The 72089-nt window shown below is 34.6% G+C and overlaps 3 protein-coding genes across 6 annotated transcripts; 2 read left to right on the top strand and 1 right to left on the bottom strand.

Moving 5' to 3' along the window:
- Positions 1 to 27286: 27286 nt before the first annotated feature.
- On the top strand, positions 27287 to 31002 carry LOC120087125 (V-type proton ATPase subunit e1-like). 4 transcript variants are annotated; one of them, XM_039044015.2, is made up of 4 exons: positions 27287 to 27430; positions 27549 to 27697; positions 28882 to 28929; positions 30594 to 31002. In XM_039044015.2, exons 2-4 carry the CDS (start codon positions 27600 to 27602, stop codon positions 30658 to 30660), a joined length of 213 nt encoding a protein of 70 aa, XP_038899943.1. In that variant the 5' UTR covers positions 27287 to 27430; positions 27549 to 27599; the 3' UTR covers positions 30661 to 31002. The 4 variants fall into 4 exon arrangements, with proteins under 4 accessions (XP_038899943.1, XP_090173713.1, XP_038899944.1 ...); XM_090317587.1 differs by having other exon boundaries at positions 27531 to 27697; XM_039044016.2 differs by having other exon boundaries at positions 27310 to 27454.
- A 692-nt stretch (positions 31003 to 31694) lies between these two features.
- LOC120085085 (syntaxin-51-like) lies at positions 31695 to 34335 on the bottom strand. The gene is made up of 6 exons (XM_039040938.2): positions 34038 to 34335; positions 33445 to 33666; positions 32977 to 33182; positions 32786 to 32886; positions 32615 to 32659; positions 31695 to 32021 (listed from the first exon to the last, which is right to left on the bottom strand). The coding sequence occupies exons 2-6, from the start codon at positions 33660 to 33662 to the stop codon at positions 31890 to 31892; spliced, it is 702 nt and encodes a 233-aa protein (XP_038896866.2). The 5' UTR covers positions 33663 to 33666; positions 34038 to 34335; the 3' UTR covers positions 31695 to 31889.
- Positions 34336 to 43725: 9390 nt separating this feature from the next.
- On the top strand, positions 43726 to 44121 carry LOC150033870 (uncharacterized). The gene has a single exon (XM_090317102.1). It carries the CDS (start codon positions 43726 to 43728, stop codon positions 44119 to 44121), a length of 396 nt encoding a protein of 131 aa, XP_090173228.1.
- The last annotated feature ends 27968 nt before the right edge of the window (positions 44122 to 72089 follow it).

The following is a 72089-nucleotide window of genomic DNA, read 5'->3' as shown; positions in this document are numbered from 1 at the left end:
AGGGATGTGAAGCTTATTTAGCCTATGTGGCAGTTTCACAGGATAGGAAGCTGAGACCGGAGGATGTACCTGTGGTACAAGAATTCTTAGATGTGTTCCCTGAAGAGTTACCAGGCTTACCACCTGATAGGGAAGTAGAGTTTACTATTGAGTTCGTTCCAGTTATAGCGCCTATATCCCAGGCACTAGGATGGCGCCAACAGAACTGAAGGAGTTAAAAGTTCAGTTACAGGAATTTGTGGATAAGGGATACATTAGACCCAGTGTATCGCCTTAGGGAGTGCCAGTCTTGTTTGTTAAGAAGAAAAACGGTACTCTCAGATTATGTATAGACTATAGACAGTTGAATAAGGTGACCATTAAGAATAAGTACTCGTTGCCTCGTATAGATGATCTATTCGATCAGTTAAAGGGAGCCACAATGTTCTCTAAGATAGATTTGAGATCAGGTTATCACCAATTGAAGGTGAAGGAAACAGATGTTCCAAAGACTGCTTTCAGAACTAGGTATGGACATTATAAGTTCCTAGTAATGCCATTTGGGTTGACGAATGCTCCTGCGGTATTTATGGACTTGATGAATAGGATATTTCATCCTTATCTGGATCAAGTTGTGATAGTTTTCATAGACGATATACTAGTATATTCTAGTAGTACAGATAAGCACAAGGAACATCTGAGGTTAGTGTTGCAAATGCTAAGAGAAAAGAAGTTATATGCGAAGTTTAGTAAGTGTGATTTTTGGTTAAACCAAGTCTTATTCCTTGGGCATATAGTTTCAGCTGACGGAGTCAGTGTAGATTCCCAAAAGATAGAAGCAATAGTTAAATGGGAACGATCCATGACTTTAACAAAAGTACGCAGTTTTATGGGTTTAACAGGTTACTACAGGAGATTCGTGGAGGGCTTTTCTAAGATAGCTCTACCATTGACAAACCTGACCAGAAAAGATGCGAAGTTTGAGTGGTCGCCAGAATGCGAGACAGTTTCCAAGAGTTGAAACAGAGGTTAGTGTCAGCACCAGTGTTAACTTTACTTACACCAGGTAAAGAGTTTGAGGCTTTTTGTGATGCATACCGACAAGGGTTAAGATGTGTGCTGATTCAGAAAGGAAAGGTAGTGGCCTATGCTTCTCGTCAGTTAAAGAAGCATGAATGTAACTATTCTACGCACGATTTAGAGTTAGCAGCAATTGTGTTGGCTCTAAAATTGTGGAGACATTACCTGTTTGGTGAATGTTGTCATATATTCACTGATTATAAGATTCTGAAGTATATCTTTGATCAGAAAGAGCTAAACTTGAGACAGAGAAGATGGTTCGAGTTGATAAAATATTATGACTGTACAATTGACTACCACCCAGGTAAAGTGAATGTGGTGGCTGATGCTCTAAGTAGAAAGACCAGATTAGCTAGAGTTGTTATCTATACAGTAAGAGGTGTACTGATACATGAGTTGTATAGTGCTAAAGCAACATTATCAATGGGTCAGACAAGAGGTTTGATAGCTTCATTTCAAGTACGTCCTACTCTCGTAGATGATATTCTACGTGAACAGTTAAAAGATTTTGATCTTCAGATGTTAGCTGAAGAAGTAGGTAAAGGTCTGAGGACGAACTACCAATTAAGAGCAAACAGAGTGCTATTAAAAGAAGGTAGGGTAAGTGTACCTAATACCTTAGCACTTAAACAGGCTATTCTAGAAGAGGCACATAGTTCGACTTATGCTATGCATCCAAGCAGTATGAAGATGTACAGAACATTAAATAAATCGTACTGGTGGCCTGGTATGAAAAGAGAAATAGCAGAGTATGTTGACAGATGTTTAGTATGTCAACAAGTTAAGCCTGAACGACAAAGGCCAGCAGGATTGCTTAATCCACTCCAAGTACTAGAGTGGAAATGGGAGCATGTTACGATTGATTTCCTATTTGGGTTACCTAGGATACCAGCAAGCTATGATGGTATATGGGTAATTGTTGATAGATTGACAAAGACAGCTACGTTTTTACCTGTTAAAGTTACTTTTACCCTAGACCAGTTAGCTAAGCTGTATGTTGATCAAATTGTGAGTCAGTTTAGGGCTCCAGTTTCGATTGTATCAGACCGAGATTCCAGGTTTACATCGAAGTTTCGACCTAGCTTACAGAAAGCTATAGGTACCAAGCTATATTTCAGTACAGCTTTTCATCCACAGACGGATGGTCAGTCTGAGCGGACAATTCAGACAATAGAGGACATGCTAAGGGATGTGTATTGCAGTTCAAGGGCAGTAGGGATACACATCTGTCGTTGATCGAATTTGCATATAACAACAGTTACCATTCAAATATCGGAATGGCACCATATGAGGCTCTATACGGAAGATCATGTAGAACTTCGATATGTTGGAATGAGGTCGGTGAAAGGAAATTACTAGGCCCAGAACTTGTTCAGCAGACATCAGACAGTGTTAAGATTATAAGGGAAAATCTTAAGACAGCTTGAGACAGGCAAAAAAGTTATGCCGACAAGTAGAGAAGAGAATTGGAATTTGAAGTTGGTGATAAAGTATTTCTTAAGTTGTTTCCGTGGAAAGGAATACTCAGGTTTGGTAGGAAAGGGAATTTAAGCCCGAGGTATATTGAACCTTACAAGATAATAGAAAGAGTTGGCCCAATGGCATATAGGTTGGAATTACCTCTAGAGTTATCTCGTATCCATGATGTGTTTCATGTGGCAATGCTAAGAAAGTATGTGTCAGATCCTACCCATGTGTTGCCTGAGCAATCAGTGCAGTTGAAAGAGAATTTGTCCTATGAAGAGGAACCAGTGGAGATTCTTGATAGAAAAAAACAAGTCTTAAGGAATAAGACAATACCATTGGTAAAGATACTATGGAGAAACCATAGCACTGAAGAAGCTACATGGGAAGCTAAAGAGAAAATAAGAAACAAGTATCCGCAGTTTTTTAATTGACGGACTTGTAGCAAAATTTCGAGGATGAAATTTTCATAAGGGGGAGGTAAATGTGAACCCTGAGCCCTAATTTCTCTACTTGAGTATGTTCACTACTAAGACCAGTGTGGTGAGTAGGTTGATGTGGAAATTAATGTGTAATTGTAGAGAAAAGGGTGAAAACTTAGAAGAAAAATTTGAATTTGAAAGCTTGACTCTTGGGTAAAACTTGAAAAAAGTTGGCTAACTATAACCCATGCATTGGAAGCTAGAAAATTGGCTAAGTGTTGTGTCATGTGTTAGCCATGCTCATTTTAGAGGTTATTTGGGCGTTGAAGGAAGCCAAAGTGTGACCAAGAGAAAAGCTATGTGTGGGAAAGCATGCGGAAGCCAATGTCTTGAGAGGTTAGCAAAGCATGCAACAGCCTCAAGTGTGCACGGTCATGGGCGTTGGTTGTTGGAGTTGTGCATGTTGGGCGATCATGTAGCAATGAGTGGCGCTACACGATGGGGTATGTGATCGTCTAGTAAGTGAGCGACACTACACGATGAGGTAGGCGATCGTTTAGGTGGGCGTTGAGCGATCGTATAGTAAATGTGCGGAGCTAAGCGATCGTGTAGTAATTGTGTGGAGCTCAGCGATGCAGTAGGCGATCATGCGGTAAAGTACGACGCTAGACGATGCGGAGGATCGCACTAAACGATAGCGCTATGCGTTAGACGATAGCGTAAAGCGATGGGGCATTGGAACTACACGATCGGCAACAGCGCTAGAAGATGACAATGGGCGATGGCGCTACGCGATAGGCGTGTGTGCTAAACGATAGTCGTGCTGTGTTAGACGATAGTCGTGCTGTGCTAGACGATGGGCGTCAGCGCTACATGATGGGCATCAGTGTACTATGCGTTGGACGAGATCGTTGATGCGTTATTTTATACGGTGGAAATATGGAATGAAATACGGTGATGAAAATGCATTGAGCAATCAAGCTTTCTCAGCAGAATCCAAGTATAAACTCCACTGAGTTTCTTGGTAAGTCCAAGGTCGAACTCAAGGACTTGGGAAAATGGTATGCGGTGATAATTTTTCAAAAGACTTTACGGTAACCGGTAACTCAAATGCGGTAATGAAATAAATAACTGTGGCGGATTTAAGAAAAGTTTAATTATGCGATAGACGCATTGAGTATGAGGATGAACAAGTTGAGAAGGTCTTCAAGTAGCGTTACCTAGGAATGCGTCAGACTATGTGTTCATGCTACACCCATGCACAGCAAGTCATTTTCCAATGCAAATGCAGCACTCCTAAGTCTAGAACGCATGTGTTGAATGCAAAAGTGTCCATAGAGCTTATTTTTAAGTCTCTACTCTTTTCCTATGCGATTATGCAAAACGCACACAAAGACAAAGTGACCGCACATAATCATATCCTATCTCTAAGATGCATGCGATGCGGTAATAGCAAACAATGCTTATTCCTAAGCTCCTATCTCTTGATTATGTGTTCTAATCTGACTCTCTCAAGCCTAGATTCTAACCTGACTTTCCCAAGCCTAGATCCTGTCCTTAGACTACCCGAGTATCTCTAATGGATGAATGAAGCATACATAATACAAGATAACCGCATAGAATGAAGATCCCCAGTTATACTAGCTAAGTGCTTCTCAACCCATTCAACAGATTTAGCTACTCAAGCATACTAAATAGAGAGTGAACAAATATAGAGAAGGAAATTCCATTTCCATAAATGAGTTTGAGTACACAACAACAATGGAAGATAAAGGTAGAGAGCCTGGTAGCATTCCCTTGCTGCCCAAGGCCTTTACACTGGCAACTCTATTCGTTTCAAAAGATATTCCTGCTTCCATAGGAGTTGGCCCTCTCTCTGATCTTGATGCTCCCGTCACTCTCCCGAGCTCACCAGGATGATCTACCGGCACAACCTCTTTCTCTCGCTTCCGCCTTAAAATAAAAGAAAACTATGAACAAAAACTTGTTGAACCAGCCGAACTTGTGAACCCCTTTTCTGAAGGATGCCCTTGGTATTTATAGAGCTTCAGGGTGAAGGGCGGCTTCTCTCTTATGATTGCACAGATGGGATGGCTTTAATTCTCTGATTGATGCATCGATTATTTGTCACCGAAAAGCTGTGTACTTGCTACAGTAGATCGTTAGCGGCTTGTCAACTTAATTCGGATTCGACCATCATTAGCTTTCTGTCCCATCGTGATTAATTATGCCTTTCACCTAGATGCGCCCACCAAGTTGCAGTGACTCTAGGCGGCAATCCTTCTTGAGAAGATGTTTGCGAGCACAAATCACCACAAATCCTTGCGATAATGCTGCACTCGACCGTTGATTTCTTGTGATCGCGTTTTTTTCCTTGCGTCAATGCATATTCTGCATAAAAATACAAAAATTAACTGTTTCTATGCGATGACTGCATGCGGCTGCAATGTTATGAATTTTATGCTTTTTGGACGCAATCTAACATATTTTATCAACGCAAGCCAACATTGTTTAAGAACTTAGCACTGTAATAACGTGCATTTCTGCCCGTTATCAATCGTCGAGTGACAAGCATCAGCATGAAGTCACTAAATGATGGGGGTGGTGAGCTAAACAATTGGATTAGTTTGATCGGCATTAATCATCGATTAAAATTACCAGATGTCCTTAGCACCGGATTTAACTCTATGAAAGTTGAAGGTGTCGGGCTAGAATTTCATGAGAGGCAATGGAAAGCAGTATAAAAAGGAGAGGTCAAACTTCAAACGATGAGTGTGATCAATTCCTCCATGCAAATTTAGAGTTCTTGGTGTCGTTGGAAAGCTCTGAAAGTCTACTTTCAGAGGCGATGCTGCTGAAAGAAGTTATCATCGGATTAAGGCCGGAGAAGGAGAAAAAGGACTAGAGGTTCTGTTCTTAGGTGAATCTGGGCCATCTTTAAAGAGTTGAGTCTCTAGGACAGACCACGAGTATGAAGCTGAAATTTTCAAGTAAGATTTCTAAGACGATTCTTAACAAGTTTTTAGAAGGAAATTTCTTGAGATGAGCTCCAGAATTCGAGTTATTAATTTCGTTAAATGAATCTAAAATTTTATGAACAAGCAGGCAGCTACTTAAGTTGAATAAGCTGACAGCTCGAAGGAAACGCTTGGACAGACCAAGAGCTGAGTTTTTCCATGCGTTGGGCCTGCTGTGTAGGCTGGGGAGAGCTTGTAGTGGAGTCTTGGATGCATAAGCAGCCTTAAGGATGACCATATGCAGCTGTAAGAACACTTAGAGAGAAAAGTGTTGGTTGCATAAGTGGTGTTGCGTTTGTGAAGAGCGGTTGGAAGCTTTGCATGAGCCAAATCTCAAAGAAATTCCTAAGTATCTAAACCTACATCAACGTGCGTTGTTGTAAAATTCTTCAAGAGGAAGGCTAAATACAAAGTTTACTTAAGGGTTCGTCTCAAAAGGGAGACTTATGGTAGTAGCTAATATATACTTTTGCGTCCACAGGATTGACACCAGTAATAGAAGCATATCAACCCTTGAGGAATAGTTCTAAAAGTTGTGAGTGACTAAATATTTACAATGTTTTAAAGAAACCATGTTTTAAAGAAGGATTATTCTCATGCTAGCTAGTTTTACAAAGTAATTTCCAAACAAACCATGAGTTATATTTTAAATGCATGCCATTTATGAAAGTTTATTGAAAAACTATTTTTGTGTGTTTAAATACACCAAGCATGCATTAGTATCTTTAAAGACATGTTTTCTATGCGTTATGCTTTACATGCTTTAAAGAGAAAGTCATTTTATAACTAGTTTTACTTGAAACTCGATAACGAAGGACATTTGAGAAGGTATCCGACCAGCTCGATACTGAAGGACAAGTTTTGAGAAGGTATCTGAGTAAAAGTACCTAAGGTATGACGGTACTTAGTATGGCCACGTTCATGTAGGTAGTCAAAGTCAGAGATTGAACAAAAGGGTTCTCTCTTGACTAGCAGTTGACGTTGGGATTTAACCACAGTAGGGTTATTCTCAACTAAGGAACAGTTTTAATGTTTTCTGATAAAAACAGCTTTATATGATTTATGCTTGGAAAATGTTTATACTACAGTACAAGGTTACTGTAGAAATTTATATTTCAGTTTAATCTCTTTGTTGAGACTTTTGCATGAGAATCAATTTTCTTTCTTGAGTCACTCACTAGGCTAGCAAGCTCACCCAGTTTTCAAATGTTTTCCTTTCCCTCAGGTAGCGGTCAAAACCTCAGGAGGTAGTTCTGCATCTGCTCTACCACTAAAGGACAAAGATATTGTAACCCATCTGTTATGTGGTTATTGTAAATATTGTACACATGTTACAGTTGTTCATATAGGGACTAAGGTTTTTGGCATCGAGATTTGTGAAACTAGTAATGTAATCTCTCTAAATATGTTGTATATTTAAACTTAATGTATTTGGCCTAAGAGGCATCCGCTGTGTATGATTTGCATGTTGGTATCAGAGTTATTTCCACTAGAGTTATTAGGCAATAAGTGTCAGTAAAAAGGATTAATAACTACTGCAGTCATATCCTCTCCTAGGCTCAGAGAGTAGTCTGGGACGGGGTGTGACAGTCCACTGTATAAAATCGACTGCAAAGATTCTGGATGGGTATATTTCGTTCCTTGGCAACAACAATTGCATGCGAACACGAGATACCAAGTGAGTCGAATTCCTTACACATGCATTCCTTCGTGTGAAGATTGACAATACCGTCCAATCGATTATCTCGCACGTGGACCCAATAACAATCAATAGGCTCAACCCATTATCGTCTGTCCTTATCGACCTCACTTGCCAATCGGGTTTCAAAGTAGTCAGAGTGCAATGTCATTCGAGATGCCTAGTAATTCCTCCATTCGTAGAACCACGATTGGAGCATTCCTCTAACATGTTCAATTAAGCATACTATAGACAATAGTCAATACTCTTTAGTTAATGAATTGAAACACTCTACACTGTTGGATGTCATGTTATCATATCTTCGTTCTATTTGGTAAACTCGTGCCCACCTTTGAAGACCGATGTCTTCCAGATATTTCGTGACAGCACCATCTTGAAAACTGCGGAGTTCGTCCCAATTTGTCTAGAACTCTATCATGCGAAATGCCCTTACTGCATCTCTAAATATCCCAACAACCATGCTATCCTTAAAGTTTGTAACAAGATTTTGTTCTATGTGCCATGTGCACAATCCATGAAATATCATGGGAAAAAATGCATGAATAGCATTGCTGATAGATACCATCCGATCAGACACAAACACCAGATTATCGGGTTCTCCAATATTGCATTTCAAGTTTGACATAAACCATTTCCATGATCGATCAGTTTCATTGTCCACTATTGCATATGCTAGTGGGTATAATTGATTGTTCTCGTGTTGGGATTGATGTCCTAATTCTCCCGGAGTCTCGTTGTTTTATAAAGATACACATTGTTCAATGAATAAAATAACTGTTATTTAATTCTAGCATTTACTCATATCCAAAAAACAAAGCTCCTTGGTTATCTTATGTGAACTTAAACATGTATATGTGACCTACAAGTGAATCATGCCTTAAGTGATAACCTAAATAGGTCTGTAGTATAAGGATTAAGGTGGGATACCTGATCCTGGTGGCACTACGGATACGGCCCACTTTGTAGAGGTTTGCAAGTGTTGTAAACTACTACAGATGGTTGATCCTGACCATTCATGTGGAGACGTGGAGTGGGGGTGTCCTATAAAAAGAGTTTGTATAAGACCTGGACCACAAGATGACTAGACTCTGTATATAACGCCATTGATACTAGAGACTTACATCTCACCTAAACGATCATAGGTGACACGACCTCAATCCTGCGTGTTTTGGGAACTCCTGCCTTTGAGGGCGGTCCTTTGATTCGTATAGGAGAGAGTGGTCAGATTGCCAACTCAATATGCCTACCTTTTCAGGGACTTGTCTGATTTGGGAGCTGGGAACTCAATCCACAAGATAGAATTCACTCCTTTCCCAAAGTAGGGATAAGTAGAGAGATTACTCCCTTAAAGGTTGATTCCGGAGCTTGAATATATAGTGGCCACAACTTCTCTTTGGAAGAGAAGACTCAGTCATAGTAGGACTATGACTTATGTTCATTAGAGGGATCAGTGGTACTTAAGGAGACAGATGTATCTACAAGGGCATAACGGTTATTGGCTCAGCTGTACTTACGAGCGATCTGTGAAGGGTTGTCGCACTGCTCATTGGTTAAGATGGACACATAATATATCTTTAGTAAGGAGAGTTCAGCTGTTGGTCTTTAGTGGAGTGCCTGGCAGTTAACAGATGGTGGATCCCGTGACTAAAGAGTTTATTCAGTTATTCACGTACCGTTGGAGCTTCGAGCTATAGGTCCATGAGGTCCCCTTGGTAGCTCAATGGATTTGGTTGAGGATAAGTTCTTGGTGTTGATTTAAAATGTTCAAATTGACAAGAGGTATTTTGATTATATATGATATAATCGGTATGATGTATGAGATACATCTAGTGAAGGATTGATGTAAATGAGATTTGTATTAAGTACCATAGAATAGAAAAAGAACTATGGTTTATATGTTTCATGAGATGAAATATTAAAACTATAGGTTATAAACATAGTATGATAAGTTGGTTATCATTTATGTTTATAATAATATTAATTATTGGATAATTAATTCTTTTTCTTTTAAATAACCAAAGTAGTGGATGGTTATTGAATCATGGTAACCGTGAGTTTAAAAGAAAATTGGTTTTTCTATTTAAAAAAAAAGGAAGTTTTTACAAAAGATTGAAAAAAAAAGTTTTGAGTTTTCTCTCCACGCAAAAGAAAGTCACGAAGTCATCAAGTAAATTCGGATTTACTAAACGACGGCTGGGCGAGCTAAACGATCATGCAGAGTAGAGTTAAACAATCATGCAGTATTTACTAAAAGATCGCATAGTTTTGCTAGACGATCCCTGGCCCAAGGTAAACGATCGTGTAGTGTCTATAGGCGACAGACCGAGCTGAATGATGAGCTAAACGATCGCATAGCTTTTGCTAGACGATCGCTTAGTTTTATCTAAACGATTGGGCATCGACCTATGCTATAGGTCTCCGCCATCTCCCACTTGCCCAGTCATGTACGCGATCGGTGTTTCCTCCTTCTTCTGCCTCATACCAAGTTCAAACAGAGCTCACCCACTCAACTCGACACCGTCGAGGTTTTCTGGAGGCCGTTCATGGTGCTGTGGAGGCCATTCGTGTTGCGGAAGAGTTCGTGGTCGAGGAGATCATTGAGAACGAGCGTGAAGTGTTTGTGTTGTGTTCGTGCGGTGTTGCGGTCGTGTAGATCGGGCGTTCGAGATTGCTATTGTTCGAGCGTTCGTTCGCAACGGAGTATGGAGACACTTCTACCATTGTGTGTAGAGTTTGATCTCTTTATGCATTTGTAGTTGTTCATGCTGTAATATCTGCATTTGAATTGTATAACCGCTTGTTTGAAGTCAACTGTAAATATATGTTCATTCATGATTGTAATTTGGAATAGTCTTGTTCCGTTGCTCATGGAAATCTCGCTTCCGACTTCCTACATCCCATCCATAGAAACCACAACCAACATGATGCCTTTGTATTTTTCTTTCTAGTGCGACCCATCAACAATTATCACAGGCTGACAGCTTGTGAAACCTCTAATACAAGGCCCTAATGCCATAAACATATACTTGAAATGTACCTCATCTTCAAGTTCGATCTCAAAGACTGTACTCGGATTCTCTATTTTTAACGCTTCTCCATAAGCATGTAGTATGGAGTATGAGTATTCTGGAGTACCTCTAGTGAGATTAGACGCGGCTTCCCTTGCACACCACGCTTTATCATAACTTATGTTCATGCCATAATCTCTCCTCATATCCTCAATGATATGACAAGGTTTATAAATACGTCATATTCCCTAAACTTATCTTTAATCAACTGACCAACAATTGTAGTAGTTCCTTGTCTATGGTCATGATTCAGAATTCCAATGGAACATGTGTGCGAACTGCAGTACTTTATGATCTTGAATATATCAGACCCTTTCATTTTCACTGCACGAAGGCTCCACTTACAAGTCTCCCCAATACATTTGACAGTGAACATAGATTTGGTTGACTTCCTGACCCTAAATTCAAAATTTTTGTTGATGGACAAAATAGATAATCTCATTTTCAAGTCCTTTTTGCTCAAAAATAGTTGACCAACTTCAACATCCTCTGTCCCAGATGAAGAAGTACCAGGCATAATCAACTCTGCCCTATGCTTGAAGACACGGATGGTGGAACCACTGAAGCTGCTGTAGAACGACGTCACAATCCATTTCATTCAATCATGTTGGTTGCTCATTAACATCCACTGAAAGACCATAACTTTGCTCTGGATGACCATAATCCATATAATCGAATCTAAATGGTCTCTCATTACCAACAACTGAAGTACCACCCAATTCTAAATTCAATCTTGCTGGATTAGTGCAATCATTGTCTAGTGATAATGTTGATGGTACAGTGTTGTAGACAATGGAATATCATCCTCTTCCTGACGAAACTGATATGATTCCTCGTATTGTCTGTTCACAGTCATATCATTATAACTCACATTTCCAAACCCCATTCTAATATTTTCGTCCTCATTCGATTTCAGCGTTACAGATAACTGAAGTCTACTAAGGTCTTCTCAGAAAAGAAGGAAGCAAACATCATTATCATTCCTTTTTTATTGTGGAAGGGCTTCATATTCAAGCTTATATTTAACTCTCAGTATAAGATCAAACTCTGAAGTGACATTTGTAACCCTGTAAATGTAAGATTTAAGTTCTTCATACTTCAATGAAACAGGCACAATGATTCCTGTCAACTGTCCCCCAATATACGAACTTTCATTCTCATCTCAATCACCTCCATATCAAATAAGTAGACACTTTTCTGTCATCCTACAAAGCAAGAGAACATTTGTCATTAAGTTGTACAAGCAATTGAAGTGTACTCTCGCTCTCTCTTAATCTCGCTCTCTCTCTCTTAATCTCGCTCTCTCTTAGTCTCGCTCTCTCTCATAATCTCACTCTCTCTCTTAATCTCGCTCTCTCTCATAATCTCGTTGTCTCTCTTAATCTCGCTCTCTCTCTTACTCTTGCTCTTTCTTACTCTCGTTCTATCTCTCACTCTCTCTCTCCCAAAATAATTAAACAGACTCAAAATAATGAAACACCTTTCTGAAAAACCTATTCCGTTATAAAAAAGTCTCGTCTTGGAAATCCCCGTTCGAAAAATCACCGTTCAATAAAACAACGTCGAAAACCAGAGAAGTAATCACCGTTGAAATGGAGTTTAGAGTTTAAAGAAATCACCATTGTATTATGTTTAGGTATTATTGATTTGAGGCTTCCGTCGTGAAATTGTCAAATCATTCATACACTGACGAGCAATCACATCAAACCAGGGAATCTCAAGCGTGAGCGAGAGTGTTTAATCAGACGAGAGCGAGACTTACCTCGTGAGACTGGTGTAAGGACAATTTACGTAATTTGGTATGGTGACGAAAAAAATGGGTCATCCATGAAAATTTCCCAGCCTTCAACCGCAAACCGCCCTTCACATTAAACCCGCACTTACACCTTTTCTCACAGTTCTCTTTCTTTCTCTCTCTTTCTCTAATCAGTCTTTGTCAAGCAGGCCACAACGCTGGCGTCGCGGCTTCCTTCTCTGACCAGCAGCGGCACCATCGTACTTTGTCGCTAATAGCCACTGCTTAGGATGGGGAGTCCATTCCTCGCTCTCTCGTTTTGTTTCTCTCTCTACCCAATCTCCCTCACAGTTCCCTCTCATTGCAAACAGCAATTGTTGCCACCCTTAGCCACCGTGCCACCGCCATCCATAGCCATCACTGTCGCCGGTTTGTGATTTTATTCTTGGCAGCTTAGTTAGCTTAGTTAGTTAATGTTTAAATTGAACTTTCAATTTTGTTGAATTAAATGCTGAAATGGAGCCGGGGATGGAAAAATATTTCTGAGAGTTTTAGTTTCTTAGGTCGTGTTAGATTATTTGTTGCTGACATTAGTGGTGGTGTTGTTTACCTTGAGCAATTTTTTCACATGGCTTGATGTTGTTGTTAAGTTCGAGAATCTTTATAATTGATTAAAGTATGTTTTTCACCTGATTTTGAGTGGTTGATTTTTATATAATTTTTTTCATATAGGTATTTGGTGTTGTCCACCTATTTAAATTCATAGGTTTGTGGTATGGAATGAAATTTAAAGTTGCAATGTTATCAAACTTTCATAAATGTCGTTTCAAAAGTACTCATAAAATAGAAATCTTTAAAAAGTTGTACAGAAAATTTACTTGTAATGATGAAGTGATGAATAGTGCAATTATGTAAATTGACTTCTAATGATTATTCTACACCAAGAAAAATTTTGGAACCTTTATAGAAGTTCAAAGGTAGTGTTGCAAGTCAACATTTAAAAGAATGGGTATTTTTTTTTTTTAATAAAGGACATAATTCGGGAGTATTTTTTTTAAAAAAAAAAAAAAATTGAGCCTATATTTTGGTACACTTGGAAACCACATACAAGTTGAGGCTTTGTAGCTTTCAAGAGGCGACCCTTATGTTAAAGGTTTGAGTTTTGGGTGAAATTTTAACCTTTGCTCCTCGTCTTACCATAAAAAGTGGTGTCAAACTCAATTCTGACACCACAAATTATATATATAATTTGAGAATAATCTTGTAGTCCACCTTATGTAATAGGCTAATCATTATAGCTATTGTCTAATTTTTCAATTAAGAGTGTAAATTAATGAAAGAAGTTGTTGTACATTGAGTAAATAATGATAAAAAAAGAATCATATTTGTATGTGGTTGTCAATGTACACCTTAAATTTGGCACATTTTGCAACTTGTTCCAAATCATAGTTGACTCATGTGGGGTTCAATTTTGTTGCTGATTTTCTATTGTATGATCCTGATTTTCCTATTATTTTATTGTTTGAGCATGAATTTTGCTTTCTATTTTCTAATTCTTCATACCAGTTCCAACCATGGCGAACACACTTGTCACTAAGGCTATGAGTTCTTAAGGTAAGGCTTCTAAACTTTCTAACTCTATTGATGAATCTTATGAAATCAAAATTCCACTATGAAAGGAAACTTTTTAGAGCTCTCAAATCATTACTTAACTCGAGAGACCTATTCATATAAGATATAGTCATCGCCTCTTTGGTAATATATCTTGCTTGAACGTTGTTAATCTTTAGTTTCATCTTTAAATCTATTTTCCCTTCTTTGACTATACAGATCTTTCCCTTAGTCTTAATTTTTGTTTTGGTTTTTTTGTAATAGATGGGATAATAGTGCTTCATCTTTGACTTGTTTGTTTTGATTTTGGCTGCTTAGAGCAATTGTTGTTGGCAATTTGCCTCCTTTTTTGTTGTTTGGTTCTGGCAAGGGAGGGCAATTGAATTAATCTTTATGTTTAGTGGCATTTCAATGAAATGAACTTTTGCTCTGAACTACATGAATTAGTGGCCTTTTAATGTTCTTAATGTTTATGCAAATTTTTACTTCACATATGTTCTTTGCTATCTAAATAATTTGTGGTTAGGATTTAGGCATTCAATATATTATTGAGAAGTGTAGTAAGAAAATACGGTGTGCTTAAATGCTAATGGTTCTAATGTGGAGATAAAATTTAGGTTTTAAAGAATCAACCAGAGTTGGGGATCGTAGTCCTAAAAACACGTGGACTATTCATTGATCCAAGTTGGTAGTGAGTTTGTCTTTCTCAATGGAAATTATTTACTAGTTCTATCATTTCTTAATGGCTAATCTTTTCAATCATGCAAACAATTTTCATTCTATATAAAGTATTATAGTTCAATTAATTTAGGGCTAAAATGTTTCTATTTGATCTTTTCATAATATGGAAAATTGTAAACAATTTTCTCCTACCAAAAGATTGAGAAGAAGAAACACCTTAACGTGGTTAGAGAGGAAAATGGTCACGTATCAGATAACACTAAACCAAATTTAACTCATCTAAAAGTAAGTCACATTTTGTTACTAAGTTTCTCTTGGCTAAAATTTTATTTTACACATATCTTCTTGCAGTAAGACCTCTCCGAACTTTTTGTTTCTACTTCTACTGTTACTTATACCTTCTTTATTTGATTTTTTTCATGGAAATTAACACATTGTTTCTACTTTCTTAGGGCCCATTTGTATTGACTTTCTAAATGTTTATAAATAATTTTTTTTTGCACTTATAAACACTTATTTAAACACTTGGAAAGTCAATCCAAACACACCCTTAGTCTTTTCAGAAAGAAATGAGATGTGCAACTTATTTAATTTGTATTTTTCTTTTAATCTATGTTATTTTTCATTCATGAATTGTAATACTTTGATGTTTAATTTCTAAATTTGAACTTTGAGATTAAAGTGTGGGAGGGGAGTATCTAAAGTATAGTTTCTAAATTTAAGGTTGAGTTTGAAATTGGTTCGAGTTGAATTTTAAAGTTTGATGTTGAGTTTTGACATATTTATGACTCATAATTTCTAAATTTAAGTTTAAATATAAATTGTGTCTTGAAAAGGGGGAGGCGGTGAGTAAAAGTGAGTGTTTAGGCTTTATTTGAAGTTATTGAATATTACTATGTTTAAGTTTTATATTGAGTTTAAGATTGATATATATAGATAGATGCATAGTTATCTTTAAGTTTTGTTTTAATTATTTAGTAGCACTGAAACTATTTAAATTTGTACTTTGTAGGTATCTCAGGGTTTATGTTCAAGGAAATAAGTAGAGAAGAATCAATATATGGTTTGTGGATATTATGTAATTGTAGATTTGTACTTTGTAGGATATTTCAGTTTTGTGGATATATGTTATTGTAATTAATTTTGTGAAACTAATTGTATGTTATATAAGACAATTAATTAAAAGTAAAGTTGTTGTTTGGCAAGAGTTGTTGATTTGTAGTTGTGTTACAAATTTTATGTTAGTGATTTGGTGTATTCTGTTGTTTGTGTATAAAGTATAGGTTAGATACCATGAGTTACTTCTTAAAATAAATGAAATTTCAAGTTGAAAGCTTGTTTGGGATCGATTATATGTTGCATATATGAGGGGTCCCTAATGATCCAGATTTTTTTTCTCACATTGGTATAGTTGATGGGTAAAATGTGTCAAGAACGTGTATGGTTGATATTAAAAATCGTCAATGAAAACATATGTTCATAGACAATAAAATAATTTTCTTGACATGCAAAAATGTCAATAAAAAAAGCCTTCTTGACGTTTTTAAAAATAGTTGATGGACAAAAAATGTCAAAAACAATATTTTCTTGACGTTCGAAAAGTATCAAGAAAATGAGTTTTCTTAACGATTTTTTCATATAATTGTTGGGTAAAAAAGGTCAAAGTATCCTTTCTTGATGGTCAAAAACGTTAAGAAAGGGTTTTCAGTGACGTTTTTAGACCACTTGATGGTCAGACTTTTTTTCTATTAGCTTTCTTGACCTTTTTTCAACATCAATGTAGACATTTTTAGACATTTTTTGTCCATCAACAAAAACCAAATTTGAAGTAATGGTTTTTTATATAATAATTAATTATTTTATATATGCAATATTTAGTTATTCATTACGTGAAAATCCAAAGTTATTTCATGACATTTGAACAGTATGTAATAGACACACAGTTGGATCATGTTTCAAGTAATAACCTAAAGGGTCTATAGTATATGGATTAAGTTTGGATGTGTCTTATCCTGGTAACACTATGAATACGACTCACTTTGTAATTGTTACAAATGTTGTAAGTGTTACAAAAGATCTGATCCAAATCGTTTATGTAAAGACATGCGAGTGGGGATATCTTATACAATGAGTTTGTATATGACCAGACTACGTAATCTCTCATTGTAACGCTATTAATTGAAGTGATTAATATTTCATAGGATAATCATGTGGCTCTATCTCAATCTTAAGTGAGTTATGGACTCTTGTCTATGAGGACAATCCTTTGATTTGTATGAGTGAGAGTGGTGCAAGACATCGACTTAATAAGCCTACAATTTTGGGGATTTGTCCGAGTAGGAAGCTTGGAACATAGCTACACAAGATGGAATTTGCACTTTCCCATCTTTAAGGTAAGTAGAGGAGTAGTTCTCTTAAGTGTTGATTCTGGGTCTTGAACAAAGGGTACCCGCCCTCTCACTTGTCCGAGAGGGACTTGATTTATGGTAGGATAATGAACAAATTGTTCATTAGAGGGATCAATGGTACTTAAAGAGTTAGAGATAATTATAGGGGTGAAACGGTAATTTATATGGGTCTTTGCATTTATCATAAATAGATTATTCATTAGAGGGTTCAGATTGCTTGGGAAGGATCGACTTACTAGTAATAGTTAAATCCCTGGATGCAACATGTTCAACAGTGCAAAGAGTGCAACTATAGGTCTTAGTTCATGAATGTTGGTTAATTTAATTAATTGATCTAAGATCATTGGACCTTTTAATCTATAGGTCCATTAAGTCCCCTTCTAACTCACAATAGGTAAACAAAGACCAATAGTTTTGAAAGAACTTGAATTGTTCAAGTTTATTAAGGGAACAATATTAATTGTATATGATACAATTAATATAATATATATAGGTGCATTATAATATAAAGTTAATTTTAAATAAGAATCAAAATTAAATTATATGTAATAAATTTATTGTATTTGAATAAGATTCAAATAATAATTAATATGTATAAGCAAATAATAATTAATATGTATAAGATTCATATTAAAATAATATGAATTAGATTCATAATAAAACTATAGATTAAAAGTTAATATCAATAAGATTCATATTAAAAAAAAACTATAGGTCATGAGAGAGAGATATATTTGAATAAGATCAAATATTTAATTAAATATTAGGTATTTAATTTTGTAAATTAATTAATTATTTAATTAATTTAAGTTAGTTATTAATTATTGTAATTAATAATTAAGTTAATTAAATTAAATTAAATTAAATGGAAGTGGGTGGTTTTATTTTTTTTTATTTTTTTTATTTTTTTTTTTTTGAAAAATTCATCCCACTTCTCATTAAAAGAAAGTGGTCAGTTTTTCTCTTAAAAAAGTTAGTTTGTAGAGAAAAAATAATGCATCAAATTGATACCTCTCTCAAGTTTCAATAAAGAAAAAATGTTCTCTCTGCAAAATTCTTCTCCACAACAGAAAAATTCCCTTTTTCCTTTTCAAAAGAAGTTCTCACAAACTTGTTATTGCCAAGAGAATGGCGGGGAAGACATTTTGGAGGCGTCTCTGTACGCGAGAGATTGGTTGCAAAGAAGAATGACGACATATAGAAGATTTGAAGAAGTGTTCTTTAAATGTATGTTTCTTCTTCCATCTAATTTCATGCTTAACTTACTACACATCAATGTATGTTTCTTCTTTTCTATGTTGTAATTTTTAAAACAAAATCAAAGTAAAGCTATTACTAGCTTCCACTATAGAATTCGATCCCTTCAATTGGTATTAGAGTCAAATCGTACTTTTGACTTTATTTTGAATTTTACACAAAATTGAAGATGGATGCATTATTTGAATTTTACACAAAATTGAAGGTGGGTGCAGTTTACTGTGCATATAAGTTGTATGGTTTGTTTTGCATAATAGATGTTTACAAGTATTGGTACATTAGATTTACAACTTTGTTACATTGATTTGATCAATGTAAGGGTCGATGTATTGGGCATTTGTTATGTAAATCCAATCTATAAGTCTGGGTCGTTCTTGATGAAGTGTTTGCCATGAAAAAAGCCAAAATATAGGTGAAAGACGGACTTCGAAGTGCAAACCCAAGAGGTTTCTATGCAAATTTCTTCCATCCATCACCTTTTGTGTGTCATTAAAAGCTTCTGACAATCATTCGTCATTGTTTGTACGTCATGGAAAAATCACAGTTTTCAAATTAATGTAATTTAATTTTTATTTTTATTAGGGTGTCAATTTTTGGTCTATTATTGCTATAATATATTTTTAATATGCATGAGATGTTTAATTATATTAACTATATGTTGCATAGCCATACAGATTTAAATCTCACCATAAGTTAAGCATGTCATGCATCATATTTAAATATAAGTGTTAAATTATATGATAACATGTTTTATATCTTTCATTAGTTTCAATATAAGAGTTATATTAATTAATGAAAATGTATGATCATACATTATTCTTAAATATAAATGTTATATTTAAAGTTTAGCACTTTAGTTTATTTCCTAAAATATGTATATGCATGATTATACTATATAGTTTGCATGTTTATAATATAAGAGTTATATTATATGGTTTTAATGTATGATTTAAAACATGTCTACTATATAGTTTTTCATTAATATTTATATAAGAGTTATGTATATTAATGAAATTGATATACATAAAATATGATTGTTATTATTTAGCATATAATAGTTATATTTAGTAATAATAATATCAAGGTAATTCATATAATAATTTCTAATTCATTAGTATAGATATAAAAGTTATATTGTATGTTTAATTAATGAAAGACTTAGAATAAAGTTGCATGTTAACCTAATAAGATTAGAATAAGATTAATAAAATATTACCTATAAAAGAACCCTGTATAGAAAGGTTCTGTCTAGGATTAGGTACTTAAACTGGCCGTAAGAGAACATCCCTAACTGGGAACTGACCTAGGAGTTGAATTAGTCAATATTTTATTAAACGTGCAATAATGGTTTAATTTACTGAAATGTTTAATGAATTAAAATATTATAGTAAAACTATCCAATATAAATGTTATATTGGGAAAAAAATATTCACTTAGATAAATATGTTAGCTTAATTTACCTAAGTATTGACCCTCAATTTTAAAATAATTAATAGGAGGAAAAAAAATATGTATATGATATATCATTTTCTCTTACACTCTCTGTATAAATTCATATTGTGAGATTCATGTTTGGGCTCATGTGGGCCAAGCGCGACATCCCTTCGAAAGGTGTTTGCATGGGTCAATATCAAGGTGAATGGAGAAAGTATTTATAGTAAGTGGGAGAAGAACATGTGTCAACATATTCTATGGTCTCCTTCAATGATGGACAACGTGAGACTTCATGCTCGGTCTCATGTCTCTTTGGGCGTGATCTCCCTTCGGAAGGTGTTTGCATGGAGTCAGTATCAGGGTAAACTCCAGAAATGGATAGGGTCCTAAAGTTTTTGCACCATTATTGTCCTTCCCTTCGGCAAGCTTATTGGGCAGAACTATAGGATCTAAAATGAAGGGTCACAATTACAAGAAATCATTAAGCAAGTTAATGATTTTTTGACCGAATAAATGATAACTAATCGTTATAGAAATAAGAGTTATAATAGTGTAATGATTGGTTGAGAATGTCTCAATCCAGTGAAGAAATAATTGATCACCCGTTGGTAATGTTTATTCTAAAACACTAGACTATAATAGCAATAGAAATAATTAATTAATATAAATGAGATCCATATTGAATCTACATGTTTTTTTTAAAAAAAATTTATGTCGAACTGAATAATTGACTGCATACTATCAAATAACATATTTTATATATTTTAAGATTTTGTCTATTTCTCTCACGTGTTTTAATTTTTTTTTACCAATATAAGTCAAATAAATAGATAAAAATTATTACTTGGAAAATGTCATTGACACTAAATGGCAATTCAATTCTTTAAGTTTGTCTTTGAGTTGGGAAATGTTCTTAAAATACTATTGTCAATTCATTATATGATTGATGAATCATAAACTGAGAGAACTTATATTTATCTTTTAATAGGCATATTAAATGTAAAATTTAGAGGATAAAAGATCAGACAACAACATAGGATGTTGAAGTCAATATAAGTTTAATTTAGATAATTATCTAAATACTCTCAAGATTAAGTATTATGATAGTCCAAGAAAATATAACTTCTGTAATTGAAGCTTATAAGGAAATTGTTTCCAAATTAACCCGAGAAGTTGTACTATGAGGAATTTTAGAAATATCTAAAAATAGAAGAATATAATAATAAAGGTAAACTTGATTTAATGAGTTCTTGGTGGAGAATAAAGATTTGCACCAAGATAGATGGATATGGATTCACTATTAAAAATTATATTCATTACAAGTAAATTGTATTTTATTGGAAAATAGGTAGAATAGTTTCTACAAGTTGGTACCAGGAAGCTCATCTCAGTTAAAATAGTGAGATATATTATAATATCATTACTTATTTATGTTGAAAATTGTGTTTTTATCATTATATGAGAAATTCAATTTCTCCTAACTTTATTACTACATAATTTATAGAGTATGAATGGTAATAAAGCATATTTTCAAAAGTTGATTGAAAATATGTTCAGTCTTAATAAGTACAATTTCCGTTTTAAAAGTTAACTTGTCTATCTACTATACTGAGAGATTAAGGATTTAGGAATCCAGAACGAAAGACAAATTCTTTTCTCCTTAAAGATACTTTTGTTGGCACTTAAAGTTGATTATGATCAATTTTAATGACTATTACAGGTAATTCTATAAAGGTTAGAGTTAAGCTACTTTAAAGATCTTGTCTTTCATACATGAGTAGTATGAAGAATGTAAGAGTCATCTTAACATCATAAATATGCCATCAATATGATTGATGAATGTTTTATGTATAAGTATCTTCATTTAATGCAAGCTTAAGTCTCATTCTCTTTGAAATGTTCAAAAAGAAATAGATTAAAGTTTAAATCAATTAGGTATGTCTATCAAGACATTATGATCAGATAATAATAGTTTGTACAGGATTTTATTGTACTATGCCTAATTGAAAAAGATGGGATTAGATCCCAACTCAAGTATTAGATGCAATTTTGGGTAAAATTGTCAAGTAATAGGAGAAATTTGACCTTGTTATGATGAGTACTTTGTTAAACAAGTCACATCATTTAGAATTTACACACTGATGTCAAGCTCTACTTAGGACATGCAATAGAAATTGCATTTTGAACATTATTTCTTTTAAACTATTTGAGAAATAATTTTGGATTATAGAAGTATTGTAAAATAGTTTACGACGTTTCAGGATTTGGGTATTTCAATATATTTGTACCAAAACAAACCCAATAAATACATAAATGTTTAAAGATATGCCTAAATATAGGTTGTCCTTTAGGAGTTACAAAATGGTTTTTTGTTCAATTTCAAATAAAATAATGTATTTGTGTGACAAATACTGTTTTATTAGGAATGACTAATAAAAGGCTAGAAACCTGTAAAAAAATATTAAATAGTGTTGATGAATTGATTCCAAGTAAGCCACTTGATCGTTAACAAGTGATGTTAATCATTTAATTACATTTGAGAGTAAAATGAATTCTAATTGTTAACTAGAGAAGTCTTCATTGTAGAGAGAGTTATGAGATGATTCAACCCTTACAAAGACTTACTTGTAGTCAATATTGTCATGTTGATGACAAGATGAAGACTTATTAACATCAAAGGTAGTGGGAGAGTTATGAAATAACTCAACCTTTACAATAACTTAATGGAAGTTAAAGTTGTCATATTAGATGACAAGAATTAAAGGGTGTTGACATGAAGGCAATATGTCAAAGTCATAAATCATGAGATAAAGTCTGTGTACTTCATCTCAGTCTGGATTTGTGGATTTTTTTATGGGGTAAAACCTATAGGATATGAATTGCTTTACAAAAGAGACTTAAAAGTGTAGAATATGAAGATACAAATTTTCAAAGTGAGATTTTTGGCAAAAGGTGAAAATTATGGCTCAACTAGTGAGAGAAATTAGACTCTGAGTCAATTTTTTCACTTGTTGCTTTAATAGTCTTTATGCATTATTGATTCATTGTTGCATGTGAGATATATAAAAATGAATTAATTATTTTATGAAAAAAGTTTAATGCGTCTACACAAATCAAGAAATTTTTCAAAGAATGAATTGCAAAAGGTTTTCAAAATTGTACATATTCATAAGAGAAATGAATTATATATTTAGAATCTTTGAATATAAAGGGTTTGATAAAAGTATCATAGCCCATGAATTTGATAAATAATAATGTTCTTGTACTGACAAGAAAATTTATTAAATGATAAATGGGAAATTTTTCATATTTAATATTGATGTCTTATTGCTCATTATGAATGAAGTAAAATTTCAATATAAAAGTTTGACTACCTAGCCAATTTTAAATGAATGATTTGAAATAGTATTGTATATTGGATGTCCAAATAGAACTTTTATAAGGACATAATGTTAAACTTGTCTCCAGCATTTTACATTTACAAAAATTGTTTGTTAAATGTTTGATGCATTAACTTCAAATAGAATGATAGAGTGAAGTTGATAAAGTCTAAGGAAAAGTTTCTTATGACACCTCAAGTGTTGAGAATATATGATTAATTATCTTCTTTAAGTTGGAGAAAATTAATAAATGAGACTAAATTTGTTGGATTTTATGCCCTAAAACTCGTAGATAGTAAATACAATTAATTGACTATCATCAATAAGGAGATATCAATATTATTTCAATAAATGTTATTGATTGTGTTGTATTCTATTTTGTCTTAATAACTTTAAATCCAATAAACTAATATCCTAGACTATCTTATGAGTCTTGAACTGTATATGGAGACATACAGGGATCAATGTTCAAGACACGACCTAAAAGGTCTATAGTATAGGGATAAGGTTGGATACCTTATCCTAGTGACACTATGGATACAACCCACTTTGTATTTGATACAAATGCATGATCCAACGCATTCGTGTAGGTGGCATGCGAGTGGGGGTATTCTATGTAATGAATTTGCATAAGACTAGACCGCGAAATAGTAACCACTAAATGTAACACCGTTGACTAATTAGGTTTCTATTTCAATAGGATGATCTAGGCAACTTAGTCTTAATCCTAAATGTATTATGAACTCCTGTTCATGAGGGATTATCCTTTGATTTGTATGGGTGAGAGTGACCAATTTGCCGACTCAATAAGTCTACCATTTTGGGGACAAGACCAAGTGGGGAGCTGGGAACATAGTAATACAAGATGAAGTTCACTCCTTCCTGACATTAAAGTAAGTAGATGAGTGTTCCTTTAAGAGGTATCTTCGGGACTTGAACAAAGGGTCATACCCTCTCATTGGCCCGAGAGGGATTCCTGTTTAATGGTTAGACCATAAACAGGTTGTTCATTAGAGGAGCACCGGTATTTAAGGATACAAGATACAAAGGTAACCCAAGGGTAAAACGGTAATTTGACCTAGTTGATGTTGCGAACACTCGTGAAGGACTAACTTGTTGTTATGGTCTATATCTGTGGATTAACTTGTTGTTATGGTCTATATCTGTGGATACAGAAATATATCTGCAGTGAGAAGAGTATGGTTGTGGGACTGTAGTGGAGTGTACTCACAGTTAATGAATATTAATTAATTTGATTAATGAGTTTAGCCAAATAATCTCATATTGTTTGAGCGGATATTAATGAGGAATGATTTGAATTGTTCAATAAGAAAATTTATATCAATATGATTAATATATAATTAATTATAGATGTGATCTTTAATTGAAATTATATTAGAGTGAAATATTTGAATGAGATTCAAATATTTAATTAATGTAAATTAGATTCATGAAGAATTAATTAATTATAATGTTAGAGAGATGGAAGCATATAAACATGTGATGTTTATAATATTAATTAATTAATTAACTATATATTAAATTAGATTTAATATATGATTTAATAAATATGCCGATTAATCAAATAAGAAGTTATTTAATTAATTAACATCAATGGTGAAAAGGGAAATACTTGGAGAAGTGGTAAATCCTTCAACATATATACTCATCCTATTAGCCCATTTAGAGCCAACATTCAATTTGTGTTTACAAACATACTAGAAAATATAAATATACATAACATATATTGAGGCCAATCTTAAACATGGAACCTCAAATGTTGCTGTCAGTCCAATTTCCCTTAAAATATTTACATTTTTGGAACGACAGGATGAATGTCTAATTTTGAAAAGTAATTTTGAATTATATTCCAACCTAATTTTTATTCCAAAAATGTCTAAATCTAAAATATTTGATTGAAATACATTATAATTATTTGAACATGCATACCGATATATCCCTAACTACGATCAACAAAATGACACCAAATATGTATATACTTAAATATAGAATCTAATAAAAAAAAATCAAAACTAACCAAATCAAATCTACTAAAAACTGAGAAAATAAAATCTAATAATCTAAAACTCTAAATCAAAAACATAGAATCATTGACAAACAATATTCACTTAAATGAAATATACTTTAATTCTAAAAACCAATATTTAAAATAATATCTCACAGAACAATATCTAAAAACGCAAAGGCATCTTCAAAATTTAGAAACATAATTACAAGTTCATTGAAGCTAGAAAAGTAGGTTAATTTCCAAATATTTAATGAGAATAACAAAAATTTAGATATTAAAAACAAACAAATATCTTATATTTAAAATCACCATCAGATGAACTTTGACTCACAAATACATATATTATACTAAAATATAATATTAAACATAACTTAAATACTCGTTAGACTAGACCACACAAATATCTTAAAATGTATATCTCTTCTTTAAATTGAGTATACAAATACTGCAAATATCAAAATAACCAGATCTTTTCATGGGGATTTTGTAGGAACAACATTCCTATACAAAATAATTGGCACACTCTCAAAAATAATTTTTTCTATCTTTGTTTAATTATAGATACTCAATACGAAAAAAATCATTTGAAAATTCATGAAGATAAAAGGTAATGTTAACTTTGTATAGATTGAATTTTTAAAGTAAAAAATAATAATAATAATCTCACAACTTAATGAGCAAATATAATAATGAACTTTGAATTGAGTCTATCCTTAGTTTCAAACTCTAATTGCCTCCATAACTAAATTCTTGGTGATCTAGGATTTCTTGCACTCTTTTATGCATCCATCATGCTCTTTCATTTTCTCAATCGCATAGTGCTTTGTAATTTCATTGAGGAGTACAATAACAACACTGGATTATAAATTTTTTCATTTCGTTCAACTGTACGAATATTGTTATTGCTCGTGTTGAGCCCTAACTTGTGGGGTATGGAGTGTTGCATTGTGAGGAAGAAGTGAAGAAGGGAGGGAGTTTGAGATTTCATTATGGGACATCAAATAAAGGCATTATTTTAGGGACACAAAAATATGTAAATACATATTTTATAGAACGAGAAGAAACTAACAATACTAAAATATATAATTATAGATTCCCACTTAAATTGTGGTTAAATAATGTAGAGATAATAATTAAGTTATTAAATAAAAGGATATAATATTTAGTTGAGTGAATCTCAATACTAAAATTAAATAAGATTTCCTGATTTTAAGAAGAAAAAAAAAAGCATCAAATAGTTTAAAAACCTAAAAATTAGGCAGGCAAATTGGACTATTGAAGGTAGGTTTGGAAGAAGCCATCAAATAGACCATGGCAATGGAAAAATTTAGAAATTTTTCAAAGTTATCCTAAGCATAAATACAAGATACAAGTATGATTGGATACGATGATACATCAGTTTCTAAAAAACTAGTATAGGATACGTTGAGAAAAATCTAAGATATAGATAAATTTAGAATATAAGTTAATAAAAAAAATTACAAAATACACTTCAAACACTGAAATACAATACAAAAAACAACATCTAAGATGTTGAAGTAAAATAGTCAATAATATGCAATAAAAGAGTGACTCTTATTGATCAGAGAAGAAGAAGATTAGAAAGATAAGTATGAAGATAAATGAAGAACTTATTCATTGAATTGTTGAATATATTTAAATGGGTTATATTTTAGAGGACTTTGTGCAGACTCAAATGTGAAAATGAAGATTAGATGATAGTCTAGGACTTGGTCTTCTATTTTTTTTTTTCTTTTTCTTTTAGTTTTAAACTCGAGTAGTAAGCTTTTTAAATAAACCGTCTAGTTTTAGTTAGGAAAGATTAGATGGATTGTTTATTTTTTTTTTAAAAAAAATGTAAACGTAAAAATAGATACGTCAAATCGTAAAAGTATCTGAAAGTATGATATTTTATATGTATCAAATGAGAAGTATATGTGCTTCATTACTTTTCTTTTTTGACCTTTTCTATAATTTCTCAAACATTTTTCCTCTTATGGGCCTACAGGGGCCAATTTGATTGGGCCCATTGTGTAGTATGATCCGGCCCGACCCGATTAGTTTTGATGTCTGCAGATTCCGATTAATTTCAGATCTATTTTCTTCTTCGTCTTCAGATTTTTCGAGATGCTTTATGATTCGCACAATTCTTCGTCTTGTTTCTTGGTAATCAAACAAATCGCCTTTTTTGTATGTTCTCCTCTTTTTTTAGATTCTTCTCTTCATCTTTTTTTTGTTTAATTCAAATTACATCTTAATTTGCCAGTTCTTCTTTTGATCGCAGAGTTTTTGATCTTTTGATTGCACGGTCGAGGTCGAACACAGGGGATTGACAATGGGATTCTTGGTGACGTCCCTGATTTTCGCCGTGATTGGAGTCATCGGATGTTTTTGCACCTTAATTTGCTGTAACAGAGGCGCTTCGACTAATTTGTAAACACCCTTGTTCTTTATTGATTCTCTTACTCTATTTTCATACCTGTGTTGGGTTATGGATCTAGAGGAAATTAATTCAGCCGATACATCATCTAACTCGGTTATAAAGTATACGTTTTTGTTTTGTTGCTCATAATCATAATCATTAGGTTGTACTGTAGCCAATGCGCTATTGATTCTAAATCCTTGTGTTGTTGGAGTTTAGAAATTTAATATGTTGTTTGTATTTATCAAATGACTGCCATTTTTTTAACACTGAAGATTCAGGCGCTTGTATTTAGCTTGGTATATAGTACTACTAAGATTGTAATATCAGTTTGTAGGATTTAAGGTAAATGCACAAAATTGGGGAAGTTTTGTGGGATATTGAGTAGGATGGAACAATGCTGTTGACTAGAGATGTGAAATTTAAAAACAGTTTGGTTGGGTCAATGGAGAATATGAGAAATTTTATAAACTTTAGTACTTTAGCTGAAGAAAAATAACATCATTCTGAAAAATGTTTGATTGAAATATCTTGTCGAACTATGTTGTTCTTGATTTAAGTATATACAAGTGTTTTCTATCTTGGTGTCGAGGGTAAGTCATCAGTAAGCTTGATGATAAATTTGCTTCGTGGTTTAAGTTTTAACAACTGTCCGGAACCTAAAATGTGCCTACTAAAACACTGTTGTAAATTACTTGCCTTTCCCAGTTTGAAGTATTGGCTCTGCTTCTGCCTTATTTGTAAATGAATGCTTGTTTCTCTAACCTCTCTCTGGTTGCTCGTCTTTGCAACTACATCAATACTCACCCTTGGAGTTATGTTGATACTAAAGATTGAAAGCCTCTTAAGAAGTCATACCAGTCTAATTTTGTTCAGTGACCTTTACTATTAAAAATGTTATATATGGGTAGTCTCTGAAACTTCATATGTAGACTTTGCGTTACATGGTTAAGTCTGCTTGCTTCATCAGGCACTGTATGGTTCACAACAAAAATTATGAAAGACTGATCATGCATCTGACTTCCTTGGGATCTTAATACTTATTTGAAGACCTCTTGCCCCTTCAAACAATTGAGTAGCTATGTTGCTTTTGCACCATTAATACCTTATATGCATAACTTTTCGAAGTATATTTATAAGTTATAACTTTTCATTGCACTCATGTATTGGCTAATGTTGCTATTCTTCAATGCAGGTTTCACCTTACTTTGATAATTACTGCAACAATATGCTGCTGGATGATGTAAGTTTTTATGCCCAACGTTTGATAACCACTAATTTCCTTTGTGCAATAAATTTTGCTTGTTATGTTAGAGGACAAATTATTGATTTTCATTGAGAAAAATGCAAGTGTATAAGGGAATTCAAAGCTCACAAATGGAATTTTCACCTATTTCGACTCCAATTCAAAAGAACACAACCAAGTTGTTAATTACAAAAAATTCGAATGACAGACACCCATTAGGACGCATTAAATCTCAACCCCTCCCACATCTCTATTGAAGGCTTCTCCACCTCTCTAAAAATTATACTATTCTTCTCAAGCCACACTCTCAAGTCGTCTCAGATCTGACAGGATAGCAAAACAATAAGCCAAGCTCAAAACTCTTCCCTTATCTGGAAAATGAGAGTTCATCAAATTTCCTCAACCAAAGAGCAACTGTCCCTATTATGCACCAAAAGAGCAACTGTCCCTATTATGCACCACAGCAACCCAAATACACAAAACTCTGAACAATTTCAAGTTGCGGTCTTAAGCAACAAACCTTTTCTTTCTTGGAGCGAGAAGCTCTAGTAGGATTTTGCTTTAGTGAAGAAAGATGAACTAGATGGAGAAAATATATTGTACATCTGCAATAATGTATGAGTTGATTAATGAAATATATCCTTAGAACTTGATACAAGTATTTTTCATAGGATTGATACTTTTACTTACTGATGTGCAAATAAAGAGTCATAAAAATAAGGAAACAATCTAGATTATAATGTCCACAAAATAGATACTGGTTAAGATATTTCTTATATCAATTGCTTGCAAGATTTTGGAATCATGCACCAATCAACCCTGTGGTTAAATCATGTATTTGGCTACTTCTTGATTCTAAAGGTGTACTAATAAGCCAATTGTCCAACTTTTTCTTTATGAAATGTCTATCGGTAGATCACATTGAATAGATATCGGCCCCCCCCCCCCCCCACCATGCTCCCCCGGCTCCCCCGGTCGCACTCGCTCTAATCACTAGAATAGGAGCAGGTTCAAGACTTTATATACACAATTTTCAGTCAATAGTCTGACGAGGAATTTGCCTTACCTATCCCAACAAGTCCTACCAGCAGCCTATCCTTTAACCTGAGAGTGGCTCAAAGCCTTTTCAGAGTTGTGCACTATATTATTTATTGACTTATTGACAGACCTCCATATGCCTCTTAACAATATGTTCAAATCTTTGATGAAGTTTCAATCAGGGCAACTTACAAAATCCTTGACGTGATACTGAACTAAAATTGACTGGCTACCATTTTTTGTTTTTGTCTCCATCTAACCAAAATTTCTCCTCAGAATGTACAGTATAGAATATAGACTTCTTGTTATCAAATGATCCATCGTAGCATCAAATAGGCATCTAGGTTTAATTTTCACCAGCCTTGATTTTTCCAGATAGTTTTGCTGAAGAATCTCAAAATTAGGGAAAGAAAAGCCTCTGTAGTATCCTTTCAGATAATAAAGATATCAAATTCACCATATCTTCAACATTTAGTGATACACTGGAACTTTCAGAAACCTGTTACCGAATCTGTGAACTGGGCTAGTCTTGTTACATCATCTATTATTACGAAATAGTAAATATGTATAACGTATTATGTATACTTACTACTGAATTTTTATTTTGCATTTGTTGAATTTAGGTGGGCAATTGTATATCTTGCACAAATGAAGCCACTTATTGTTCCCATTCTGAATGACTCCGAGTGAAGTGATTATTTTGGGAACTTCTACTAGTTGTCTTATGAATTAAAATCATCATGGGGGTTGCTGCTGATCAACCCTAAGATATGTAATATTTTTCAGATTCCATGTACCTATGTTGCATTTCCAGGTTGAATCTGTGCAATTCATAATTTGAAGAAAACCTTCAATTGGGTTCTGTATTTTGTGTTTCCTGAGTGTTGTTTTTTCTGAATTACTTTCCGTTCATTTTTTTGGGAAGATCGACAGCTATTTATTACAGATCTCCATTTGTGAATTAGATACTTTGTGGTTGGGGCTGTTTGTTTCATTTTTCAATTTTTATCAATAATATCATTTATTAATAAAGTGATTGCTTGCTTTAAAATATATTCTATTCATCTAGTTGTGATTAACGAGTTCTATTCTATTCCTCTACATTTTCTTATGAATTTAGTTTTCTAAATGAAAACATGGATCGTAGAAGAGAAATTAAGAAAGATTAGTATAAAAGCCCCAATTCCAAAATAATTCTACTCTTACTCTTGCTTATATAATCAGCCAATTTTACAAAATTTACCCTTAATTGTATAAAAGGCAATTCCCAGTCGTTTTCTTCCTTCCTCTCCATCTGTTTCGGGAATTTTCTTCTTCGTAGGTTTTCTTCTTGAGTTTTCCTCGTGAGTTTTGATCTCTATGATTTGTGTTACAGTGCAAGAGCATGAGAGCAAAAAGGTGAAAGGAGTTCAATCTACGTGAGAGAGGAAAGAGAGAGCAAGATAGAGGAGAGCCTAAGGCTCAATCTTCGTGTGCAAAATTTGATTTTTGTAGTTTCATTAGAATATGATGTCAACAAAAGGTCAAAAATCTCAATTTAAAAAAGTAGGATAAATTTCATTTTTCCCTCAAATATTGAGTCATCTATCCATTAGACCCAAATTAAGACAACCCAACTAAAATTCATTTCATCAAGTGAAAGAAATTGTCTCCTAGCTGTGAGCATTGAAACTTTAATTTAATCTCAAAACACTAATACTTTGTAGCAAGAAGAGGATGAAGAGTTGGCAATCACAATAGTTGCTTAAACTGAAAATATACAAATCCAAAATCGCCTCAATCTCATGGAAAGAAGGAATCTTACACCACATCAAGTGAAAGAAGGAAAAAGAAAACACAAATTCACAAAGAAAAACAACAGATATCAGAATCTTACACCACAAGGTTATGTTTAAGCCAATTCACACCAAGACAATGAATTACAAATACTTGATGAGTAGCCATATGACAGCAATAAGAACCACAATCCCAACAACTGCTAAAATCATTGACATGCAAGTGCAACCACCCTTGGTCCGCTTGTTCAATATTGCCAGCCTCTTCTGCACTCGCTGTTTTAATCAAATGCACAAGTTTATAAGTTAGAGCAATGAAATATATATTTAACCAATCAAAAAAGGAGAGCGAAAGAAACGGATTCACAGACGTGAATACATGACATGATGCCATAGTCTTAACATCTGTTGTTACCAAGCTCATTAGCACTCCCAATTTATATTCAAAGTGTTCCAAACAGAAGGATTGGGATTTATCATTTATCGAAAGAATAGATCCCGTCCACTTTTGAAGGATGCAGTCCAATTTGAAAAATCTTCTTGGGAAAAAGTACAATAATGATAATCTAAACTTTCGAGGAAGTTTGAACCGCTGAAATCCAATCCTCGACACCAGGAACGAGCCAGAAATTTTCACAAGGGGCAACATTTACAATCTGACTTTCTAAGTATAATCTTTTGAATTTGAAAATTTAGAAGAGAAAACGACTATCTATTGCCCCTTTATTCTTCACTCTGCCCATGTCTCACACTAAAAGTTCTCTTTCCAACACGGTGAACCCTCTCGCAGTTATAACTTATAGTACACAACAGATGTCAGAACAAAACAACCATCGTGTGAGAAAAGATTTAGAACAAGAGATTCATACCCGTAATCGGGAATCCGTAACATCGACATGTTCATCCAAATCATCCTGCACCGTTGAACAGAGTTAAAAACAAAACTACAACGATAAGAATTAACTTCATGAGAAGTATTGTGTTAGCGATCAAGTAAGTCAACAAAATAAATTAACATAACAAATGATCAAAAGACATACAATAAGTCTCGTGTGAAGGTTAAGTTCTTCATTGACTGCCAATGCAATATGTTTTGTGCTAATTATAGTACCTTCCAGTTTCTCAAGGCCTTCATCTTGCTCTGCTCCAAAGATCACATTTTCACATTAACAGAGATTCATAGTTGTGAAATTTTTCGAGCGAGTTAAAAACTTAAAACAAATAAACCTGCCTCTCATAATTTGTCGTTGAAAACCAACTAGGCCTCGGTTATCTAAGCCTTCTGTTCTGTTCATGACATCAGCTGGCTTTATTTCTGGACCAAGTAAGCTATCCCGGTTAGCAAAGTTAGACATGTTCAATGTTGAAGCCATCTGCTTAGCTTTTGTTCTCAAATTTGCAATCATGTCCCTGCGACGATTCATCTCTTTCTCTGGTCTACAAACCACGAGATACCGATATAATATAAATATACCATCCAGAACATAAAACCACCCAATTCCCAGAAAAGTTACCACAAAAGTGCAGAGTTAGATATCCACACGACATATACAGATATAAATTTCAGCACATCTCATATTGAAAGCATTATTTTCTGACTTAAACTACAATGAATTACACATACGTGTTGATATTCCTGTCCCTGTCTATTTGGAAACGGTGGAAAAGGGAAACCATAACCACAAGTGACATGGCTTACATTGGTTGCTTTCCTTGAAGCTTGGGTAACTGAGTCTGCAAGGTATCAAGTCTTGTACCCAATATTGTGATCTTCCTGCGTATAGCTGAGCCATGACGCTGAGCTTCCGGTCCAGATGCAGCAAGTGAACTTCTCTCAGAAATCATGCCATTGATATCTTCAGAGAGTTTCAAAGCTTCATTGTATTCCTTCGTCCATGATTCCAAAGTATACGCCATTGACCTTCAATCCAAATACCACAAAAGTCAAGAAAATTAGCTGTTTCACATTGTCAATCATTAAATAACCAGCTAGTTCGTCCGAGCAGAAGACAAAAGCTAGATTTAAAACTAATCCAGGCAGAGATAAACCCTTCTAATGATCTAGAAGAATCACCCACAAATTGATCGACGGAAGGATCAAACATTTCCGTCCATACACAAACCAAGGACAAACAAAACCGGCGAATTGAGGTAAAAACCATAGAATCAAACCCTGAAATCAACAGATATCATAGAACAAACCAACAAACACACCGAAAATTGCCCTGGAGAAGAAATTAATCGAACTACAAGACGATACAGAAATCATAATCAAAAGGAAAGGGAATTTACCCGTTCGGAAAAGACAAGAATTCAACGGGCGGCTGTGGCCAATTGTATGGGGAATCGATTGAATACAAATGGAAGACGATACAAATCCTCCACCGCCGGCGACCAACTTTCGTCGATCAATCGGAATCGGAAACCAGAACGTCGGAATTTGGCAATGCGCAAATTGGATTGAAAATCAATCCCTAAAATGAAAAATGATAATAATAATTATAATAATAATAATAAAGGTGTTCCTTGGGATTATTGGAACCCAACTCGCAAGGTAAACCGTGGGTCCCTTCGTCCACGTGTAATCATCATCATGGTTCTAAAAAGAATTATATGATTCAAATTTAAATATGTAGGATTGTTGAAGACTTTGATTAATTATTGATAATTTGACCCATTATTCTATGTTATTATCTCAACTATAAACAAAATTACTAGTTTTATAAATTTTCAAGTTTGTGTTGAGGAAATTTATTGGATACACAATCAAAAGTTAAAATGTATTGGACTTTTTTTTAAGTTTTGGTATTTGATGGATAAACATCTAAAAGTTTAGGGACATATTAGATATTTTTTTAAAAGTTTAAAGACCAAATGGACTTGAACTTAAAAATTCAAGTTCATGGACTAAATTTGTAATTTAATCAAGAAAATATTTAGTTTCACTGGTCAAGCTTACTAATGGATCTTTGTTACATTCTTTGGCATTGAAGATTCAATTCTTCGATATTTGTCGAATTAAAGAGAACTTTCTTGATTTTATTATTAATTAGTTCACGTGATAGTTAAACCGATCTAGGATTGAAGTAGAAATTTTTACAATATAGAACACAATTTTATATTGCAATGGGTAAACACATCTTTACTAAAAAATTTTTTTTTTTTTTTTAAGTACAACAAATTAGTGTATAAAATTTTATCTTAACGAAAAAGTATGTATTAATTATCATTGAGTGACGTCACTATGTCCCTCCTTATATTGCTCCACCTTTCATATCTTCTATTCAATTTTTTTCTTTTTTCTTTTCGCTAATTTGTCCACTATTTTTTTACAACAACAATAACAATAATTAATTAATTAAAAGATTCTGAAATAATATTCTGTAAACTCACTCATTTCAAGATAAATACAAAATTATACACAAATTTAAGTACTAGTATTCCACACATTAACATTGGTATAACTTTATCGAAATTCACAATAATCTTTTAAATATATATATATAGCTTGAACGTCACTTTTTATTATAGTAGTCATTAATAGTTGCGATGTCAATAGAAATTTTTAATTTTATTTCGAAATATAAAAAGTGAAGTTTCATGAATTTAATTAACGCTAAAAGACTCTTATTTAAATTTAATCAAGTTTAATTTGTAAACATCTAGTTTCAATTTTGCAACAAATTAGTTTTAATTAAATTTCTTAGTCCAACCATTTTAGATTCAAGAGGATTACTTATTACTTCCATGCTTAAAGTTTTAAGGATGATTGTACCAAGTGACTGAATTTACTAAATCCACTAAGAGATTTTTAAGAGACGAAATTGAAAAAGAAAGAACAATGCAGGAAAGTATATTTTTCCATATACACAAGTTTATTTATCACGTATATATTAAAATAGAATGTTTTGGGAGGTTAATCCAATAAACAATATGCAATATCAAGTGATAGATGAAAGATTTCAACACGATGCACACTTGCCTTCTAAAATGTGTCGTGGCAAGATGTGTGACATTTTTCAGATTCCGTACTCTCATGCATGTGCAGTGTTGAGTAAGAAGCAGTTGTCGATTAAGGACTATGTTTCACCATATTATCTCAACAACACTCCTTCTTCAATATACAACGATTTAATCAACCCATTAGGTGATCAACATGCTTAGAACGTATCTGAAGATGCTAGCTCCATAAATATTCAACCACCCAATGTCAAGCGCCTAGTTGGTAGACCCAAGAAGGTGAGAATTCCTTTACAGAGAAGACGAGGATACAATAGAAAGAGGTGTAAATTTTCACTTATGTAGTAGGTTTTCAATTATGCAAGAGGTGCAAAATTTCAGATTTTCATTTCATTTCATTTCATGGATAATTTTCTTATATGTTTATTTACATTACTATCAAAGACGTTCATTTTGTATTGTTTATAGAAAAGTTTTTCATTTATGAAAATAGTAAGACGTTTGAGGAGACATTCATTTTGTGGAATTTTGGTAATATGTTTAGTAATATCGTAAATGTTTGTTTGTATATATTAGATAATCTACTATATATTAGTACTTATATTTCATAAGATGTAGGTTAAAATTAAGTATGAATACTACACATTATCACCAAATAGGCTTAATGAAAGAATTAGTGGTGTATATATTAAAAACTAGTATATGTTAATACCTATATATCAAATGGCTACTAAATATTTTTTTAATCAATATTTGGTTGTATATATTAGATAAACTAGTAAATATTTATACTTATATATCAAATATACTATAGATTATAACCACATCCACGAGACGTATATTCATAAGATTAACATTGTATTATATATACACATAATTTAGATTGCTTTACAGTTTCATAAATGAATTGTGTCTTCAAGTCAGGCGTCAATCAAAAATTTAATAATCATATTCCTCTTATGTTACATGTGTGCTGGATATATATATATATAGTGAAAGAAAGTGAAAGTTTGGTAAAGATTTGAAACATAAAATGAATTTAATTGTGTAGATTAAATTCATTGTTTAGAAATTTTCAAATCAGATTGAACTTTCAAATTAAAATGATGCTTCATGTACAAATTTAACATGTATGAAAGTTAAATTTGTAGTTTCTTCAATTTGAATGATTTATGTTTGATTTTTATCAAGTAACAACTCATTAAGTTAAACTTGACAAATGTTTCAATTTTTTTTTTATTTATTTGATTTTATTTTGTATTTTGGAGAGTTACTAAGTTGCTAGCCTATAATGGCAACTTGGTTCTTCATTTGTGGCATCCATTCTAAATTGAAAAGTTCTCTCCTTTATTTCATTTTTTTTCTTTCGTTCTTGAGTTGAGTTGAGAGCAAGTATCCAAGAGTTTTACCAGATCCGAGTAATTTAAAGTTGCAGTTCTATCGAAGTTAGTTGTTGTATCCTGTTGAGACGATAGTTATAGTCCGCTTGCAATCCGTACAGAGCGAATAATTTTCTTTAGGACAACGCTTATCAGAAGCATGCCTCAACTAATTTTTTAGTCTCCAAAGGATTTTGAGGTTCTTTCAAGTTTTTGATTATTTCCATATCTAGGCCTTGTTGCTTCATCTGGCTTAAGTTTGAGTTTGAATATCATTGAGTGTACCGTTTCTAGTTGAGTTGTAGTTAGTTTACTAGTGTATTTAGTTCTTATATACCATTTTTCATAACAATCTGAAGACAATTAAGTATCTGAACTGATGGTTACAAACTCTTCCACCAATATTTACATTTCTACCATGATGGGATCACCCATTGTCAAACCCCATGTTGAAAAACCAGAAAAATTTAAAGGAGACAACTTCAAGAGATGGCAATAGAAGATGATCTTCAATCTCACCACGTTGAATCTTGCTCATATTTTGGAGGAAAATTGCCTAATTACCCCACCAGAAGCTATAACTCTAGAAACGGAAGTTGCGAAGCAAGCATGCATACATTCGGACTTCCTGTGTCATAATTATATACTTAATGATCTTGAGGACACTTTGTATAATGTCTATTGCAATGCTTATAATACATCAACACTATTCTGGGAGGCATTAGATAAAAAGTACAAATTGGAAGACGTTGATTGTTAGGAAGGATTTAACGTCGTTTTTTTAAACCCTAGCCTAAAAAAATATTAGTTACAATATTTTCATTCCTTCAACTTACACTAAAAAAATGTAGCATAAGCAATAAGTACGGGACAGGTCCACAGAGAATCATCAACTAGCCCTAAAACAATTAACAAACTCTATAATGATTGAGGGGAGGGGAGGGGAGGGGGGAGTTCTATAAAGAAATTAATAAAATTGTGCAAGAATGTAAATGTGAAAATGTCAAGATAGAAACTCGATTTTTATTCATTGATTTAGTTTAGTTAGGTTTCCTCTTAATTTTTTCTTGGTAATCATAGGCATTTAACAAAACCAAGATTCCTACTAGTTATTCACTTAGTCTATATACCCTAAAAGCCTAGGAATGTATAACCTTAATTTCTTGATTAAACAAGTAATCATACCTAAATGACTCAATTAATAAGAATCGATAGCAACCTAATTAATTGTTCGTTTGCATTAAGAGAAAACAATTCTTGACTAAAATTGAATTAGTAGTTCGGAAAGCCTAGATTATTAGCGTAATTGTTCTTGAATTACTAATCATGCATAATTATGAAGATTATTAATCCCTATAACCTAAATTTATACATTTGCACTTTTCAGTTGTGGTGCCCTAAGAAATTAAGCATGTAAACATGCTATTATTTCTAGCATTATTTGAATAAAAGAAAATTTACCAAAAATTATTAAATTCAATGCATAGAAATTATTTCACATTTAAGCGTCAATTTTAGCAAGAATTTATTATAGAAATTCAAGAAATTACATAAAAAATTATTGAATATTCAATTTAATTCCAAGAAAATTAAGAATCTAACCCAAAATAAAAGAAAAAGTGCAGAAATGTAAGAAATTTGAGAGAAAATTGAGTTTACATCTAATCTCCTGCGTGAAAATGCAAAATTTTATTTTTATATCAAGGGTTTAGCATTGCAACGCTGAAGAGAGCATTGCAACTCTCTTGTCGATTTCAAACCTCAAGCGTTAGGGCAAGGCTGCAACGGTGGTTCGATGCTTGCTTGCGATGAGCTGCGAGCGCAGAATTTTGAGTTTTTCCATGAATCTTCATAGTGTTGCGACGCCTCAGGGTGGCATTGCAACGCTGTCCTGTTTTGAAACTACTGCCTTCAAGTGTTGCATTGAAGTGTTGGACGGGGGATGTGACGCTGATCCTGTTGCCAAATACTTCAAATGAGTGCCATTTTTGTAATTTTGGTGACTTCTTTGAATTTGATGATTTTAGGCTTCATTTTGAACCAATTTAGGGTATTTTTAACCTAAGTGACTCCTTTGGTCCTTGGGATGATTTTACCTTACAAACATTTTATGCATAAGAATTGTACAAAATAGGGTTACCAAAAATCCTCGCGAGGTTGGGTCAACACCTCGAATATTTTTTTATTAATATTTTTAATATATATATATATATATTACTTTTTATTATTATTTAATATATATAACATAATTAACTTTATATACATATAAAGCAATAGCTAAGCATTGTTTCTATTTTTTAAACTTTTTAAATTTCATTTAAATAAATAAAACAATAATAATATAATTTGTTATCTAAAATATTTACAATTTTAATATAAATATCAAAATTTTAGTTGATTTTGAATAAATAAAAAATTAAAATATAAACGGGAAATTTTTTTCCATGGGGACTTGATCCCCAAAAGATGATTCCTCGATCCCAACTCAACTCCCCAAAACAAGGAATGGTGCAGGGTCGATGATTGCAAATCTCCACTATTAGGATTGATGCCCTAAATCTCGTAGAGTCCTATAGTTTGTAATTGTATTGTACAAACTTATTGTTTATTTGATAAAATATATGATGTTTTATTTCTAAATTAGTTGCACTAACCATAAACCAATAAACTAACATCCAAGGTTATCTTGTAGAGACATATAGGTAAATCAAGTTTAAGTGATAATCTAAATGATCTGTCGTAGATGAATAAGGCTGAATACCTTATCCTAGTGACACTACGAGTATGGCCCATTTTGTAGGTATTACAATCGTTATAAAGTGCTACAAATGATTTGATCCTGATCATTCATATTGAGACATATGAGCGGGGATATTTTTTTAAGATCGGACCACGAAATGTTTAGTCTCATTATATAACGTCATTCATAATAGAGACTTACATTTCACTCGGATGACAATAGATAACATGACCTAAATCCTGATTGAGTTGTGAACTCCTGCCTATGAGGGTGGTCCTTTGATTTATATGGGTGAGAGTGGCCAGATTGCCGAAATAATAAGTCTACCATTTTGGGGATTCGTCTGATTAGGGAGCTGGGAACACAGCTACATAAGAAGAAATTCACTCATTCCCTAAGGTCGGACAAGTAGATAAATTTTTCCCTTAAGGGTTGATTCAAGGCTTGAACAATGTGGCGTCACACCCTCTCCTGGCCCGAGAGGGGTTTAGTCATAATTGGACTATGATTTATTATTGCTCATTAGAGGGATCAGTGATACTTAAGGAGTTAGATGTAACTACAGGGGCAAAACGGTAATTTTGGCCCAACTGTACTTACGAGCAATTTGTGAGGGTCATCGTACTATTGATTGGTTATATCCAATGGACACTGAAATGTATCTGTAGTGCGAAGAGTGCAGCTATCGGTCTTTAGTAGAGTGTCCGACAGTTAACAGATGGTGAATAATTTAATTAAAGAGTTTAATTAATTATTCACGTACCGTTGGAGCTTCAAGTTACAGGTCCATGAGATCCCCTCGGTAGCTCAAGGGGATTTAATGAGGATCGATTTTTGGATTAATTTGAATTGTTCAAATTAATTGAGGGAATTAATTATATATGATATAATTGTTATAATGTATTTGATACATTATATTATTTATGAGAGAAAATAATTATTTGAATATGATTCAAATATTAATTTTGTGAATTTGATTCATATAATTGAACTTAATATAAATGTGAGTTATATTAAATGTCATTTGTGAGAGAAAAGAAACTATAGGTTTTATTGCATATGATATAATATTGAAACTATAGGTTATATGTTATATGTGATATAACATATAATTATATGTATAATAAATTAGTTATTATATATAAAATGATATCATATTAATTTAAATGGTTTTTTTTAAATTTTAATTAACGGGAGGGAATTAACTTTCCTCCCCTCTTTTCTTTCCACCCACGAATAATGTGGGTGGTTGATAAAAATTGATAAAAGATCTTCTTCATCCTAAACATGAACAGAAAGGTTCTGTGTTTTTTTTTTTCTTAGAAAAGAAAATTTTTATCTGAGATCTCTGTTCCTCTCAATCTCCTCCCTTCCCTCACCAAAATCACTAGCCCACCACCCCTAGATCTCTCATTCTAGAGAATACCAAGGACGCGTTTAGGGTTATATCAATTGGTCATCTAAGGATTCCCATATCTTCAAATTCTTGATCTAGTTCTTGTTTTTCTATAAAATCGTTTTTCAAAACAAATGGGATTTTGGATGATCCCGCTTCCGCTACGGGTCCCTTCACTTTGGATTCTTCAATTGGTATCAAAGCCAGGTCATGATCCCAAATTCTATTTTTTTAAATTAAATTTACAATGCTGGTTGGTTTTTCCTTTCCGCATTATGTTCATAATTCATGTGATGAATGACTTTTTAATGATGAATGTGGTTTGTTAATAGATCTTTTTGGGATAGGATACTTGGTTTTATGGCTTATTCATTTACAAATTGATTTGTAAAGGCCCCTATTTTGGGCATATTTATGTGCAATAAAGTCTGTATATGAGTTTCCTTGTGTCGTTCATGAATTTTCCGATGCGGATCTGGAGAAAACGGGACTTTTTGAGGTGAAATTTCGATGGAGTTTGACGTTGCCCAGAAGGGACTGTCTCGCAGCGTTGTAATGTTGTGCCCTAACGTTGCAATGCTGCGACAAAGAACAGTGTTACGTTCTTTCTGTAGTGTTTCAATATTTTACATAACATTGCAATGTTGCAATGAGGGGAAAACCAACTGATTCTGGCCCAGTTCAATTCATGGTTTAGTAGTTCGACCGCAGTTTAGCCATTTCGGGCAGTTCAGGTTTGGTTCGGTGGCTGGTTGGTCCAATTCGAGCGGTTCAAGGCCCGATTCGCTTATATTTGAACCCGCTGACTCTTATTCTTGTAATAATTAGCTTTTAAATTCCTTTTTGGTGTCCTATACCGGTCCATTAACTATTAATTTTAAATATACATCTGATGCAAGTTTTTTCTTATATATCATATTGTATGTCATATAGATTTAAAACCCACCATAGGTTATGCATTTATATTCATGCATCATTTATATTATAAGTGTTATAATATATGTATATGCATGATTTAAATTATATAGCATGCACATGCATCATATAGTATAAATGTTATAGTATATGTATGCATGCATTTATAGCATATCCATGCATATATTATAATTGTTATAATATATTATTGAATGAATGTATGGATGTATGCTATAGTTTGATTCTTTACTTTATTATATAATTGTTATATATGTTAATAATGAATTGAAATTGCATGAAGCATGACACTACCTTAGATTAATTTATAAATGTTATGATTAATTAATGTATGTCAAGCATGCAATGAATGTCTTAATTGTTTCATTTATTTATAATTATTATAACTAAATGAAATTACAATTAAAATCAATAATTAAAAGTTGCATGCAAACCTTAGGTTATAATCATCTTTTAAAATTGTTTTAAAACATGATTCAGATAAACCTAATATTACATTTCTAATAAGATTAGAAATCTTAGATAAATATTTTAATTGGTTAATAGGATTAAATTGATTGTTAATAAAAGATTAAATATGTGACAAATGTATCTATAAAAGACCTTTTGTTTAAGGCGGGTTCTGTTTAGGCTAGGGTACGTAAGATGACAGAAACATCGCACCTCTACATGGGAACCTACCTGGAGAGGTGAATTAGATAGATTTGTTACATGCATGCAAGTTTGGTTGAAGTCTATTAAAGTGTTTAATGGACCTTAATCAAAATTATTTAACTATCCAAAGACAAGTGTTGTTTTTGGGCAAATTAAACAATCACTTAGTTAAAAATTAGTAGTCGGATTTTAAGTTAATTAACTCTAGGTAAAATGCTCAGTGGAAGAAAAATGGGTAAATGATACTTCATTTCATCTTCTTCACGTTTCTCCCTTAAAGTTTACATCGTGAGATCTATACTCGGCTTCGAGGCACCATGGGTGTCCCCTTACGGGTGGCATTTGTATAGATCAATATCAAGGTGAATAGAGAGAGTCTTTATAGTAAATGGGAGCGGGATGTGTGACAACACATCCCGCGGTCTCTCTCATTAGGTTGAAGTAAAGTTTCATGCATCGCCTCGTAGCATTGTGGGTATCCCCCTAAAGGATGACAGTTATGCAAGATGCTTTATTCAATCTCCAGAAATGGATAGGGTTGCTTTAGTTTCATGTCCCAATCGGTTTTTCCCTACGGTTGGCTCATTGAGGCAGAACTCTAGAACCTAAAATGAGGGGGTTATACTTACAAGAAAAGTTAAGCAAGTTAACAAATTCTGGACCGAACAATGGTGACTGTTAGTTGTAGTGACAAGGTGTTGTTTCTATGTAATAGTTGATAATGTCTCATTTCAGTGAAAGGGCACTTGATCGCTCCAAGGTGACTTTTGTCCTGTCTCACTGAAACATCATTGCAAAATAGATGTCACTTAGGGTACATTAGACTATTTTTCTTAAAACTGATTGGTTGTTTAGTGGTTTTATTGCAAGTAAACTAATTATAAATAATTTGTATGATTTCAGCAATTTTTTATTACAATGGCTACCACTACTCTAAACTTGCTTGCCGCTGATAAATTAACTGGCGAAAACTATACATTTGGGAAAAATACGATCAACAAAATTTTGATCATTGATGATCTTCGATTCGTCCTAATGGAGGATTGTCCTCCCATTCCTAGTCCAAATGCTCCTCGAAACGTTCGAGAGGCATACGAGCACTGGACAAGGGCGAACAAAAAGGCCCGAGCATATATCTTGTATAGTCTTACCGAAGTCTTGGTCAATAAGCATGAGCCCATGCTCATGGCCCGTAAGATCATGGAGTCCCTGAAGGGAATATTCGGAGAACTGTCTGCACAGCACAGACATGACTATCACACCCCGCCCCGAGCTCACATTCCTGAGCCTGAGGAGAGGCATGATATTAACTGATGCTACTTTGGTTAACTTACTAGTTTCTTTTTAATAACCTTACTTATAACAGCAACGGAAAAATATTACATGCTTTAATTAGAAACTAGTTTACAAATTCAAGTTACATTTACATGAAAGACATTATCCCAATAACCAATCTCATTTAATATTATTTCTAGACTTGTGCACAAACTGGACTCGTCAGCTACTTGCAAGAGAAACACAGAGACAAACCATGAGCTTTACAAAGATCAGTGAGTGGTAAAACAAATACAAGTATTTTACAAGCATTATCACGAGATTCCCACGCGAACCTCTACCATACCATGAAGCTTTCACAAACTCACCTACACACATGGTAAATGGTTAACATTTCATTACTAAAAATATCAACCTATGTGCACATAGTTCTCCCTTTCATGAGCTCAGAAGCTAGGCCCGTCGGCCCTCTGACCATGCCATTCAAGGTTTTCTATCCCACAAGCTCAAGAACTAGACTCCTTGGTCCCCTGACCATTCTGTAAGGATTGATTTTGGGCTTAGGCTCTAGGTCCACAAACCCCCTGACCATCCCAACGTCGTACTTATCTCATAATATAAACTATAGCATATCAACTCAAAATATGCTTAAAAGAGTAAAAGAAGTAACCTCTCATAGTGATCTGTTGAGATCTTTCTTCCTAGTTCACCTGGTTTCCCTTGTTCCTCCGTTTGACCCTATTTCAGGTTTAATTTTATGCTTAGATTACTCACTCTTTCGGGCCTTATCTCAAGACATTCCCTTCTTAAAAAATATGTGAAAATGTCTCTTAAAGTTTTGCCTTGAAATTCCTTGGCGAAAGTTTCGAGTATCAAGTTTATTCTTCCTGGCCCGACTGTCTCCTCACTAGTGAGCACCTCTCGGTTTTCCTTGAATTTGACAGCCTTAGATTTAGAATTATGTTAAGGCAGCCCTCACACTAAAACTACACTTAATTTAGAAACTTTTGGTCCAAAAATCACCTAATTTGCACGAGTAATTTGGAAAAGCTTCTTGTTTGAAGTTAGCCTATGTGTTTGTCCGTACAACCCTGTTCCCTTCGAAACCTTTGCTTGTACCTCCGCCCGAACACTGCCTTCCTTCCTTTGAATATCTCTTATTCTTGCCTTTCTTTGTGGTTTTTATGTACTTAACTGATGTGTGGGTTGAAGTGAGGCGTTCTGTCCCTTTTATAGGCGTTCAACCCTTCTCCTTTGCTCGATACCTCTTTCCTTGATCTCATCCAAGTGTTTTCCTTATCTTCTGCCAACTCCCGGCCTCTTCCACCTCCTGCTTGATGTGTCTTCACCCTACACTATCAACGCATCCCTCACATCAATGCAATCTTAACTGTCCTTATCCTTCATAGCCAACACTTAAAGCTTAACTTTGTATGTCCGCTCATGCACCCACCTTATTTACTTAAGGCCTAAAACTCCTTCCTAACAAGCCACATGTTTGGATGACGTCCTTGGATGCGTCCATCCACCCTTATATGCGTTCGTCCAACTTCATATGTGGTCATCTAGCCACAAATGTGCCCATCCAATTGCCGCAACATTTCTATGTCTAGACACCATCAATTGGCACATGCATCCATCCTGGCTCGTCTTACCGCCGCATAATTCATCGCCTAACGTTGTTGTCGCATACTACCAATGCATAACGTTGCCGCATAGCGTTGCTGCATAACGCTGACGCATAGCATCACCGTGTGACACCAACGCATAGTGCTGTCGTATACCGTCGATGCATACCTTCAGCCGCACGATGAATAGCACCGCCATATGACACCAACGCATAGTGTTTCCGTATACCATCGACGCATACCTTCAACAGCACACCTTCGCATCATCGTATGCGTAGCATCACCACATGCCCTCGCACCACATGCCCTCGCGTAGCATCACCGCATGCCATCGCATAACAGCCGCGTCCATTACCGCATGCCTTCATTGCCGCATGCCTCTATCGTCGCATGCCCCTATCGCCGCATGCCTCTATCGTCGCATGCCTCCATCGCTGCATGCCTCTATCGTCGCATGCTCCCATCGCCGCATGCCTCTATCGCCGCATGCCTCCATCGCCGCATGCCACTATCCATCGCGCCACATGCGTTGTTCTAACCTCTCAAGACATTGGCTACCGCATGCGTTGTTCTTGGCTATACTTCAGCCTCTATCATTGCTCATGTAACCTCTCAAAACTTCATGGCTAACGCATGGCACCACACCAATGCATTGTCAAACACTTAGTCATTTTTCTCCTTGGCTTCCAACGCATGGTCATACTTAGCCAAATTTCACTATTTATGGCTTATTTCCAAAGTTATTTAACAAATCCTTTTAATCACTTAGAAATTTCATGTTTTCTAACTTAGGATCTAACTCATACTTAATTAATCTCTTTTATTTCCTTCTTAAAAGGGAAAATGAAATTCTGGGTTTCACAATGACGCTCTGAAACACATTTTCAATGCCCATATGCAAAAAGGGGCATCCATTCGAGAACATGTTCTCAACAGATGGTTAACTTCATCATGGCGGAGATGAATGGATCTAGCATCGATGAAGCTAGTTAGGTTAGCTTTATTTTGCAATCTTTACCTGAAAGTTTCCTCCACTTTTGTGGCAATGCTGTTTTGAACAGGATTGACTACAATCTGACCACCTTGCTTAATGCGCTACAGACCTTCCAATCATTGCATAAAAACAAGGATAAGAAGGGTGAGGAAAATGTTGCTCCATCTTTCAAGAAGTTTCATAGAGGTTCGACCTCTAGAATAAAAGTCTGTACCTTCTTCCTCCGACACCTAAAAGTGGAAGAAGAAGAAAGGTGGGAAGGGGAAAGCTAACCTTGCAGTTGCTACACAAGGAGGCAGAAGGCCAGTCAAGGCTACAAAGGGAATTTGTTTCCATTGCAACCAATATGGGCATTAGAAGAGGAACTACCCCAAATACTTGGCAAAAAAAAAAGAAGGCCAGACAAGGTAAATATGGTTTACTTGTATTGAAAACCTGCTTAGTGGAGAATGATGATTCTGCCTGGATTATAGATTTTGGGGCCACTAGCCACGTTTTTTTCTTCATTTCAGGGAATTAGTTCCTGGTGGAAACTAGACGCTGGTGAGATGACAATGTAGGTTGGAACTAGGCACGTCGTCTCGGCTATGGTAGTGGGAGGTCTCCAATTGATAACAAATTTCTTATTTTAGAAAATGTATATATAGTTCCTGATTTAAAAAGGAACCTTGTTTCTGTAAAGTGTTTTCTTGAACAAAGTTATGCTATCAACTTCATTGTTAATAAAGTGTTTATTTCCAAAAATGATGTTTATATTTGTTCTGCAAAACTGGAAAACAACCTTTATGTGCTAAGATCATTAGCTACTAAGGCACTCCATAACACTGAAATGTTTAAGACTGCATTAACTCAACATAAAAGACTTAAAATTCCTCCCAAAGAAAATGCCCAAATTTGGAATCTAAGACTAGGACACATCAATCTCAATATGATTGAGAGATTAGTGAAGAATGGACTTCTAAGTGAGTTAGAAGATAATTCTTTACCTGTGTGTGAGTCTTGCCTTGAAGGCAAAATGACTAAAAGACCTTTTACTGGAAAAGGTCACAAGGCCAAAGAACCTCTAAAGCTAGTACATTCAGACCTCTGTGGTCCGATGAATGTCAAAGTAAGAGGAGATTATGAATATTTCATCACCTTTACTGATGATTATTTAAGATATAGGTACGTTTATTTAATGCAACATTTGTCTGAATCTTTTGAAAAGTTCAAAGAATTCAAGGCTAAAGTTGAAAATGAATTAAAAAAAGATTAAAACATTTCGATCTAATCGAGGTGGAAAGTTTATGGATTTAACATTTCAGAACTATTTGATAGAATATAGAATAGTATCCCAACTCTCAACACCTGGTACACCTCAGCAAAATGGTATATTAGAAAGGAGAAATCGAATCCTATTGGACATTGTTCGGCCTATGATGAGTTACACTTCCTTACCTGACTCGATTTAGGGTTATGTAGTAAAGACTGCAGCGTACATCCTGAACTGTGTTCCATCCAAGAGTGTTGCTAGAACACATTTGGAATTATGAAATGGTCATAAAGCTAGTTTACATCACTTCAAAATCTAGGGTTGCCAGCAGATGTGCTTGAGGCAAATCCTAAGAAACTGAAACCTCGTTCAAAATTGTGCTTATTTGTAGGCTATCCCAAAGGAAGAAGAGGTGGTTACTTCTTCGATTCTAAAGAAAACAAAGTTCTTGTGTCGATAAACGCTACTTTTCTTGAAGAAAACCACATAAAAGAGCACAAGCCCTGCAATAAAATTGTGTTGAATGAACTTCCCAAGGAAACTACTAAACCTTCAACAAGAGTTCTTGAAGAACCCAACACCTCAACAAGAGTTGTTGAGCTTAGGTCATCTAGTGGGTCAAATTCACCTCAAGTGTTGAGAGAACCTCGACGTAGTGGGAGGGTTGCAAACCCATCTGTCCATTACATGGGCTTAACTAAAATCCTAGCTATGGTAGCTGACAGAGATGTTGAGGATCCATTGTCTTCCAAGAAGGAAATGGATGATGTTGATAAAGATTAGTGGATCAAAGTTATGGTTCTCGAAATGGAATCGATGTATTTCAATTATATTTGGGATCTTGTAGATCTACCTGATGGAGTTAAACTTATAGGTTGTAAATGGATTTACAAGAAAAAAACGGGGTGTTGATGGGGAGGTGCAAACCTTCAAGGCTAGACTGATGACAAAGGATTATACCCAAGTTGAAGGAGTCGACTATGAGGAGACTTTCTCATCTATTTCCATGTTGAAGTCTATCCGGATACTTTTGCCCATTGCCTCATATTATGACTATGAGATTTGGCAAATGGACGTCAAGACTGCTTTTCTGAATGGCAATCTTGAGGAGACCATCTATATGGAGCAGCCTGAAGGATTCATAACCCAAGGTCAAGAGCAAAAGGTTTGCAGGCCTAATCGGTCCATTTATGGACTGAAGTAAGCTTCTCGATCTTAGAACATAAAGTTTGATACTACGATCAAATCTTCTGACGTTGATTAAAATATTAATGGACCTTGTGTATACAAGAGGGATCAACAGTTCAGTAGCTTTCTTAGTGTTATATGTAGACGATATCCTACTCATTTGGAATGACGTAGGTCTACTGACTAAAGTTAAGAGTTGGCTAACGACCCAATTTCAAATGAAAAATTTGGGAGAGGCTCAGTTTGTTCTAGACATTAAGATCTTTAGAGATCGAAAGAACAAAATGCTAGCACTATCTCAAGCATCGTATATTGACAAGATGCTTGTCAAATATTCGATGCAAAACTTCAAGAGAGGTTTACTACCTTTCAGGTATGGAGTTACATTGTCTAAGAAACAGTGTCCTAAGACACCTAAACAGGTTGAGGAAATGAGACGGATCCTCTACGCATCGGTTGTTGGCAGCCTGATGTATCCGATGTTATGTACGAGACCTGACATCTATTATACGGTGGGGATAGTCAGTAAATATCAGTCTAATCTAGGATTTGGTCACTAGACTGCCGTTAAGAATATCCTCAAGCATCTATAGAGAACGAGGGACTACATGCTCGTGTATGGTTCTAAGGATCTCATCCTTACTGGATACACAGACGCTAATTTTCAGATTGATAAGGATTTTAGGAAATCCACATCAGGATTAGTGTTCACTCTTAATGGAGGGGCAGTAGTCTGGAGAAGCACTAAGCAAGGGTGCATTGCTGACTCCACTATAGAGGCCAAGTATGTAGCAGCTTGTGAAATTGCTAAGGAAGCTGTTTGGCTCAGGAAATTCTTGACGAATCTGGAAGTTGTTCTAGACATGTCAAAACCCATTACACTTTATTGTGATAATCATGGTGTTGTGACTAATTCCTAAGAGCCTAGGAGTCACAAGCGCGGTAAACACATAGAGTGGAAGTATCATCTTATCTGAGAGATTGTGCATTGAGGGGATGTGATCATCACGCAGATAGCTTCGGAGCATAACGTTGCTAGTCTATTTACAAAGACTGTCACAACAAAGGGGTATGAGAGTCACCTGTAGAGTATGGGTCTATGGGACAGGCCACATTTAGACTAGGGAAAGTGAGAGATTCGTACTGGGTGATTTGTGCCCTAGTTTATTGTTTTGTGTACTTTTTATTATAGTTTGAATTTTACATTGTGCATCCCGCTAGCTTTAAGTCAAGTGGGAGATTGCTAAGGTTGATGCCCTGAATCTCGTAGGGTTCTATAGTTTTTTATTGTACTATAAAAACTTATTATTTATTTAATAAAATATATGATATTTTATTTCTAAATTAGTTGCATTAACCACAAACCAATAAACTAACATCAAGAGTTATCTTGTAGCTTAAACATGTATGTAGAGACATACGGGTGGATCATGTTTAAATAATAACCTAAATAGTCTGTAGTAGATACATAAGGTTGGATACCTTATCCTCGTGACACTACGAGTATGACCCGCTTTGTAGGTGTTATAATTGTTGTAAAGTGCTACAAATGATCTGATCTTAATCATTCATATGGAGACATGTGAGCAGGGATATTCTATACAAAGGAGTTTGTATAAGACCGAAACACGAAATTTTTAGTCTCATTATATAACGTCATTCATAATAGAGATTTACATTTCACTAGGATGACCATAGGTAACATGGCCTGAATCCTGAAAGTGTTATGAACTCCTGCCTATGAGGGCGGTCCTTTAATTTGTATGGGCGAGAGTGGTCAGATTGCCAATTCAATAAGCCTACCATTTTGGGGATTCGTCTGATTGGGGAGCTGAGAACACAGCTACACAAGAAGAAATTTACTCCTTCCCCAAGGTCAGGACAAGTAGATAAATTTCTCCCTTAAGGGCTAATTCCATGACTTAAACAATGTGGTGCCACACCCTCTCCTGGCCCAAGAGGGGTTTAGTCATAGTTGGACTATGACTTATTGTTCATTAGAGGGATCAGTGGTACTTAAGAAGTTAAATGTAACTATAGGGGCAAAATGGTAATTTTGGTCCAGCTATACTTACGAGCAATTTATGAAAAGTCATCGTACTGTTGATTGGTTATATCTAATGGATACTGTAATATATCTATAGTGCGAAGACTGCAGTTGTCGGTCTTTAGTGGAGTGCCCGACAGTTAATGGATGGTGAATAATTTAATTAAAGAGTTTAATTAATTAATCACGTACTATGAGAGCTTCAAGCTACCGGTCCATAATGTCTCCTTGGTAGCTCAACGGGATCTAATGAGGATTAGTTTTTGGATTAATTTGAATTGTTCAAATTAAATTAGGGAATTAATTATATATGATATAATTAAGTTAAATTAATTATATATGATATAATTGTTATAATGTATTTGATAGATTATATTATTTATGAAAGGAAATAAGTATTTGAATATGATTCAAATATTAATTATATGAATTGGATTCATATAATTGAATTAAATACAAAAGTGATTTATATTAAATGTCATTTATGAGAGAAAAGAAACTATAGATTATATTGTATATGATATAATATTGAAACTATAGGTTATGTATTATATGTGATATAAGATATAATTATATGTATAATAAATTAGTTATTATATATACAATTGTATTATATTGATTAAAATTGTTTTTTTTAATGTGAATTAATGGGAGGGAATTAACTTCCCTCCCCTATTTTCTCTCCACCCACGTATAATGTGGGTGGTTGACAGAAGTTGATAAAAGATATTCTTCATCGTGAACATGAGCAGAAAGGTTTTGTGTTTTTTTTTAGAAAAGAAATTTTTTATCTGAGATCTCCGTTCCTTTCAATCTCCTCCCTTCCCTCACAAAAATCACTAGAGTTCACCACTCCTGGATCTCTCATCCTAGAGAATACGAAGGACGCGTTCATGGTTGTGTCAATTGGACATCTAAGGATTCCCATTTGAATACAGTCTTCAAAGGTAAGGTTTTTGGAAAAAAACCTTTTCTTCTTTTCTATTTAATTAAAAGCATGTTGTATATTATTTTCACATGCATGATCTAGTTCTTCTTTTTCTGTAAAATTGTTTTTAAAAACAAATGGCATTTGGGACGATCCCGCTTCTGCTATGTGTCCCTTCACTGTGGATTCTTCAATTGGTATCAGGTCAGGTCATGATCCCAAATTCTATTTTTTTAATTAAATTTTACAGTGTTGGTGGGTTTTTCCTTTCTGCATTCTGTTCATAATTCATGTGATGATTGGCTTTTTAATGATGAATGTGGTTTGTTAATGGATGTTCTCGGGATAGGATACTTAGTTTTATGGCTTATTCATTTATAAATTGGTTTGTAAAGGCCCTTGTTTTGGGCATAATTATGTGCAATAGAGTCTTATAAGTGTCTTTGTGTCGTTCGTAACTTTTTCGATGTAGATCTAAAGAAAACGAGACTTTTTTTCGATGAAATTTCGATGGAGTTTGACGGTGCCCAGAAGGGACTATCTCGTAGCATTGCAACGCTTTACCCTAACGCTGCAACGTTGCAACGAAGAAGAATGTTACGTTCTTTCTGTAGCATTGCAACACTGGACACAACGTTGCAATGCTATGATGCGGAAAGAACCAATCAGTTCTAGTCCGGTTCCATTCATGGTTCACCTGGTTTGACAACGGTTTAGTCATTTCAGGTTGTCCGGGTTCAATTCGGTAGCTGGTTGGTCCGTTTCGAGCAGTTCAAGGCCCGGTTCGCTTGTATTTGAACCAGTTGTCTCTTATTCTTATAATAATTAGCTTTTAAATTCCTTTTAGGTGTCTTATCCTAGTCCATTAACTGTTAGTTTTAAATATACAAGTGATGTATTTTTTTCTTATATGTCATATTGTATGTCATATAGATTTAAAACCCACCATAGGTTATGCATTTATATTCATGCATCATTTTATATTATAAGTATTATAATATATGTATATGCATGATTTAAATTATATAGCATGCACATGCATCATATAGTATAAATGTTATAGTATATGTATGCATGCATTTATAGCATATCCATGCATCATTTATATTATAATTGTTATAATATATGGCTGAATGAATGTATGGATGTATGTTATAGTTTGATTCATTACTTTATTATATAATTGTTATATATGTTAGTAATAATTTTAAATTGCATGAAGCATGACACTACCTTAGGTTAATTTATAAATGTTATGATTAACTAATGTATGTTAAGCATGCAATGAATGTTTTAATTGTTTCATTTATTTATAATTTTTATAACTAAATGAAATTAGAATTAAAATCAATAATTAAGAGTTGCATGCAAACCTTAGGTTATAATCATCTTTTAATTTTTTTTAAAACATGATTGAGATAGACAATTAGAAATCTTAGTTTAATCTTTTAATTGGTTTAATAAGATTAAATTGATTGTTGATAAAAGATTAAATATGTGAGAAATGTATCTAAAAGAGACGTTTTGTCTAAGGTGGGTTCTGTCTAGATTGGGGTACTTAAGATGATGGAAACGTTGCACCTCTACCTGGGAACCTACTTAGAAAGGTGAATTAGATAGCTTTGTTACATGCATGCAAGTTTGGTTGAAGTCTATTAACATGTTTAATGGATCTTAATCAAAATTGTTTAACTATCAAAAGACAAGTGGATTTTTTAGGCAAATTAAACAATCACTTAGTTGAAAATCAATAGCTGGATTTTTCTAAGTTAATTACCCTAGGTAAAATGCTCAGTGGGAGGAAAATGGGGTATATGATACTTCATTTCATCTTCTTCACGTTTCTCCCTAAAATTTCACATCGTGAGATCTATACTCAGCCTCGAGGCACCATGGATGTTCCCCTACGAGTGGCATTTTTATAGATCAATATCAAGGTGAATGGAGAGGGTGTTTATAGTAAGTGAGAGCGAGATGTGTGACAACATATCCCTCAGTTTCTCCCATTAGGTCGAAGTAAAGTTTCATGCATCGCCTGGTGGCATCGTGGGTGTCCCCCTAAAGGATGGCAGTTATGCATGACGCTTAATTCAAACACCATATATGGATAGTGTTACTCTAGTTTCATGTCCCAATCGGTTTTTTTTCCTACGGTTGGCTCATTGGGTTGGAACTCTAGAACCCAAAATAAGGGGGTTACACTTACAAGAATTGTTAAGCAAGTTAACAAATTTTAGATCGAACAATGGTGACTGTTAGTTGTAGTGATAAGGTGTTGTTCTGTCTAATAGTTGAGAATATCTCATTTCATTGAAGGGGCACTTGATCACCCTAAGGTGACTTTTGTTCTGCCTCACTAAAACATCATTGCAAAATAGATGTCACTTAGGGTACATTAGACTATTTTGCTAAAAACTGATTGGTTATCTTAGTGGTTTAATGCAAGTAAACTAATTATAAATAATTTGTATGGTTTCAACAATTTTTTATTACAATGGCTACCACTACTCTAAACTTTCTTGTCGTTGATAAATTAACTGGCGAAAACTATACATCTTGGAAAATACAATCCACACAATTTTGATCATTGATGATCTTCGATTCGTCCTGATGGAGGATTGTCCTCCCATTCCTACTCCAAATGCTCCTCGAAACGTTCGAGAGGCATACGAGCGTTGGACAAGGGCAAAAGAAAAGGCCTAGGGTATATCTTGGCTAGTCTTACCGAAGTCTTGGCCAAGAAGCATGAGCCCATGCTCATGGCTCGTGAGATCATGGAGACCTTAAGGGGAATGTTCGGACAACCATTCGTACAGCTCAAGCATGACGCTCTGATACACATCTCTAATGCTCGTATGCAAGAAGGGGCATCTATTCGGGAACATGTTCTCAACATTATGGTCCACTTTAACGTGGCAGAGATGAATGGGTCTAACATCGATGAAGTTAGTCAGGTTAGCTTTAATTTGGAATCTGTACCTGAAAGTTTCCTCTACTTCTGTAGCAATGCTGTTTTGAACAAGATTGACTACAACCTAACTACCTTGCTCAATGAGCTACAGACCTTCCATTCCTTGCATAAAAACAATGATAAGAAGGTTGAGGTAAATGTTGCTTCATATTTCAAGAAGTTCCATAGAGGTTTGACCTCTAGAACTAAGTCTGTAACTTCTTCCACGGGCAATAAAAAGTGGAAGAAGAAGAAAGATGTGAAGGGGAAAGCTAACCCTGCAATTGTTGCATAAGGAGGCAGAAGGCCATTCAAAGCTGCAAAGGGAATTTATTTCCATTGCAACCAAGATAGGCATTGGAAGAGAAATGCCCCAAATACTTGGCAAAAAAGAAGAAGGCCAAGCAAGGTAAATATTATTTACTTGTATTGGAAACCTGCTTAGTGAAAAATGATGATTATGCCTGGATTATAGATTCTGAGGCCATCAACCACGTTTGTTCTTCATTTCAAGGAATTAGTTCCTGGTGGCAACTAGATGCTGGTGAGATGACGATGCGGGTTGGCGTCGTCTCAGCTGTGGCAGTGGAAGGTCTCCGGTTGACTTTATAGAACACATTTCTTATTTTAGAAAAGGTATATGTAGTTCCTGATTTAAAAAGAAACTTTGTTTCCGTAAAGTGTTTGCTTGAACAAAGTTATGCTATCAACTTCATTGTTAATAAAGTATTTATTTCCAAAAATGGTGTTGATATTTATTCTGCAAACTGGAAAAAAACCTTAATGTGCTAAGACCATTAGCTACTTAGGCATTCTATTAAACTGAAATGTTTAAGACTTGAGTAACTCAACACAAAAGACTTAAAATTTCTCCTAAAGAAAATGCTCGACTTTGGCATCTAAGACTAGGACACATCAATCTCATAGAATTGAGAGATTAGTGAAGAATGGACTTCTAAGTGAGTTATAAGAAAATTTTTAACTTGTGTGTGAGTCTTTCCTTGAAGGCAAAATGACTAAAAGACCTTTTACTGGAAAAGGTCACAGGGCCAAAGAACCTTTAGAGCTAGTACATTCAAACCTTTGTGGTCCGATAAATGTCAAAGCAAGGGGAGGTTACGAATATTTCATCACCTTTACTGATGATTATTCAAGATATGGGTACGTTTATTTAATGCAACATAAGTCTGAATCTTTTGAAAAGTTCAAAGAATTCAAGGCTGAAGTTGAAAATGCATTAAACAAAATGATTAAAACATTTCGATCTGGTCGAGGTGGATATTTTATGGATTTAACATTCCAGAACTATTTGATAGAACATAGAATAGTATCCCAACTCTCAGCACGTGGTACACCTCAACAAAATGGTGTATCAGAAATGAGAAATCGAACCCTGTTGGACTTAGTTTTGTCTATGATGAGTTCCGCTTCCTTACCTGACTCGTTTTGGGTTTATGTAGTAGAGACTGCAACGTACATCCTAAACTGCATTCCATACAAGAGTGTTGCTAGAACACTTTGGAATTATGGAATGGTCATAGAGCTAGTTTACGTCATTTTAGAATCTGGGGTTGCTCAGCACATGTGCTTGAGGAAAATCCTAAGAAACTGGAACCTTGTTCAAAATTGTGCCTATTTATAGGCTACTCCAAAGGAACGAGAGGTGGTTACTTCTTCGATTCTAAAGAAAACAAAGTGTTTGTGTCGACAAACACTACTTTTCTTAAAGAATACCACAAAAGGGAGCACAGGTGTTCGGATTGAGAATCGATGTTGTTGATTTGACTCTAAACCGAAATAAAAGAAAATTTGTATATATCGAAACACTCATATTACTACTGAAACGTAGCAACAATGGTAAATCCAAGTCGATTCAGAGGGAAGCGCGATTTGTTTCCTTATGTTAATTTACTAACTAGAGCGGTAAATTAAGAGTTTTGTGTGGAAGAGATATATGCATGAAATTAAAATAAAAAGGTAAATGTAATCTTGAATAGGAGTCTATCTAATTTCTAGAGCAAGAGAGAGTTTTCTATGCAATTTCTTTCATTAGGCATCAATTAATTACATTGAATCTATCAACCTCTCAACCTATTAGAAAATCTAATAGCCTAATTAGCCAAATTTGATATTAAACCAAATTAGCCCTAATTCAATTTACAACTCTTAATTCTCAGCGACATACAAATTAAAATTGAATTGCATTATGAAAGGGTTCAATTGTTGAGACATACTACAAGCCGGAAAAGCCATATCTTATAGCATGATTTATTTGGAAAAGATTATATAAGCGCATACATACATTTGGTCAGAAAAATTCTAGACTTTACACATGCGATCCTAATATGTGCAACTAAATTAATCAATATATACATAGGCTATGACGATTTTGCAAACAAGAATTTCAATAAACTAATTTGTCAGATCAATTTATAAAAATTCCATTAAGATTCAATCAAATCATCCCAAAGAGTTCAAAATAATTCAGTTAAATTAATTAGAAAACCTTCAAATTAATAAATATAGGGTTTTTGCACAAAATAAAATAGATAAGAGTTACCTCTTAATTCATAGGCAAATCCGAGATACACATCCAATCTGTCGATTACAACCCAAAATAAAAAGAAAAACTAACCTAAAGATACTAAAATCTGAATGGAAAAAAGAAGATTGAAGGTTAACTTCAGCGTCTATTAGTTCAGCTCGCAAAAGTTAGCATATTTTAACCTAAAGATGAAGGGAAGTTTTTATAGAAATTATCGCAGCGTCGCAACGCTAAGAAGAGCATTGCAACGCTGGCATTGTGCAAACTTTGGAGCATTGCAACGCTGCACATTCTGTCTTATAGTGTTAGACAAGTGTCAGGCAAACACTGCAATGCTACCTGCAGCGTTGGGCTAGCGTTGCAACCCTATGACAGTGGAATTTTCATAATTTCTGCTCTTTTGAAGCCCAAATGCTCAAATCACCTCCAAATTGCTTCAAATAAACCCTGTTCTTAACCAAATCGTCAATTTTGCCTCTTTATTGCTTGATACCTACAAAATAGAAAAATAAACAAATAAAATCCAATAACGAGCCTAAATTAAGCTGGGAATAATATCTCTTTTTGAGAGCTATCAACAGGCCCCACAGTAAAATTTGTTTAATGAACTTTCCAAGAAAACTACTAAACCTTCAACAAGAGTTGTTGAAGAACCCAACACCTCAACAAGAGTTGTTGAGCTTGGGTCATCTAGTGGATCAAATCCACCTCAATTGTTGAGGGAACCTTGACATAGTGGCGAACCCACTTGTCCATTACATGGGTTTAACTGAAATCCTAGCTATGGTAGCTGATGGAGATGTAGAGGATTCATTGTCTTACAAAAAAGGCAATGGAGGATGTTGATAAAGATGAGTGGATCAAAGCTATGGATCTCAAAATGGAATCGATGTATTTCAATTCTGTTTGGGATCTTGTAGATTTACCTCATGGGGTTAAACCTATAGGTTGCAAATGGATCTACAAGAGAAAACGAGGTGTTGATGGGGAGGTGCAAACCTTCAAGGCTAGACTGGTGGCAAAGGGTTATACCCAAGTTGAGGGAGTCGACTATGAGGAGACTTTCTCACCTGTTACCATCTGAAGTCGATTCGAATTCTTCTATCCATTGCCGATTTGGCAAATGGATGTCAAGACTACTTTTCTGAATGGCAATCTTGAAGAGACCATTTATATGAAGTAGTGATGCGTTATTTTATGTGATGAAATAATGGAATGATTGCGTTGGTGGAAAATGCGTTGTGCAAACAAGTTTTCTCAACAGAACCCAAATACAAATCCTACTGAGTTTCCTGGTAAGCCCAGGGTCGAACTCAGGGACTAAGGAAAACAATATGCGGTGGTAATTTTTAGATCACTTTGCGGTAATAAATAAATTAATGGTTTGGTTGGTTTGTTGTTTGAAGTATAAAAAGTATGTGACGGATTTGTGATAAGAATAATTATGGAATAGATACACTGAGTATGCAACGAAACGGGTTAAGAAGGTCTTTAGTTAGCGTTTTCCGAGAATGCGTTCAAACTATGCAATCATGCTACACTCATGCGACAACAAATCATTTTCCAATGCAAATGCGGTGGCTCCTAATTTTAGGACGCATGCGATGAATGCGATAGTGTCTATAGAGCTTATTGCTAAGTCTCTACTTCTTGTCTATGCGATGATGCAAGATGCACATAAGAACAAAGTGACCGCATACAATCGTAACCTATCTCTAGGATGCATGCAATGCGTTAATAGCAAACAGCGCTTATTCCTAAGCTTTCAACCGTCATCAGCTTTCTGTCTCATCGTGATTTATTACACTTTTCACCCAGATGCACCCACCATGATGCGCCAGCTCTATGCGGCAACCTTCTTGAGCAAATATTCGCAAGTGCAAATGATCGCATAGCCTTGCGTCAACGCAATCTCTTGATGCGCTCGGACGTTAATTTCTTTGGATCGCATTTCTGCCTTGCGTCAACGTATTTTCTGCACAAAAATACATAAGTTGGCTGTTTTAATGCGATGGATGCATGCAATCGCAATGTTGTGAACTTAATGCTTTTGGACGTAATATTGTATATTTTTATCATCGCAATCTTGAATTGTTTTATAGCTTTGCACTGTAATAATGTGCATTTCTGCCCGTTATCATACCCCCAAATTTAAACAATGCTTATCCTCAAGCATAAGCTAAAGATTTTCTTTAGAAAGTCGACCACCTTCTCTTTCCTAGATTTCTCAAGGATGCCTTATTCAAATCCTATGCACCAAAATCTCCTCAATTTTTATCCAGGTCTCTTCTTAAAATATTTCTAAAATTTAGGGACCATAAGTTTAACCTTAAAAAAGACTTTACCAGATTCCACAGCATCGCATGATTTATTTCATAAAAAAAAACCTTTTCACTGGGGTATGTTCAAATGATTTTTATCCTTGCGTATTTTAGACTTTTTTTTTCTATGACCTTGCGCTGATCCAAGTGTCTAGCCTTCGTTTTGTCTTGCCCCCATGTGTGTCATGCGGACATCCAACTACGAGCAAGGTACTCTTTCTCAGTCTAAACTCATGCCTATTTGGCAGTAGAGTTGCGATCATTTATTTATGTGTTGATCACGATTCCTACCTTCGTTTTGGCTTGCCCCCATATGTGTCATGTGGACATCCAACTATGAGTAGGATCCGATCGCAACGTTATGATGATCTTTTTTTTTTTTGTAAGGCTAAAAATAGTAAGGTCGAAAATGAATACTGCACCCCCAAATTTAAAATGCGGCAATGTCCTCATTGCTAAAAGATTGAAAAAAGTCATGCGATGCTCTTAAGAAATTTCGTAAAAAGTCAGTTTGAAAGAAAGTTGGCAGACTACTAACTTCTAGAAATATTTCATGAGGTGACTGTCCTAAAATTAAGTTGACTCTAGCATATATAAAAAAAAATAAAGGCATGCGTTTCATCATTGAAATCATAATTGGCAAAGAGAAATCATGCGGTGACTTACTAAATTAATCGATGTTAAATGATTGTGTCGACTAAAGAGGATGCGGTGATAAAATGATCAAGGTTAAAATGCGATACAATAGTGCAAAATTTGGAATAAAGTTAAGGAAAGATACAACCCCCAAATTTGCACTGTCGCCCGCATTATTTGTGAACGCATCCTTCTTTGTAGCGAACTGTTCTCTTTTGATTGCAGTGACGGAATAAAGTAATTGCGTCGTCGTATAATGCCTCCACAATCGTTCACCTTGATCGTTGCAAAGAAAACATTGAGAGGGTCAAATAATAATAAAACAAAGTTATCAAAATCGTTTACCACGATCGTTCACCGTGATCGTTTTTTTTTTTATAAACATGCATATACTATAACAGATATAAGCAAGGTAACAAAAGTTCATGAAGCATTGATATGAAAAAAAAAAAGGATATTCAAAAGGATTGCGTCCCTGATGAGTTTGAGTCGCATAGTAACTCAAGGACCGCTTATTTCAAGCTAGACTTTTTACATCCACGGCAGTTTTTTCTTCTTTTCTCGGTCTTTTGGGATCTTGACTGCCTTAATCCAGAGCTTTTCCTTATTGACGTTCATTACGATTTCCCCCTTATGCACATCAATTTAAGCGCGATCGGTCGAGAGGAATGGTCATCCCAATATGATGGGCGCATCTTCGTCCGCTTTATAATCCAAAATGATGAAGTCCGTCGGCAAGATGAATTTGTCAATTGAGATTGCGGCATCTTTCAACTCTCCCTCTGGATGTATTCGGGATCTTTCCACAAGTAGAAGAGTCTCCGTCGTGGGTGTGAGTTTGCCCATATTCAATCATTTGAAGATTGATAGCGGCATTACATTTATACTCGCTTCAAGATCGCATAGTGCTTGACCACTGTAGGCCCCTCCAATTGAACATGTTATTGTGAAGATTCCTGGGTTGCACATTTTTGGTGGGATCGTTGTACTTTGCGTTACTACCACTGTCGCGATCTTTTCTTCATCATTCTATTTCTTTTTCAATATTTGCGGGAATGGTGGTGGCTGGACTTCTTCTATCTCATGTTCTAGAGGCTTGAGGGTGAATGCAACTTCTGGGTTCATCTTCTCGGGCTCTTCTGAATCATAAGTCAACGGGTCTTCGGTTGTTACCGCATTCAAGTTGGTCGTGATGGGTTCCTCTCCTACTTCCATTGTCATTTTTTCGCTTAGCAAAGAGACTGCTAAGCATTGTTCCTTTCTCGTACCCCTAGAGTTGCAAGGAAGCTCAGTTGAGCTCGGCAACGCTCCTTGCAGTCTATTTTTTAGTTCGTCCGCAATCTGTCCTAGCTGAATTTCGAGATTTCTGATCGATGTTGCTTGATTCTGAAGCACTGATTCGTTCTTCTCAATATATTGCTTCAACAAGCTCTCTAAGGATGAAGATTGCAGTTCCTGCGAACTGCTGGCTTGGTTATGCGTTTGACCGTTGGTTTGCGGGAAAAATCGGGTGGCCCTTCTTTTTGCGCCACTGGTTGAAAGCCTTGTTGTTGATTTTTCCATGCAAAATTGGGGTGGTTTCTCCACCCGGGATTGTACGTATCAGAAAAAGGGTTGTTCTTTATGAAGCATACTGACTGCAGATTTCCTGGGCATTCTTCCATCGGATGTGCTTTTCCACAGATGACACAACTTGTGGTCGTTTGAGCAATTGCGTTGACTTGCCCTTTTCCCACTCCCGTGCTATTAATTGTGATACCTTGTATCAAACTCATCATTGCTATCATTTGGTCCTGTAGGGATGCGATGGCCCAGTTGTTCGCGTCACTGTCTTTAATTCTTAATCTTTGATCGCTGACATTATTTTCATTTGGTGCTCCATTTCCCGGTTGTTCCGCCATGTTATCTTTCTCTTGTTGTTGTTGTTGGCAGCTATCTCTCAATCTTCATCGAAATATTCTTTCAATCTTTGGGTCGTAATTCGCTAGAGATTGAAAGCTGTAAAGAAAATCAGAAAATTACTGTTAGCACACTATATTGTCGAAGTCCCTAGCAATGGTGCCAAAAAACTTGATGTGTTATTTTATGCGATGAAATAATGGAAGGATTGCGTTGGTGGAAAATGCATTGTGCAAACAAGTTTTCTCAACAGGACCCAAGTACAAATCCTACTGAGTTTCCTGGTAAGCCCTGGGTCGAACTTAGGGACTAAGAAAAACAATATGCGGTGGTAATTTTTAGATTACTTTACAGTAACAAATAAATTAATGGTTTGGTTGGTTTGTTGTTTGAAGTATAAAAAGTATGCGGCGGATTTGAGATAAGAATGATTATGCAATAGATACACTGAGTATGTGGCGGAACGGGTTGAGAAGGTCTTTAGCTAGCGTTTCCCGAGAATGCGTTCAAACTATGCGATCATGCTACACTCATGCGACATCAAATCATTTTCCAATGCAAATGTGGTGGCTCCTTTTAGGATGCATGCGATGAATGCGATAGTGTCTATAGAGCTTATTCCTAAGTCCCTACTTCTTGCCTATGCGATGATGCAAGATGCACACAAGGACAAGGTGACCACATACAATCATAACCTAACTCTATGATGCATGCGATGCGTTAATAGCAAACAACGCTTATTCCTAAGCTTCTATCTCTTGATTATGTGTTTCTAATCTGACTCTCCTGAGCCTAGATTCTAACCTGACTTTTCCAAGCCTAGATTCTATCCTTAGACTACCCTCCCGAGTATCTCTAATGGACGAATGACACATACATAATACAAGATAATCGCATAAAATGAAGATCCCCAGTTACGCTAGCTAATTGCTTCTCAACCCATTCGACAGATTTAGCTACTCATGCATAATGTATAGAGAGTGATCAGATATAAAGATGAAATTTCCATTTCTATAAATAAGTTAAGAGTACAAAATGACAATGGAAGATAAGGATAGAGAGCCTGGTAGCAATTCCTTGCTTTCCAAGGCTTTTACACTGTTATCTCTATCCTGCTCAAAAGATGTCCTTGCTTCCGCAAGAGTTGGCCCTCTCTTTGATCTCGATGCTTCTGGCACTCTTCCAAGTTCACAAAAACGATCTCTCGGTATGATTTCCCTTCACTCACTTCCGCCTTCTAAGTAAAAGAAAACTATGAACAAGGCTACTTCTATCTATAGGGAAAATTATCTAACTGAGCGAACTCCTTCACTGAAGGTGGCCTCTGGTATTTATAGAGCTTTAGGGTGAGAAGCTTCTTCTCTCTTATGATTGCACTGATGGGATGACATTAATTCTCTATCTGATGCGCCGAATATTTGTCACCGAAAAGTTGAGTGTACTTGCTACAATAGTTCGTTAACGGCTTGTCAACTTAATTCGGAATCGACCGTCATCAGCTTTCTTTCCCATCGTGATTTATTACGCTTTTCACCCAGATGCGTCCACCATGATGCACTAGCTCTATGCGTTAACCTTCTTGAGCAGATATTCGCGAGCGCAAATGATCGCATAGCCTTGCGTCAACGCAATCTCTTGAGGTGCTCGGACGTTAATTTCTTTGGATCGCATTTCCGCCTTGCGTCAACGCATTTTCTGCACAAAAATACACAAGTTAGCTGTTTTAATGCAATGGACGCATGCGATCGCAATATTGTGAACTTAATGCTTTTGGACGCAATATTGTATATTTTTATCATCACAATCCTGCATTGTTTTATAACTTTGCACTGTAATAACGTGCATTTCTGCCCGTTATCAAGTAGCCTGAGGGATTCGTATTCCAAGGCAAGGGTAAAATATTTGCAAGCTTAATCGGTCCATTTATAGACTAAAGCAAGCTTCTCAATCTTGGACTATAAGGTTTGATACTGCGATCAAATCTTATGACTTTGATCAAAATGTTTGATGAAACTTGTGTATATAGAAGGATTATTAACAGTTCAGTAGCTTTCATAGTGTTATATGCTGATGATATCCTACTCATTGGGAATGATGTAATGTCTACTGACTGAAGTTAAAAACTGGTTAGCGACCCAATTCCATATAAAAGATTTGGAAGAGGCTCAGTTTGTTGTAGGAATTCAGATCTTTAGAGATCGAAAGAATAAAATGTTAGCTTTGTCTCAAGTTTCATACATTGACAAGATGCTTGTCAAGTATTTGATGCAGAACTCCAAGAGAGGCTTACTACCTTTCAAGCATGGAGTAATATGTCTAAGGAACAATGACCTAAGACACCTTAAGAAGTTGAGAAAATGAGACATATCCCCTATGCATCAACTGTTGGGAGCCTAATGTATGCAATGTTATGTACTCGACTTGACATCTGCTATGCAATGGGGATAGCTAATAGGTATCAGTCTAATCCAGGATATGATCACTGGACCGTCGTTAAGAATATCCTCAAGTATCTATGGAGAACAAGGGACTACATGCTCGTGTATGGTTCTAAGGATTTAATTCTTACAGGATACATAGACTTTGATTTAGACTGATAAGGATTCTAGACTCTTAGTAGAGGGGTAGTAGTCTGGAGAAGCACCAAGCAAGGGTGCGTTGCTGACTTCACTATGGAGGCTGAGTATGTAGCGGCTTGTGAAGCAGCTAAAAAAGCTGTATGGCTCAGAAAATTCTTGACTGATCTGGAAATCATTTTAGATATGTCAAAGCCAGTAACACTTTATTGTGATAATAGTGGTGTTGCGGCTAATTCCCGAGAGCTTAGGAGTCACACGCGCGAGAAGCACATAAAGCAAAAGTATCATCTCATCCAAGAGACTGTGCATCGAAGGGATGTGATCGTCATGCAGATAGCTTCGGAGCACAATGTTGCTGATTTATTTACAAAGTCCTTCACGACTAAGGTATTTGAGGGTCATCTGAAGAGTATGGGTCTATGGGACATGCCACGTTTAGACTAGGGCAAGTGGGAGATTTGTACTGGACATGTTGTGCCCTAGTTTATTGATTTTTGTACTTTGTAGTTTAGTTTGACTTTTACAATGTATATCCTACTACCTTTAGGTCAAGTAGAAGATTGTTGAGGTTGATGACCTAAATCTCGTAGGGTCCTATAGTTTTTAATTTTATTGTACAAACATTTTATTTATGTAATAAAATATGTGATGTTGTATTTAAGAATTAGTTGCATTAACCACAAATCAATAAACTAACATCCAAGGTTATCTTGTAGCATGTATGTAGAGACATACAGGTAAATTATCTTTAAATGATAACCTAAATGGTCTGTAGTAGATGGATAAGACTGGATATCTTATCCTGGTGACACTACGAGTATGGCTCATTTTGTAGATGTTATAATTGTTGTAAAGTACTACAAATGATCTGATCTTGATCATTCATGTGGAGACATGTGAGTGGGGATATTCTATACAAAGGAGTTTGTATAAGACTGGACCATGAAATATTTAGTCTCATTATATAACGTCTTTCATAATAAGGACTTACATTTCACCAGGATGACCATAGGTAACATGGCCTGTATTTTGAGTGAGTTGTGAACTCCTACCTATGAAGGCGGTCCTTTGATTTGTATGAGTGAGGGTGGCCAGATTTCCGATTCAATAAGCCTACCATTTTGGGGATTCGTCTAATTGGGGAGTTGGGAACATAACTACATAGGAGAGAAGTCAATCCTTCCCCAACGTCAGAGTAAGTAGATAAATTGCTCCCTTAAGGGTTGATTCGGGGCTTGAAAAATATGGCGCTACACCCTCTCTTGGTTCGAGAGGGGTTTAGTCATAGTTGGACTATGATTTATTGTTCATTAGAGGGATTAGTGGTACTTAAGAAGTTAGATGTAACTATAGGGGCAAAACGGTAATTTTGGCCTAGTTGTACTTACAAGTAATTTATGAAGGTTCATCGTACTATTGATTGTTTATATCCAATGGACACAAAAATTGTTGGCTTTTTGGCCCTTAATCTCAAATTAATTAATTTTAATTAATTAATTAATCAATGTTTTGATGATAACAAACTCAATTTTTTAATTACTGAAAATCTTAGTGTTTTAATATTCCATAAGGTAGAGCTCGGAACAATGATTCCAACACCTCTTGAATCACTCAAATCGGAGCTAAAACAAGACGATATGACCGAAACAAATCTATAGAGAAAATACCGTGGTGGATGACGTGACATAACCAGACCATTTGCATGTAGACATGTGGCAGTATATTGGTTGAATGGTGGATCATTAAGAGATTAACATATGATGGACTTTTGATTTTTGGATTGATTTAAAATAAAAAATTGAAATTAAAAAGAAATTTAAAAGGAAAATAAATTTAATATTATTTTATATTTGTGTCTAACGGCTAGTTTTTTACACATGGTATGTTTTTTATTTTTGGATTGACTTTAAAGAGAATGAATTTAAAAAGAAAATGAATTAAAAGAAAAATGAATTTAATATTATTTTATGTTTGTGTCTAACGGCCAGTTTTTAACACATGGTATGTTTTTTTATTTTTTGGATTAATTTTAAAAAGAAAAGGAATTTCAAAAGAAAAGGAATTTAATATTATATTTTGTTTGTATCTAACGACTAATTTAGTTTGAAATCTCCACCATTGATTTTTCTTTTCCAAAATCCAATGGTCAAAATTAATTGTGGTTTCTAAAAATTTTTCCATATCTATATAAACCATTTTTCTCTCCAAATTTTACATTTCATAATCCTCCAATACTCAAAAGTTCCATTGTTGTTCTCTCTAAGTTCCCAATTTTTTTTTTCTTTTCATCTTATTCTTGAGAGAGTGTTATTGTATTGTGAGGATAAACTTGTTGAGTGCTTAAACTTGTAAATCCACTCTAGTGAGAGTTGTATTGTGTTCTTCAAAAATTTCAACATTTGTAACGGTTTAATCCTAAACCGTGGAAAGGATCGGGTTTGCTCTTGAACCCATAAAAGGAGTGGTGGTGTAACAGTTGGGCTCTAATCCATGGAAAGAATCGAAAAGATTTTATTCAAATTCCCAAGAGGTGTTTGGGTAGTGGAGTTGGTCGAGTTTGCCTGAACCACTATAAAAATTATGGTGTCTTCTTCTCTAACTCTTTCATTTTTATTTTTGCAAATAATTTAAGCAAATTATTGTATGTTTTAGTTTGTTCTTATTTATTTGCTAAAATTTGGGAGAATTAAATTATCACATTTTTGTCATCTTATTTGTTGCATAAATTGAATTTTTCTTATTATTTATAAAAAGTATATTAATTAGTTTAATTGGGTTAATTTAGAAAAAAAAGTTTAATTAAACTCTATTCACCCCCTCTAGGGTTGTCATATCGATCCAACAAAAATATATCTGTAGAGCGAAGAGTGTAGTTGACGGTCTTTAGTGGAGTGCCCGTCAGCTAACGGATAGTGAGTAATTTTATTAAAATTTTTATTTAATTATTCACGTAAGTTATAGCTTCAAGCTACAGGTCCATGAAGTCCACTCGGTAGCTCAATGGATTAATTGAGAATCAAATTTTGGATTAATTTGAATTGTTCAAATTAATTGATGGAATTAATTATATATGATATAATTAATTAAATTTTAATTATACATGATATAATTACTATAATGTATTTGATACATTATAATATTAATGAGAGAAAATAAATATTTCAATGTGATTCAAATATTTGAATTGGATTCATATTGTTAAATTTAATGTAAATGTGATTTATATCAAATATCATTGGTGAGAAAAAAGAAACTATAGGCTACATTGTATTTGATACAATATATAAACGATAGGTTATATGTTATATTTGATATAACATATAATTTGATATATATATATATATATTACATGATAAAGTGTTTATCATATATATATATATATGTTAAATTATTATTAAAATAAATAAATTTTAATTTAATTTAATTTATTTAATTATTTTTTTAAAATAATTAATGGGAGGGACTTGTAACTCGCTCCCACCCCCTCTTTTCTCTCCACATCATGTAAGTGGGGAAGTAGTTTTATTCTTCTTTTTCTTGTGTGGAAAAAAAAAAAGATACAGAGAACAAGAAAGAGACAGACAAAAGTTCTGGTTTTGAGTTTTTTTTTTCAATCCCTGCTTTTTCTATCTCCTCTCTCAATCCTTCCCTCTCAAAATCCAAAATAGCTAGAGCACCACTCCTCCTAGATTCTCATCCAGAGAATACCGAGGTTGCTTTTGTAGTAGTGTCCTTTTTGGTGATTGTGATTTTCATAGAGAAGAGGAAACGTGAAGATTTCGTTCTTCAAGGGTAAGTCTCCTCTTCCTTTTTTTTTTCTCTTCTTATTTTTTTAGCATGCTATATTCTGAATTAAATGTATAGTCATTCTATATGTCACTGTAAAATTAGTGTTATGTGAAATTTTGGGAATTGGAACGATTCGTTTCGGCTGCGGACCCTTCACAGGGATCCTTTAAACTGTGGGTACACGCTACTAAAGACCTAAAACTGCACTCTTCTCACTATAGTCATATTTATGTGTCCACAGATATAAACTATTAACAACAAGTTAGTCCTTCACTAGTGTTTGTAACACCAACTAAGTCAAATTACCGTTTTACCCTTGGATCACCTCTTTATTCTTAAGTAAAAGTACTTCTCTAATGAACAAATTGTTTATGGTCCAACCATCAAACAGAAACCCCTCTTAGGCCAGTGAGAGGGTAGGGCCTTTATTCAAGTACCAGAGACATCACTTAAGGGAACACGTATCTACCTACCCTAAAGTTGGGAAGGAGTGAATTTCATCTTGTATTATTATATTCCCAACTCCCACCTCGGTCTTGTCTTCAAAATGGTAGGTTTATTGAGTCGGCGAACTGATCACTTTCACCCATACAAATCAAAGGACAACCCCTCGTGAATAGGAGTTCATAGGACACCCAGGATTAATACTAAGTTGCCTAGGTCATCCTATTAAAATAGAAACCTAACTAGTCAACGGTGTTACATCTAGTGGTTACTATTTCGTATTCGGTCTTATGCAAACTCATTGCATATGATATCCCCACTCGCATGTCATCTACACGAACGCATTGGATCATTGCGTTTGTATTAAATACAAAGTGGGTTGTATCCATAGTATCACCAAGATAAGGTACCTAACCTTATCCCTATACTATAGATATTTTATGATGTATCTTGAATATCAATCCCTGTATGTCTCCACATACTGTTCAAGACTCATAAAACAACCTTGGATGCTAGTTTATTGGATTTAGGGTTATTAAGACAAAATAGAATACAACATAATCAATAAAATTTATTGAAATAACATCGATAACAATTTATTGATGACAGCCAATTAATTGCATTTACTATCTACGAGTTTTAAGGCATAAAACCCAACAATTTGAGCCTTCGAACTTCAAAAGAGGAAAAACGACCAAAATGCCTCTGGCCTGAGCGTAGCAACCCTTTATGCAGCGTAGATCTACGCTCTAAGACAATTTTAGATGATCATTGCAGCGTCATGAACCTATCGTGCTCTCATGCTATGTTAGAAGATAGAATACTCGGATACAGAGAGTTCACATTAACCAAAATGACCCTCTCGTGCTCTCATGATTAATATTTTGAATCTAGCATACAACAATCACTTGTGAACAAGAGAGTTCACATTAATCAAACTTGTGACAAGTACAAGTTCTTGCGTGAATATTGATACGACCTCCCAAGCTACCATCTTCGACCTCAAACTCATGTTAGTCAATTTGCCTAACTTCATACATGCTTGCTTTGTCTCCCACCTTCCTAAGTATCTGCATTATGTAAACCGATAGTCTTGATTCACTTGTAGATGCATCAATCCATCGTCTATAATACAAATATTGTAACCAACCTCTAACATGATCTAGGAATTATATGATTGGCAACTGTCGTGCATCTTTTAATACGTATTTATGCACTCAACGAGATTTGTCATCATTTGGTTGTACCTTTTATTGCATTGGTACACCCTAGCCCACCATTCAAGGCCAATATCTTCTAAGTACTCCTGTGGACCTGAATACCCTGCAAGTTGACTCCAATGCTGGTTGACCATTGACTCATGACATGCCTTATTTGGTTTGTCGAAAATCAACAAAAGATCCTTATCTTGAAAGTTGTTAATAAGTTTTTAGCTAAGTGATCGATATAGATACCATGAAACGCTTCTGGGAAGACCGTTGAAGTGGCTTTCTTATGCTATGGTGATGGAATATACTAGCATACAACGGAGGCAAACATAATCAATAAGCACTCTAATTACATTTAATTTGAGTTCTAAAGCATGTTTTCTGCAAGAAAAATACAAGTAGGTTTCAAATAACATACCTTTGATGAATTCCTCTAAATTCAAGCTACTCTTCACTCGAATTTAGCTCCAAAATGACAATGAACCACCAACAGATCTTCTCTACTATTTTGTGAATTTAAATGGTGGAACTCGAATTTGAGTGAATTTGTGAAGTAAAGTTTTTGGGTTTGAGAGGAAGAAGAAGATGAAGTTTAGAAAACCAATTTTCTTCGATTCTCTTCTCTAATATGTGGAAACTGGAGGAGTTTTATATTTCAAGTACATGCAAGCACTCTCAAAATGCTCAAAGCCAACAACAACTTCAACCAATTTGGTGGGATTTGTGCGTGTTTAATGTGGAAACACCTCCTCCTTAAAAAAGTGGGGTGTTTCCACTTTGAAATTTCAAAAATTTCCATTTTTTTCCATATTTAAAAAAAAAACTAAATTTACATTTTTAATTAATTCTAAATTAATTGAAATCAATTTTGATTAATTCATAATTAATTAAATTCTAAATTTCAAAATCCAATTTCTCAAATTGAATTGAAATTGGAAATTAATTTGATTTTTAATTAATTACACAAATTTAATTAATTAATTAATTTAATATCAAATGTTAAATTAATCATACACCTATTTTAGACATGAATCCTATTCATGTATTTAATATTTAAATCAATATTTGAATATAATAAACTCTCCAATTTAGTTTAATTTCAACAAATTAAGCGTTTAATTAATTATGCCAAATATAATTATACAAACCCTAATTTGAATTTGAACTTTTTCAAATTGAAACCCTAATTTCAATTTGAACATTTTCAAATTAAAAATTCAATTTGAACAATTCAATTTGAACTATTGATTTCATTCTAAATTCACTCAATTTATTAAATCAAGGTGTTCATGTTTTACGAGTTAGTAGAGGGACCTTATGAACCTACAGATCATGAGCTCCAATGATTTAAGATTAATTGGCTAACACTTTTTAGACAAAATTAATCAGTATTCGTTAACTATCAAGTCATACCACATGACCTCAGATTCATGAAACTGATCATTTCTTCTCCTCTCCCTATTGGTTGGTCGTTCCCTGCAACTCAATAGTTGCACTCTCCTCACTGTAAATATATTTGTATCCACATGATTTAACCATAACCAGTAAGTCGACCCTTCACAGGTTATTCGTAATAACGGTTGGGTCAATATGTTGTTT

This window comes from Benincasa hispida, chromosome 9 (genome assembly GCF_027475165.1).
Source record: "Benincasa hispida cultivar pf3 chromosome 9, pf3_genome.v1.1, whole genome shotgun sequence".
Lineage (NCBI taxonomy): Eukaryota > Viridiplantae > Streptophyta > Magnoliopsida > Cucurbitales > Cucurbitaceae > Benincasa > Benincasa hispida.
This window is presented reverse-complemented; position numbering and strand designations above follow the sequence as displayed.

Excerpts from the sequence above, each read along its gene's own strand:
- LOC120087125 (XM_039044015.2), top strand. The coding sequence starts at position 27,600 with ATGGGATTCTTGGTGACGTCCCTGATTTTCGCCGTGATTGGAGTCATC. Across the intron at positions 27,698-28,881 it reads AGAGGCGCTTCGACTAATTT|GTTTCACCTTACTTTGATAA; the intron begins GTAAACACCCTT and ends TCTTCAATGCAG. Across the intron at positions 28,930-30,593 it reads ACAATATGCTGCTGGATGAT|GTGGGCAATTGTATATCTTG; the intron begins GTAAGTTTTTAT and ends TGTTGAATTTAG.
- LOC120085085 (XM_039040938.2), bottom strand. The coding sequence starts at position 33,662 with ATGGCGTATACTTTGGAATCATGGACGAAGGAATACAATGAAGCTTTG. Across the intron at positions 33,183-33,444 it reads CTTCAAGGAAAGCAACCAAT|ACCAGAGAAAGAGATGAATC; the intron begins GTAAGCCATGTC and ends CGTGGTTTGTAG. Across the intron at positions 32,022-32,614 it reads TTACGGATTCCCGATTACGG|CGAGTGCAGAAGAGGCTGGC; the intron begins GTATGAATCTCT and ends TGATTAAAACAG.
- LOC150033870 (XM_090317102.1), top strand. The coding sequence starts at position 43,726 with ATGGCTACCACTACTCTAAACTTGCTTGCCGCTGATAAATTAACTGGC.